The 70,705-nt window shown below is 36.2% G+C and overlaps 7 protein-coding genes across 8 annotated transcripts; 1 reads left to right on the forward strand and 6 right to left on the reverse strand.

Moving 5' to 3' along the window:
- The first annotated feature begins 19,651 nt into the window (after nucleotides 1-19,651).
- LOC110229241 lies at nucleotides 19,652-20,646 on the forward strand. Its single transcript, XM_021028984.1, has 2 exons — nucleotides 19,652-19,966; nucleotides 20,215-20,646. Exons 1-2 carry the CDS (start codon nucleotides 19,769-19,771, stop codon nucleotides 20,644-20,646), a joined length of 630 nt encoding a protein of 209 aa, XP_020884643.1. The 5' UTR covers nucleotides 19,652-19,768.
- Nucleotides 20,647-21,162: 516 nt separating this feature from the next.
- On the reverse strand, nucleotides 21,163-23,699 carry LOC110229450. Its single transcript, XM_021029676.1, has 5 exons — nucleotides 23,562-23,699; nucleotides 22,541-23,489; nucleotides 21,919-22,464; nucleotides 21,559-21,693; nucleotides 21,163-21,481 (listed from the first exon to the last, which is right to left on the reverse strand). The coding sequence occupies exons 2-5, from the start codon at nucleotides 22,658-22,660 to the stop codon at nucleotides 21,254-21,256; spliced, it is 1,029 nt and encodes a 342-aa protein (XP_020885335.1). The 5' UTR covers nucleotides 22,661-23,489; nucleotides 23,562-23,699; the 3' UTR covers nucleotides 21,163-21,253.
- Nucleotides 23,700-24,618: 919 nt separating this feature from the next.
- On the reverse strand, nucleotides 24,619-26,096 carry LOC9315026 (1,2-dihydroxy-3-keto-5-methylthiopentene dioxygenase 1). The gene is made up of 7 exons (XM_002880740.2): nucleotides 25,990-26,096; nucleotides 25,757-25,868; nucleotides 25,591-25,685; nucleotides 25,332-25,446; nucleotides 25,127-25,251; nucleotides 24,975-25,045; nucleotides 24,619-24,892 (listed from the first exon to the last, which is right to left on the reverse strand). Exons 1-7 carry the CDS (start codon nucleotides 26,005-26,007, stop codon nucleotides 24,829-24,831), a joined length of 600 nt encoding a protein of 199 aa, XP_002880786.1. The 5' UTR covers nucleotides 26,008-26,096; the 3' UTR covers nucleotides 24,619-24,828.
- Nucleotides 26,097-28,202: 2,106 nt separating this feature from the next.
- On the reverse strand, nucleotides 28,203-30,513 carry LOC9316854 (serpin-ZX). The gene is made up of 3 exons (XM_021028985.1): nucleotides 30,301-30,513; nucleotides 29,278-29,679; nucleotides 28,203-28,946 (listed from the first exon to the last, which is right to left on the reverse strand). The coding sequence occupies exons 1-3, from the start codon at nucleotides 30,511-30,513 to the stop codon at nucleotides 28,203-28,205; spliced, it is 1,359 nt and encodes a 452-aa protein (XP_020884644.1).
- Nucleotides 30,514-36,850: 6,337 nt separating this feature from the next.
- LOC9316855 (protein IQ-DOMAIN 1) lies at nucleotides 36,851-39,392 on the reverse strand. 2 transcript variants are annotated; one of them, XM_021027125.1, is made up of 6 exons: nucleotides 39,219-39,392; nucleotides 39,029-39,103; nucleotides 38,512-38,928; nucleotides 38,220-38,444; nucleotides 37,936-38,058; nucleotides 36,851-37,859 (listed from the first exon to the last, which is right to left on the reverse strand). In XM_021027125.1, exons 2-6 carry the CDS (start codon nucleotides 39,095-39,097, stop codon nucleotides 37,110-37,112), a joined length of 1,584 nt encoding a protein of 527 aa, XP_020882784.1. In that variant the 5' UTR covers nucleotides 39,098-39,103; nucleotides 39,219-39,392; the 3' UTR covers nucleotides 36,851-37,109. The 2 variants fall into 2 exon arrangements, with proteins under 2 accessions (XP_020882784.1, XP_020882785.1); XM_021027126.1 differs by having other exon boundaries at nucleotides 39,029-39,392.
- A 2,306-nt stretch (nucleotides 39,393-41,698) lies between these two features.
- LOC9316856 (phosphatidylinositol 4-phosphate 5-kinase 3) lies at nucleotides 41,699-45,847 on the reverse strand. The gene is made up of 7 exons (XM_021028876.1): nucleotides 45,389-45,847; nucleotides 43,734-45,012; nucleotides 43,487-43,652; nucleotides 43,300-43,410; nucleotides 42,893-43,202; nucleotides 42,730-42,805; nucleotides 41,699-42,380 (listed from the first exon to the last, which is right to left on the reverse strand). Exons 2-7 carry the CDS (start codon nucleotides 44,915-44,917, stop codon nucleotides 42,068-42,070), a joined length of 2,160 nt encoding a protein of 719 aa, XP_020884535.1. The 5' UTR covers nucleotides 44,918-45,012; nucleotides 45,389-45,847; the 3' UTR covers nucleotides 41,699-42,067.
- Nucleotides 45,848-45,939: 92 nt separating this feature from the next.
- Nucleotides 45,940-48,711, reverse strand: LOC9316857 (cyclin-L1-1). Its single transcript, XM_021028877.1, has 7 exons — nucleotides 48,595-48,711; nucleotides 47,952-48,116; nucleotides 47,787-47,868; nucleotides 47,507-47,647; nucleotides 47,189-47,358; nucleotides 46,674-46,947; nucleotides 45,940-46,563 (listed from the first exon to the last, which is right to left on the reverse strand). The coding sequence occupies exons 2-7, from the start codon at nucleotides 48,101-48,103 to the stop codon at nucleotides 46,135-46,137; spliced, it is 1,248 nt and encodes a 415-aa protein (XP_020884536.1). The 5' UTR covers nucleotides 48,104-48,116; nucleotides 48,595-48,711; the 3' UTR covers nucleotides 45,940-46,134.
- Nucleotides 48,712-70,705: the final 21,994 nt, after the last annotated feature.

Here is a 70,705-nt window from a genome sequence, read left to right on the forward strand (position 1 = left end):
CTTTTGGGAATATATAAGGAATGCAGGTTTAAGAATTTATTTTGTTTTCATCGTTGTTGTAATGACTCTACTTAAATTAAATCGAATGGATGGCTTGCAAATTCATGTGTTGAAATTGATAATTTTGTTTATATCTGTAACATAATTTTTGTAAATGGTCTGTACAAGGGACATATATCTGGTGATTTTGAAAGGGAAAAAGGGCGACCATGTCTAAAAATTATTAAAAATGAGATTGTGGATAAGATGTGCATATAAGTGTGACATAAATGTATCCATAATATATTGTCCAATATTACACTAATAATTAGAATCATTGGGGGTTTAACAAGTATATGTGCCCCAAGTTAGATGATAATTAGATGTTCCGGGTGATTATAACTGGATAACTAGATGATAATTAGATGTTTCAATAAAGATAACAATACCCTAGAATATATTTAGTAAACCCAAGGGAAAATCTATTAATTTCGATTTATACATCATAGGAATACCAAAACGAACAATATTGAAATTTTATAGTTTTTTTCAATAAAGATAACTATACCCTAGGCCATATTTAGAAAACCCAAGGGAAAATATAATAATTTCGATTTATACATCATAGGAATACCAAAACTAATAATACTAAATTATAAAAAATTATTGAAAATTTATAAATTTTTCAATAAAGATAACTACACCCTAGACCATATTTAGTAAACCCAAGGGAAAATATAATAAATTCGATTTATACATCATAGGAATACGAAAACTAATAATACTAAAATATTAACAACTATTGAAATGTTATAAAAATTTCAATATAGATAACTATACCCTATAATATATTTAGTAAACCCAAGGGAAAATATATTAATTTCGATTTATACATCATAGGAATACCAAAAGGAATAATACTAAATTATAAACAATTATTGAAATTTTATAAATTTTTCAATAAAGATAACTATACCCTAGACCATATTTAGAAAACCCAAGAGAAAATATAATAATTACGATTTATACATCATAGGAATACCAAAACTAATAATATTGAAATTTTATAGATTTTTCAATATAGATAACTATACCCTAGACCATATTTAGTAAACCCAAGTATATTAAATGTAAATGTGAAATTAATATAATATGAAAACCTTGTATAGACACATATTTTAACTTAACTTCTATAATAAACAATAATATAACTTATATAATAAACACATATTTTACTCACGAATAATTATAAACCGTTCGCTTGGTTTCTGATTATCCTAGTTGGTGGTGGACTGTTTTGTTTGGACAACCAATATAGATAACTATACCCTAGATCATATTTAGTAAACCGAAGGAAAAATATAATAATTTGGATTTATACATCAGAGGAATACCAAAACTAATAATACTAAATTATAAACAATTATTGAAATTTTATAGCTTTTTCAATATACATAACTATACCCTAGACCATATTTAGAAAACCCAAGGGAAAATATAATAATTACGATTTATACATCATAGGAATACCAAAACTAATAATACTAAATTATTAACAATTATTAAAAATTTATAAATTTTTCAATAAAGATAACTATACCCTAGACCATATTTGGTAAACCCAAGTATATTAAACGTAAATGTGAAATTAATATAATATTTAAAACCTTGTATAGACACATATTTTAACTTAACTTCTATAATAAACACATAATATAACTTATATAATAAACACATATTGTACTCACGAATAATTATAAACCGTTCGCTTGGTTTCTGATTATCCCAGTTGGTGGTGGACTGTTTTGTTTGGACAACCAATAAATATAACTATACCCTAGATCATATTTAGTAAACCGAAGGAAAAATATAATAATTTCGATTTATACATCAGAGGAATAACAAAACTAATAATACTAAATTATAAACAATTATTGAAATTTTATAGATTTTTAAATATATAAAACTATACCCTAGACCATATTTAGTAAACCCAAGGGAAAATATTATAATTTCGATTTTAACATCATAGGAATACCAAAACTAATAATACTAAAATATAAACAATTATTGAAATTTTATAGATTTTTCAATATAGAAAACTATACCCTAGACCATATTTAGTAAACCCAAGGGAAAATAAAATAAATTCGATTTATACATCATAGGAATACCAAAACTAATAATACTAAAATATAAACAACTATTGAAATGTTATAAAAATTTCAATAAAGATAACTATACCCTAGAATATATTTAGTAAACCCAAGGGAAAATATATTAATTTCGATTTATACATCATAGGAATACCAAAACGAACAATATTGAAATTTTATAAATTTTTCATAAAGATAACTATACCCTAGACCATATTTAGAAAACCCAAGGGAAAATATAATAATTTCGATTTATACATCATAGGAATACCAAAACTAATAATACTAAATTATAAACAATTATTGAAAATTTAAAAAAAAATTCAATAAAATAACTATACCCTAGACCATATTTAGTAAACCCAAGTATATTAAACGTAAATGTGCAATTCATATATTATGAAAACCTTGTATAGACACTTTTTTTTAACTTAACTTTGATAATACTCACGAATAATTATAAACCGTTCGCTTGGTTTCTGATAATCCCAGTTAGTCGTGGACTGTTTTGCTTGGACAACGAAAATCGTATCTATAGACGCAACGGTTCATTGATAATAAAAAGTAACCATTGCATTCTCTATTGATCCTTATTTTTGGCTTTTTCGTATTCATTGCCTTTTAGAGTTCATTGAATATAAACTATTAGAGACTGTACATACATCCAACTATGTTCGTGCCTTTCAGACTTCAAACTTTTTGACATTATATATTAGTTACCCCTTTTTCTCGCCAAAGATAGACTTTACACAAAAAAGAAAAAATAGAATAACCAAAACTTTCTGTCTCCACCATCTCGAAGAACTAGGGATTTAGGTTTTGCAATTCGATATGGGTCATTACCACAGTCTTTACGAGTTGTCACCTGTGATAACGGGATGGACGATCTGTGTCATGGTGCTTAGGGTTTACAAGAAATGGATCAATCAATCCTCGTTCCAACTTCGCTTGGTGTTGGTCAATACATCGGTAAGTTATCTACTGTGTCATGTGTAATTTTATCTCTCAATTTATTATAATTACTTAACATGCAATTCACAATTGTTTATTAAAGGGCACCCAAATTGAGGCAACAATCGATCGGAGTTTTTCTAAATTTTACTTTGAAAAAATCAAAGAGAATCAGTGGAAAACCATAACAACATTCCGTGTTCGCCCTAACTCTGAAAAAGTTAGAGCGACCTCGCATACTTATGGGATATGGTTCGTCGATGAAACTTGTGTCACATCTGCTGATCCTAGAGAAACTGTCCTCTTTAATAATTTCACACCTTTCGACTACATTGTTGAGGACACTGTCCCAACAAATACATTGATTGGTAATTGGAATTCCCTTTAATTCCAACTTAGTCTACACATATGTTTAAACGCTTGTACCGATCATATTCATCTTTGTATATTTCAGATATAATTGGTGCTGTCGTCTATGTTGGTAGCCTGACCAATAACGCTCTAGATCATGCTGATATCAATGGATACAGAATTCCTTTCAAACTCATGGATAGGAAGTAATCATACAATAAATATATATATGCGTTAGGAATTATTTCATAATTTCCTACCTAATTTGTGTTTATATATGTTAACATTATATTTTTGATATTTTCAGCCAGGTAGTACTGAGATGTGAGGCAACTGGGCAAACCGGCCTAGACTTTGACAGTAGCTACCGCAGATTTGGTTATCCGAATATTATTCTTGCTCTAGCTTGGTGGAGGATTGATAGGTATGCATCAAGGCCGTAAAGTGTGAGGATTGTTAGCCATGGGCCTATATCAAAAGTTTATTGGGAGCCAGATATTGAAGAAGTGAAAGAGATCAAAATGTTGGTCGATTAACTTATCCAAAAGCTAAAATAATATTCATGTCTCTCTTATGATGATTGGTGAATGTTTTTGTTAAACGTTTTGTAAGGATGTACTCTGATGTAATATCTATTATTCTGTCTCCCTTATATGTAGTTATGTATTAAGTTTTTGATAAACCTTTGTTTATTATGTAGCCTTTTTAATGATTATGTAAGTTTTAATTATCCATATAACTTGTTAAAATCCTATCAGAGATGATATATTGGCTAGATAGTATTGGAAAGGGTAATTAATTAACAAGGTCACTACAACATATCACCCCATAATTCTCCCCTTTTTACTTTTTAGCGGTATATTTTCCCACATAATTAGAACAACAGGTGGACGGTTATTAATTATTTATACGCATTAAAAAATTGGTTTTTACTTGAATTTAACAAGTATAAATTTTCAAGCTAACATATTACTAGATTTGAAGAATATTTTTTCCTCCTACAATCTTTTTATTTATCATTATTGTTCAATGTTTTGATACAAATTATGTTAATGGTGAATTATGTACTAATATCTAAAAATAAATCTAGTAATCCATCCATGTCCCTTGAATATTGAGTAAGTTAGAGACTTGAATCATTGGCAAAATGACAAATTATTTAAATTTTATACTTATATATTAATTAGTATTTATGCATCATAACTAATATTACAAAAATATAGAAAGTTATTTTAATTTTATCTAAAAATCCAGATAGTAAGCCATCCATAACATTTTCTATTGGTTATGTTAGAAAAAGTAATTGTAGAGAAAAAACATATTTATCCCGAAAGCCAGAATATTTTGGCTATATAAAGTTGGACACTTGTAAACATAACTAGGAGGGAAGAAGATACAATATCTCCACATTTAACTTTTGAGTGGGAAATTTCCCCCCAAAGGGATTGCAACTGTTGGACACTTATGTCTTCTTTATTAAGGGATGGGATTGGCTTTTTCATACAATAAAGGGTATAAACAACTACAAATAAAAAAGTCAAATATCTTTGAAATTATAACCATGATGAACCAGACGCAACTCAAAACAAATCAACCCACAAAGGTTTCTCCGGCTGTAAGAGTTTTATATCCTTGACCCGAGATGACATTAATTAAAGGAATAATCAATCTGTATAACTAGTTTTATTTACTATTGTTCTTAAGGTATCAACGTTGGCGGAATTTCACATTCCGGCACCATTGCTTGCAAAAATTGTTAGCTACGTAGCTAGAGATGGCGTCGATGCTTTGAAGAACTAGGTGAAAGCGGGTCCGGAAGGAAAAGCGGTTGTATACTCTAAGGAAACTCTTAGTTGTGTCAGGCTTGACAGATCTAAGTATTTCATGTGGTGGTCGATGCCACACTCCATTTACTATCCATTCTTCAAAAAATGTGTAGAAGAAGATAATCCATTTGTTGTGACTGCTATCCTGCATAAAAGTTTAGCATATGGAAATCTGATCGAAGAATGTTATCGGCCAGGGTTATGGGCGGAGCCTTATGGTGAGGACGGCGGATGGGTAAGGATAGACGGACCGTACTGGATCAACCCTCGCTCGATACAGGGGATCGGAAGACCTAGGTGCACCCACTGTAAAAGAGTATCGCACTATGGCAACAGTTGCCCTACTATGTAGAGAGATAATGATTAAATTGAAGTATTTAAATATGGATAGGCTATCTTGTTTTGAATGTAAGAATTTGGTAATAGATATTAGCGTTTTGGGGTAAAATTGATGACCATGTTTGGCTGTCTTAAAATTAAGAATGTTAAGAGATGAAAATGGTGATAGATTATTATTTTGGTTCAATGCTATGTTTATCTACATTTATGTACATTTCCAATATAAAACTAAGTTCGGTTGGTTAAGATTGGACACCTAATTTACAACAACTAAAACAACATAATGGTAAAGATATATTTTCGTTAACACAAAATATGTAGTGATATATAAAGCGAGTATAACAGACCAATCGTAGTTATCCAAATTCTTAACATAAAAAAGATAATGTAGAATAAAACATGTCATATTTAATAAGGTAATTGGGTTCTAGACAAAAACATGTTTGGCTGTCCAAAAATTGATGAACATGTTTGGCTGTCCAAAAATTAAGAATGTTAAGAGATGAAAATGGTGATAGATTATTATTTTGGTTCAATGCTATATTTACCTACATTTATCTACATATCCAATATAAAACTAATTTCTGGTTTGTTAAGATTGGACACCTAATTTACAATAACGGAAACAACATAATGGTAAAGATATATTTTCTTTAACACAAAATATGTAGAGATATATAAAGCGAGTATAACAGACCAATCGTAGTTATCCAAATTCTTAACATAAAAATGAAAATGTAGGATAAAACATGTCATATTTAATAAGATAATTGGGTTCTAGACAAAAACATGGGAAAAAAAAAAACTATAGACATCACATGATCCAGAAGTAGTGACGAAATACAAAAGTCAACAGTAGCTGCTATTATGTTGTACCAAAAGGGAAAATTACATTACAATTAAAATTCAAAGAGTGGGACAATTTGTGCCGTAGTGTCCTGCTCTTTTGCAACGGTAGCACCTAGGACTCCCCACCCTCCTTTGTCTCTTAGGATGAACCAAGTAAGCACCTTCAATTTCAACCCATCCGCTATCCTTTCCATATGACTCAGCCCATAAACCAGGTCTATAACATTCTGCAATTAAATTCTCATATGCTACCCCTTTATGCATTTCGGCTGTCAAAGCATGTCGATTGTTTGCTAGAAGGCATTTACTATAAAAATGAGAATATATAGAATGTGGCATCGACCACCACATGAAATACCGAGATCTGTCCAGCCGAACAGAGTGAAGAGTTTCTTGAGAATAGACATCTGCTAAACCTTCCGGACCAGCCCTTACCCAGTTCTTCAAAGCATCAACGCCATCTTCCGCAACGTAGCTAACAATCTTGGCAAGCAATGGGGCGGGCATGTGGAAAGTTTGGATTATAATATCCTAGGAAAAAATAAAAATTAATTGTACAAATTCGTAGAAGGTAATTTTGTTAGATTAATTTATGTTGGGTTTATCTGAAGAAGAATTACCTTATTCACCTCATTACGGGATGGAGGTTCATAGCACTGGAGCTGCGATAAATTGATCATATACGGTCACTAACAAAAGTGTGAATTAGATAAGACTTAGGAAATAAAGAGAAATAAATTAGATATATAGGACTATAAAATATTATTGTTGGTGGTCTTACAACGTTGAAATCAGAAATGGAGGGAAAGTTCCCGCTCTTATTAATAAACCTAATTATGACGAGGTGTTGGTTTAACCAATGAATAGAAAGGTGTTTTATAAGTAATAGCTGATAGGTTAAGCGTTTATGGATAGCAAATGCTATATTGCAATTATAGTGAAAGATCTAATAAACTAAACAATCATAATAAGTAAGATTGAAGAAGTGTATAGTGGATAGAATGTTAAGTTTGTGATGAGGAGGATTATTAGGAGGAAAATAAAAAAATGTATGTTCAGTATAGATGTCCAAATATAACTGTCCATATTATTGTAATATACTTAATGGAATGAGTTGTGGTGTCCAAAATACTAGGTTAATGTTGAACAGTATTTGCGGATTTAAATACTTATACGACGTCGCATATAGTGTAAGAAACAACAACAAAAACATCCGCCCCTTTTGTTTGGGAGATTTTGGACAAAAACGGAGTCTGCTTTTCCAGATTGGTATACGATGTCGTCATGCGAAAGTTCAGGTGACTAATTCAATTTTTTGGCATATGTATGGAGATATTTATGATATATAAACACGTTTGTTCTAGTAGGTGTCAGCTCCCGGACCTCTCGCACCGGCAGGAAAATCCCTCGGCAGTGTAGATGTGGCCAATTATCTGTGATGAAGACTTCGAATACGCCAAAAAATCCGGGAAGACTATTTCATTCTTGTCCAAACGGATCGGAGGAGGTAAGCAGCTAGTCAACACGATATAGGAGACAGTAGTTTATTGGAATACATTTGATTTAATGTATGTTCTTCCCAATTATAGGACAAGAATCATTTGTTTAAGTGGACCGACGTATCCATGGTTGAAAAGATGGAAAGCGTTGAAAGGGTGGTTAAGAATCTGGAAAACAAGTTGGAATTGGTAGGAAAAATATCAATGGAATTTTAAGCTTTCAAGGAAGAAACAAAGAAAGAGATAGAAGGTCTCAAGTGTGGACTGTTGCTATGTAGGAAAGATTTAGAAGATATTGGTATTAAGAGCAAACTATGTATCTTTGGTGGTTTAATAATGGTTTTCGGGTACTATGTATTACTGAAATGAGAGTTTAGTTCGTAGTGTGAGTTTGGTATGATTTAGTAAGTATTTGGGACTTATGTTTTATGATTACCCTTAAGTTGTATCAGTGTGAAGAAATCCGTTGTGTTTTAAATGATGAAGTGGGTATTGTAATGAATGATAAATAAGTGTAGTTGTGTGAACGAATATTGATAATCAAGATTGCTGGTATACTAGTGAAGATAAATATAAGCCTCAGGATGCAATAATATGGATGGCATGACAGGAATTGGAACGAACATGTAAACATAAATAAATATAAAAGTGTTGATCATAGTATCCCCAGAAACCGTGTCTGAAAGAAGGGAAAATATGGATACATTTACAAAACTAAATCTTGCAAACTTAAGTACACTAGACAGTGAAGTCAGATGCATATATTAGGCAGACCAAATGCTCATAAATGTCCATCGCATATTGACGCCTAAAAGAGTCGACGTGTTGGTCCGTGATTTTCGCCATTTGGGCTGGGAGTTTATCGCTTGCCTGAATCTCAAGAAATTTCATAGCAACCGGGCCATAGTCTCCAGATCGCACATTTTTGTATATACCTTCAATTCTTCTCCATATAAAAGGGTTTATCCCATGGTTTTGTGAACACTCTGGCTTATAGTACCTCTGGATGAGGTGTGGTAGTAGGGTAACAACAGGTTCCATATACTTTGCAACCTCATCATCCGTATTAAGGTCGGTATTTGGGTCGAGTATTTCAACACTCCAGACACCTAGATTGATTGAAAGGCCAACCCAGTGGGAAGAATTCCATATCATAGGTACGTAAATGGTGTCAATGTCTGTGAACCACTCGGTGGTGGGGCCAACAATGAATTTTTTTAGTGCTTCAGACCAGCGGACGCGGTTTTTGTATTTGGCAGCTTTGAAGGCTTTGAATTTCCCTTGTAAATGGTTGGCAAACCATGGTTCAACAAAAGCAGCGCGCTAGTTGGCAAGTGTTGTTGCAAGCCTAGTAGAAAGTAAATCAACTAAAACCTCCATGTGCTATGTGAAAAATAAATACATGAGTCAGTCAGATTAATTGAAAAACATTTTACAATGTATAATGGCAAAAGAATCGAGACTAATATTACCAGTGTTGATACCCAATTCTGAGGCTTTGCCAGCTTGAGGAGGAATGAGTTGGGAAATGCGAATCCAGTGTCTGTAACGTGTTCGCTGAGAGGAAAAACGAATACATTAAAACAATTGTTAACCAAAGTTGTGGAAAATGGAAAACAATTATGAATATTCATACGTATTTGGAGCAGAGGAGAGGGTATCCAAAAAAGGTGCATAATCAGTCTTTTTGAGCATTGGTAAAAGTTCGTATGAGTCCATTTTAGGTTTTGATAAAAACTCAGCAACAAGAAAAGACTCGGATTCTGAAAGAGTTGGTTTTTCTCTTTGTGGCGCAGGTGATTAATCAGAAACATCAACCAAATCCTCTTCTATAGGTTCTGTTGGGTTTGATTGTTGCGAGTTATTATCCTGGTAATAAATTAAAATGCATCAATTAAATACTCAAAGATTATTAAGAATATATAAAGAGGATACATAATGGTAAACAAGAAATTTCATACTTACAATAGAATCTTCTTTGTCCTGCGGAATAGGAGAAAGAAATGTTATAAAAGAAAGTTAAATATAAACCACTTGAATTTATTAAATTATTAGTAAACCTGATTATCCAAAAGATCTTCTCCTAATATGTCATCAGTTAGGGAGATTTTACACTGCAAATATAAGGTAAACATCCGGAATTTAATGTGAATTTTGGGAAATAAGGTCATCCATAATATGGTAATACCTCATTTGTAGATGATTGGATGATCCCATCAGTTTTGGATATCGTATCAAAAATAGGATCTCCAATAGATAACAAGGCCTACAACAGGAAAGATAGACAAAAAAATTTCAAAATTATAGTGGCTTATATTGTAAGGGTATGTGAAGTTCGATGGTACACCTTATTTTGATCATCTTGCGAAAACAGTGTATCAGGGGTGTGAACAATATTTTCTGGGACCTGAGAGTAGTTGTAGAAGGGAATAATCTGTGAAACACACATAAGAAACATGGTATTGCAATAAGAAAGAAGAAAAAATTAGAATATACAAGTCATAATGGCAAAAGTTGTAGGAAGATGGGACCTGCAAAGGGTTATATTCAGTGGGTTTTTGCATAGCTGCATCTATCACCTCCTCAGATGCATTAACATTATCCAGAGTTTCCTGATAGTATAACAACAAATAGAATGGTCAGACCTTGTATCCAAATATTCATGTCCATCAAAAAAAAGGATCAGTTGGAAATATGATATATTGTTTGAAAGTAGACCTTGCTTGAGACATTATCATGAGATTCGGATTCCTGTAAACAAAAAAGCCACAAAAAAAAAACAATCAGGGTTGTGAATGATTTTCATGATATTTATGATGTTATAGTGGTAGGGCAGTTACATGGTACACCTTTTCTTGATGATCTTCAGATAGAACTGTTTCAGGGGTGAAAACAATCTTCATAGTTTCCTGATAGTATTAATATATGAGATCATTTGTTCTTATGATTGGATGGCAATAAGAACAATAAGGTTAAAATGTCTTTAAAGAGTGGAAAGTTTAGAAGAAAATAGCACCTTCTGGGGATTATCTTCATCCATTGGGTCGTTAGGTGTATCTATCACATGTTGAGATTCAGGATCACTATCCATTGTTTCCTGTTAGTATTATAGAGGAAAATGGTGCGAATTAAAATATAATGTTGTACATGAAAAAAACAGAGAGATTTTGACCATTATCCAAAAAGAAGTATGTCCATGATAACAATAGAGAATAGGAAACAATACTATATTATTAGAAAGTAAACTATCCATTATACCCTATCCAACATAACATGGACCAAACGGCCATAGCGTATATGAGTTGTAAAGGTAGACTAAACATAGAAGCCAATATATAAGAAAAGAGTACCTCAAGGTTGGTTGTAGGAGCTTTGATGTCATTTAGGTTTACACCTGTATGGTTGACATCTTCCCATAATGGATCAAAATCAACGTGCTTAACCTAAAAGAATAGGAAAGTATATCTGTTAAACAATAGGAATTAAAATAACTGGTACGGGGGCGTATAATACTAACTAATATGTGAACATGTTACCTCCAGGCAAGATTGATTGTTTTCATTACCCTCCACAGCATAATGGGTTTTCAATCCCAGGGTATCTTTGTTGGCTGTGTCAAAAATGGGATTTCTTTGATGATTATCATTGATATTGTGCTCTTCTGACTGGAGTGGGGTGAGGAAAACATCCATGGGGTCAGAACTAAGCACCTGCTAGTCATATGTAAAGCTATCATTACATATAGGGTAAGTGAAATAAAATCAGTGAAGGGGTACACATACTAAAGATTTTCTTCTAGTTCTATCAATGGAGTCTTCAACAAAATCGCCATTGCCACTGCCTGATTTGCTTGTAGATCCAAAAACTTCTTTGTATTGTCGCCAGTTGTACACTACAAGAAAACCTGTATTTTGCAACTAACTTTTGCGACTAAATATTTAGTCGCAAATCTCTGCGACTACTTACCGACGTTATTGCGACTATTTACTGACGAAAAACAATATGGACGTAAATTAGTCGCAAATCAGCGACTAAACAAAACGGTCGGTAATTAGTCGTGCATTAGCGACGTTATTGCGACTAATGACAGACTACAATAATTTAGTCACAATTCAGTCGCAAGTTTGCGACTGATGTGCGACTAGTTATTTGGTCAGAAATGGTAGTCGCAATATAGTCTCAAAAGAGCGACGATGTAACGACCAGTTATTATAGTTACGCTTTAGTTGTAAATTAGTTGGAAAAAGCAGGTAGAAAACACGTTGAAAATGCAGAGGAGGTAGGTGTACCGATTTTTTGTGACTACGTGAAAACAGTCGCAAAATAGTCACAAATTTAAGCCTATATATACCACCCCTCACTCAATTCATTTCTTCATCCCACTCTTCCATCCTCCCATTTACAAGAAAAAAAAAAAAAAAAGAGAAAGAAGAGAAAAAAAAGAAAAAGAGAGAAAAAAAAAGAGAAGAAAAAAAGAGAGAAAAAAAAAGAAACGATGTGGAATAATCCTTCACGAGAATAGATGAACAACCGAATCGATCCATACACAAATCACATTGCGGTGGACTATTTGGCGGGTGTGGAAGCGTTCATCAGTTATGCAAGCCATGTTGAAGACAGAAAATGTTGGTTTTTATGTCCTTGTGTAGTATGTCAAAATTCGAAATCTGTGAAAGCTGTTACAGTATCAAGTCATTTCCTTAGTAGAGGATTTATGCCGAATTACTATGCTTGGTATGAGCATGGAGAAGATTATAATGTTGTTGGGGAGGGAACTAGTAACTATGCTGATAATACCGAATATACTAGTAATGTTAATGAACCAATAGACTTGCATGGGGAAAATATATTTGCTGGAATGGTTAATGATGCATTTCACAGTTCTGTACCGTATAACGAGTATCATGAACATGAAAGTGGAAACGATCATGTTCATGAAGAACCCACCCAAGAAGCAAAACGATTTTATGACATGCTAGCTACCGCAAACACTCTACTTTACGATGGATGTCGGGAAGGTCAATCGCAGTTGTCGTTGGCAGCTCGGTTCATGAACAATAAGGTGGACCACAATTTATCAGAAACTTGCATGGACGGATGGGCAGAATTGTTTACAGAATATTTACCAGAGGGTAACCAGGCGACCGGTTCCTACTACGAGACATAGACTTTGATGCGAAAGCTAGGATTACCGTATCATACATATGATGTATGTATAGATAATTGTATGTTGTTTTGGAAAGAAGATGCGAAGTTGGGGAATTGCAAGTTTTGCGGAAAACCAAGATATAAGGAGAGTGAAGGAAGAACAAGAATACCATTTAGTAAGATGTGGTATTTACCCGATTGGGGACAGATTGAAGAGAATGTACCAATCTGAGAAGACTGCAGCTTCGATGAGATGGCATGCTGAGCACGAATCGGAAGAAGGATTAATGTGTCATCCATCATATGCGGCTGAGTGGAAGAATTTCCAGCAATTGCATCATTCTTTTGCCGAAGAACCGCAAAACGTTTATCTTGGATTATGTACAGACGGGTTCAATCCGTTTGGGATGTCCAAAAATCATTCGTTGTGGCCAGTGATCTTGACGCCATACAACTTGCCTCCTGATATGTGCATGAATAGTGAGTGTTTGTTTTTGACGATTTTGAATTCGGGACCAAATCATCCACGAGCCAGTCTTGATGTTTTCCTTCAACCACTAATTGACGAGTTACAAGACTTGTGGCATAATGGAGTTGAGGCATATGATGTGTCCTTAGATCAAAACTTCAACCTCAAAGCGGTTCTTTTATGGACTATTAGCGATTTCCCAGCATATGGCATGTTGTCGGGATGGACTACTCATGGTCGATTATCGTGTCCAATTTGTATGGAGGATACAAATGCATTTTGGTTGCCAGGTGGTAGGAAGATTTGTTGGTTTGATTGCCACAGAAGATTTCTTCCTATAAATCATTCGTTACGAAAGGATAACACCCACTTTCTAAAGGGTAAGAGAGTGAAGGACTACCCACCGCAATCTTTGACTGGTGAACAGGTATTATATGAGCGTATAAGGACTGTTGAGCCGCCTATGACATCTGATTGCGGAGGAAATGGGCATGAAAAGAAAGTAGATGGCTATGGACAATGGCATAATTGGCACAAAGAAAGCATTCTTTGGCAACTTCCATACTGGGTTGATCTAACCCTACGCCGAAATCTTGATGTGATGCATATTGAGAAGAATGTTCTCGACAACATCATATACATTGTAATGAATGTCAAAGACAGATCAAAAGATACTGTGAGGTCAAGAATAGATGTATCAAGATTTTGTGACCGGCCAGAATTGCATGTTGATAATCAAGGGAAAGCACCATTTCCTATTTGGAGATTAAGTGCAAAAGCCAGAAAAAGCCTCCTAGAATGGGTCAAATCAGAGGTCAAATTTCCAGATGGCTATGTCGCGGATTTAGCTAGTTGTGCAGATATCAATGCCGGCAAGTTTTCGGGAATGAAAAGTCACGACAGCCATGTTTTCATGGAACGATTGCTACCGTTCGTGTTTGCAGAACTCCTACCGTGTAATGTGCATCTTGCATTATCAGGTAAATTTGGTCAAATAATATAGTTAAATAAATTAATTATAAATATATATAAGTTTGCTATATCATAATTAATATGAATAATTATTAATTTTTGTTTTTATATTGTAGGGCTTGGAGCATTTTTCCGTGACTTAAGTACTCGATCATTGGAGCTAAGCCGCGTCCAAAATTTGAAGGAGAATATTGTCATGATCTTGTGCAATTTGGAAAAGATCTTCCCACCTTCTTTTTTGATGTGATGGAGCACCTACCTGTACACCTTCCAGATGAAGCAGAGCTTGGCGGTCCAGTTCAATATAGGTGGATGTATCCTTTTGAAAGGTTTTTTAAACGTTTGAAAGGCAAGGCGAAGAACAAAAGATATCCAGCGGGTTCAATCGTTCAATCGTACATGAATGATGAGATATCTTACTTCTCAGAACACTACTTTGCTTCGCACATTTCGACCGCTATTAGAAGAAGGTATATATTTCATACATATACTATACTTTTAATTTGTTTTTAATTATACTCACACATACATTTTTTTTAGGTCAAGCCGGTATGATGCAGGTAATGTTCCAGTATATCCTATACCGGTTCCAGATATATTCACTCAAGTTGGTCGTCCGAGTGGCAAAAGCAGTGAATTTTGGTTAACCGAGATAGATTATAAATGTGCTCATGCATATGTGTTGCGTAATTGTGACTACTTTCGTCCGCTTGAGAGTTATAGCTATATTGGTTTAGTAGTTTTGAACTAATTAGTTTTGAATTAATAATTAACATGTTTGTAAATCAGTGTGTTGGAAGCACAAATCCGGTATGATTCTCCAGAACTTTCTGACGATGAGGTCTTATTGAAAAGAGATGAAGATTTTCCTATGTGGATTCGCCAATATGTAAGTATACATATAATATCATATATATATATATATATATATATATATATATCTCCGATTATACAAATTCAATATCATTTTTTGATATGTTTAATAAACTTTTATATATATATATATATACATATATATATATATATAGGTGCTTGCAATGAAAAGTCAAGAAACTTTTCCTCCATGGGTTCATGATATAGTCGAAGGTCCAGAAAACAAAGTCACGTCGTGGCCCATGTATTTTACAAGAGGGTATATGTTTCACACGAAAACTCACGGTCGCACCAAAAAAACAATGAATTATGGGGTATGTGTACGAGGACAAAATTATTCTGATGTGGCCGAGGAAGATGATTTTTTTGGGACCGTGGAAAATATAATTGAGCTCCAGTATCCAGGATTTGTTAACTTAAAGATCACACTTTTCTACTGTGAATGGTATGACCCAACGGTTGGCAAAGGAGTTCGTATTGGAAATGGAGGTATTTTAGACGTGCAACCATCTCAGAAATACCGAAAATACGAACCATTTATTTTAGGTAATTGTATTTGCTTATACGTGTTTCTATATAATTAATTTATTTAATATATATATATATATATATATATATCTAATTATGTATTTTTATAATTAATTCAGGGTCTCAAGCTGATCAAGTGTGCTATCTTTCATATCCGTACACAAAAAGACCTCGCAAATCGTGGCTAACAGTTTGCAAAGTGAATCCCCGGAATGTCATCCAAGGGAAGTTTAGCGATAGAGACTTGGTTATATTGCAACAAACAGTTGATGATGCAACTCCTACCATACTTGAAGAAGTCATCGTCGACACATTAGTAGACGGAAATCATCAGGATGAACATATCGATTTTGATATCGAAGATGCTGAACCAGAAGACGAATTTCTTTGTAACTTGTCCTCATCAGAAGATGAAGATGAAGAATTTGAAGATGAATGAAGTTTAAAATAAGTTATTTTTATTTGTTTAATAAATGTTTAAAGATGTGTTTTGTAAGATATTGTAACATGTGTATGATGATTTAAACTAAAAAAAAAATCAAAACATTTTCGATTAAGTAAGATTATATATATAAATGTTTAGACCAAATTCCGATTAAGTATACTGGCAATTTGGTAACATACTTCCCATTGAACTTATACGACAATCGTTCGAATCGACCCAAGTTTTTTTCGGACATTTTAAATTTGGTCGCAAATCAGTCGCAATTTGGCGACCAATTTGCGACAAAAGTATATTGAAACGTTTATTCTCCACCATTTTTCTTTAAGTCGCTAACTAGTCGGTCATTTGCGACTAGCATCTGAAGATTTTGCGACTGTTTTGAGACTAGCACCTGAGATTGCGACCCATCTTCGACTATTTGCCAACTCTCGATTTTTGTTTTCTCACTTTTCACATTTTAAATTTGCTTACATAAAGTTAAACATTTATACACTTATTTGATATTACTCATCAAGAATATCTTAACCAAAGTCATAAATACTGAAGTTTAGAAACAAAATATCAAAAACAAACAAATCTCTTTATGATATTACATTACTCATATGAGTAAGGTTTAGGGATTTAGTAAAAACTCTACATTACTTCAGTTTTGCAAAGTTTTGTAACCTTAAACTAATATATGTCCTCTATAATCCTAATATTAGTGTTATAGAGTGATATATGTCACCATTTTGGATCGAAATGTGTAGATTTCAAAATTTTGCCTTGTGACTAATAGATCACAGTCACACAACCGTCGCAAATTTGCCACCATTTTGGAACGATTTGCAAGTTTGCGACTATTTTGCGACAATGTTTGCAACTATTTTCCGACCATAATTGCGACTATTTTGGTACTGAATGTGAAATTACTTGAGTTTTGCAAAGTTTTGTAACCTTAAACTAATATATGTCCTATATAACCCTAATATGAGTGTTATAGAGTGACATATATAACCATTTTGGATTGAAATGTGTATACCTCCCCTTTTGCGTTGTGACTATAGATTACAGTCACAATCTAGTCGCGAATTTACCACTATGTTGGAACTGTTTACCATTAAGCGACTATATTGTGACCATTTTTGCAACTATTTGCCGACCATTATTGCGACTATTTAGGTACTAAATGTGAAATTTCTAAGATTTTCGCTAAATGTTTTGGCGGTTTAGATTCCCCCCCAATTTTTTTACTTTGGTATCATTTTGCGACTAAAGAGCGACTGGTACTCTTAATTAATTAGGTGAAACTTAAACGAACCCTCATTTCCACCAAAATCCCCAAATAGATTTAGGGTTTCTCTCTCAATCGTCCCCTCTCTCTCTCAATCGATTCTCACACAAATCTCTCTCTGTTTTTCTCGATTCTCTCTCAAATCTCTTCCCATCCTCTCGAATCCTCTCTAAAAGCTCTCGAATCTCAACATCTCAAATCTCAAATCTTCTTATGCCGCCTAAAGGTAAATCCTCTCGAGGCCGCGGAGGTGGCGCTACCACCAGAAGAGTGGCCACCGGAGAAGGCCAAACCAGCAGACAAGAAGCCGCCGGAGGTGGCGCAACCACCAGACGAGTAGCCGCCGGAGGTGGCCAGGCGCTACCACAAGAAGCTGCAGGAGGAGGCGAGACCAGCAGACCAGTAGCCTCTCGACCTGGAGTCCGAACCTTCGTTGGTCACAGACCACCAGTCACTGCGAGTGGAGTCGGAACATCTTCTCACTCGTCGAACCCATCCTCGGCAAGTCAGTCTGCGACCCAATCTCAACTAAGTCGTCCTTCACTTAATTCTAGTAGACAGAATCCTCCTCTCTCTAGGCAGACTCCTCATCTCAATAGACAGACTCCTCCTCCTCAGCCGTAGCATCAACCACCGTCTCCTCAAACCCAGCCTCTACCGGAACATGATGCGAATCACCAAGTGCTACCTGAAAACGAAGACCTTGTAGAGGAAGAGATCGATGATGTAGGACAAGAAGATGACGAAGAAAACCCTAATCCTGGGGAAGACTACCAAAATATGCTGGATCGTTTGCTAGCTCTTCCAGGCCGACAACATCTTCCTCGATTGTCTGTACACCCAATCCGAGGCGTTGAAACACTCTGGTATTAACACTTTTGTCCCTCTGTTTGTTTTGTTTGATGTGTGATGTTTGGTATTGCTAAAAGTTTTGGTCTGACATTTATCATTTGACTAGGGTTTGATCTATCATTTGCTAAAAGTTTCAAAAAGATACATGTTATTGCTTTGGTCGGACATTTGCATATTATTGGTTTGACATTTGCATATATTAGCTTGCATATCATTGTTTGTTGTTGTAATCGTTGAGTCTCAGAAGTGTTGTCAAATACAGTATGAGACTTGGTCTCAGGAGTGTTGTTTCATATATTAGCTGTCAAATACAGTATGTATATGCAATATATAACAGCTGTAGGTTTTTGATTCAATGAGTTGTTGTTTTTGTACCATTTTGACAGAGTTTTAGCTAATTACAACAGTCGAATTGTTTTTGCATTGGTCTTCAGTCTTTGAAACTGAACTAAGTTCATTCATGCTCATTCTCTGTTTGGTGTTTGCTCTTTGAATCTTTGCTATATCTTCATTTCATTCATGCTCATTCTCTGTTTGTTGTTTGCTCTATATAAAATCTGCTTTATATAGACTAATAGCCTCTTGTTGTAACAGGTTTAACCGGCAAAAGGGGGTGCTGTCTCGAGCAATTTCTAGAATATTTAGGAGGAAGTTTGATGGGCCTTACTACAGCTGGAAGGTTACTCCAATCAACATACAAGAGAGATATTTCAGAACTTTTGCGGTAATGACATATATATATATATATATATATATATATATATATATATATATAGCTTTCATTCTCTCTTATTGTAGTATATATAGTATGTTACTAACTTACTGTTTTGTGTTATGTAGCGGGAGTTTAATTGGGATACTGGGGTTACTGCCCTTGTTAAACAAGGATTCTTGGTTATAGTGCAGAAACGGATGAAAGGCATTGTCAGTCAAGTGAGGTCGAAAGGTGTACAACCAACTTGGATTAGATTTACACTTTGGACTGAGATGCAGAACTTTTGGAAGACCGCTGATGCTATAGAGAGGAGTGAGAATGCTTCACAATGCAGAAATTCTGATCGTGGCGGACTTGGAGTGCACAAATACTTAGCCGGTCAGAAATCATTTATTCAAGTTCATCAAGAGATAGTAAGTTGTTTCAATCGCTCCAAATACTTTACTTTTACATAATTTCTATAATTTCTACACATGATATTCTTTTTGTCTTTCATTTCAGGAGGAAGAGTTGGGGCGTCCAGTTTCATTAGGTGAAGTGTTTATGAGAACGCATACTAGAGCTGATGGCTCTTTTGTTGATCAAAAGTCTGAACAAGTGGCTGAGGCATATAAGAAGACAGTTGAAGAGAGATTGGCTGAACTGGAAGAGGATGTTCAGGATGCTTCAGAGATTTCCTCTGAACATTCAATTCATCCTAGAGAACTCAGCATTGATGAGATGAATGATATCTTCCTTAAGGTAAGTAATTTCTGTCTTTAGTTTGCTTGGATTATATGATTGTATTTGTTTACTTGGAGTATGATAGTCTTGTCTGCTGAGCATTGTTACTTTAATATCAATGATGATTCTTATTTTTCTTTGTCTGATTTGCATTGTGGATTGTCTTTGTCAGACTTCTTTGCTACATTCTGGATTTCGTTTGTTTTTTTTTTCATTTTGTCTATGATCCTTGTCTGATTTCACTGAATGTTTGTTTTTTTTTGCAGTGTACTCATATAGATGATCAAGGCAACGCTTATGGCCTTGGATCACTGGTGGAGACTCTACACAAGGGAAAAAGGAAGGAGAGTTACGCAAGCTCTTCTTCTACAGTGACAGTTGTTGAGCTTCAAGAGCAGTTGCGGCGCAAGATCTCTAATCAGGATGCTGAGAATGCAAGACGTGATGAGGAGCACCGGAAGTCTCAAGCTCGGATCGCAAGCTTGGAGAAGCTCATCCTTTTCATGAAAGACAAAGATCCAGACTTGGCAGCTTTTATGTCAACCTCTCCACTCCTTGAACCAGAAGTGATCATACCACCCACCACTACAACAACCACCCTTCCAGCCACCACAGGAGCTGCAGTCCAACCAGCAGGACACACCACTGGAACCACACCAACCTCTCCTCTATCCACCGCCTCAAATCAGGAAACTTGATTTTAGTTTCCTTTTCTCTGTGTATGTGAACTTATCTATGTTATGCTTTGATTAGGATTGTTTTTGAATGGCTTGGAATTGTTTTTGAATGGTTAGGATTAATATTCGGATGGTTTTTGAATGCATTTGCTTTTGAAATGGAGAGGGTTCGGACAAATAAGATGTAACTATTTTGTGACCAAAAAGTTTCAGAATTTCGGACTAATTTGTGACTAGAACAATTAACAAATGTGACCAAACTGTGACTAAACAAATTTACAAATAACTCCAAATCTCGTATCAAAATGGTTACTAATTTAGGACTAATTTGTCACCATAATTAATAAGTCCTAAAGTAGTTGCACCATATGCAACTCTTTTGCGACTACACTGTTACTAAAACATACACAGCTTGCGACTAAAGTGCGACTAAGTATTTGACCCAAGAACTGTAAACGGTCGCAAACAAGGCGCAAATTGATCCAAATATGTAAGATTATTACAGTAGTAAATGAGTCACTAACTTCCGTTCGTTGCTCTTTGGTCACACATTTGCAACGATATTCACCAGTCACATCTTAGTCGGTAATTTGCGACTCTAAATTTATAGTCGCCAAATAGTCGCAAATTAGCGACTATAGTGATACACAGAAATTTTGCGACCGTTTTTTTGCGACCAATGGAAATAGTCGTTATTCAGTTGCAAAACCCTCTTTTGCGACCGTTTAGCGACTAATTTCACAGTCGCAGATGAAGTGTTTTCTTGTAGTGTGTGCTGCTCACCATCACCAACTAAGATATCTACTGGAGATTGAGGTAGAACCTCTGACGATTTGAAATAGTTGTTGGAATGAGGCTGTAAACAAATACATGAATAATCTGATATAGATATAATAGAGTAAGTAACAAACATATAGGCTGACACATTCATACCTCCGTATGAGAATCGGGCCTTCTTTGTTCGAAGTTGGAAGGATTTGACACACCATCATTGTTGTTTGCCATAGGAGAATCATTATCTGATGGGGGTACAACATAGGTAGAATTGCCATTCCTAACGCAGTCTTCCTGGCAGTTAGACCAATAAATAGATTAAAATTAAAGTTATATAAATATCTATGAGACTGGGAAGCTATAAACCTCCATAAGAAAGCCTTCATGTATGTATTCATTATTTGATAGTTGAGGATCTGATTCAAAATCATTGCTGTAACGGTCATTCTGAAAAAATCCAAATTGTTTACTGTAAGGTGAGTGAGACAGAGTTTGACTCAGGAAGGGATAGAGAAATACCTGATTTCCCAAATCATCTGGAGGGGTGAGGGATTGAACATGTACTTTCAATGGATGCTTGCGCTTGGTTCTAGATGCATATCTAGAAGATAGTTTCCTTGTGCGGTTGAATATGATTGCCTTATTCCTTTTTTCAAGCTTTAAAACACGGTTTGATAGCTCTCCCACTTTTTTTTCGAGTTCCAACAATAATGATGACTTATCATCATCACACAGCTGTAGAGATGACCGGCTACGGGTAGAATAGCGATGCTTTGCCTTTGGAGGCTGAGACTTCACTCGTAGTCGCTTATGAGTCTTTTTCTCCCCTGGTTCCTTTTTACGCTCCACAATGTGCCTTTTATGAACAACTGCGACCTTCTCTTTTGGGATAGAAATGAATGGTAATGAGTCATCACCTCCTGGCCAATCAGATTTTAGGAATTTATTTGATCTGAGAATCAGTTCATACATATAAGCTACTTTCTTGTCTTTCACCTCATCATCCCAGTCCCCCCAACTTTTTTCAACATTTACGCCAAGATTCATAAAAGGATCCACTCTATCCTGACCAAACAGAACGGTAAAATGAGTAACTAAGAAATTATGCAAAGATATAGATACCAATGTTGAAAAATTATACCTTCAGGTGGTGCTCCAGGGCGTGAATTTGAGAAAGGGAAATCAATTGTTTTGGCAGAGAGATTTTCTTCCAATGTTTGATGGTCATTGAGGTGGAATCATCAGTGACCAAATCAACCATGCCCGGAATGTTACGAAAAGCTAAGAGTTACAGGGCAAGCGGAAAACCTTTCAGACGGAATGTGATCTGCTGAAGTTGTTTGGCGAAATTCTTGACAGGATCTGTTGAGACAAATCTTTTCCCGGTGCCTCCTGGTAGAATACGTTTCCTGGGTCTCATGGATGCAATTGTCTTAATAAATGACTCTCTACCCCAAGGGATTGCAAGGAACTTGTCAATATCTTCCAACATCTCTACATATTTAAATGTAGGCCTCCCAGTTTGGTTTGAAAAAATGAGGACACCATCAACAATGAGGAGATACGCAAGCTTAAGTCTGTGTTCAGGAGAGTATTTTTTTTTGGGTTTGACGAGCATGTCAGATACATCTCCTAAGGTTGCGTCCTTGTCTTTCCCTAATAACTTGTTCCAGTAACAATCCTTCCCTTCAACATAACTTGGCTCAAATTCTGGATCGTAATCATCGAGAAATTCACCGCAAGGCAAACCAGATACACCACCAAATTCAATTAGGGAAAATCTCAGAGGTTGTCCACCGAAGACAGTCCATAATTCATACTTTTGCTTCGTAATCAACTGCCTACATAGCAAAGAATGTATCAACTTGCAAGAACTAGGGCTTCTACTTATCGGCAAGTCGAACAGGGGACCAAAGCAAGATTGCAGGATGGTGTTCCATTCCTCTGTTCCATGAAAAATTGACCTGATAACGAAAGAATGTCTGGTTTACAGTTTACATTAAGCCTTGCTTTCGGATATCTGTCAGTTGCAAACAGTCGATTGGGAAGATTTAAATCCCATTCAGAAGTTGGTTGCTCTGAAGTCGAGGCTGCAAGTAGTTGTAGAGGTGTTAAGAGTTAAATTGAGTCAAGAGAACGGGAGAATTGGGTTAAATCAATACCTTCCATAAATTAGATGGTTGATAGAAATGAAAAGGCGATGTGGACAGAGTAGGCGTATCTTGTCGGGAGGTGTGGGCGGAGATGGCCGGAAAGTATGACGCCGCAGTTGACCTGTTATCGCCGGAGAGAGATGTCGATGTAAAAATATTTTAGGTTTTTTACAGTAGCAGGGTTACAGTAAAGCAGTGTGTAGAAGAAGTTGATTTCAAAAATTAGAAACGGTTGAGTGACAATTAATGCAAACCGGCAGCAGAACCGGATCTGAGGGCAAAATGGAGAAATAACACTTTGTAAGTGCTCTCAACTTTCAAAGTGCCTCATTGTGGAAATAAGTTGAATAAAGTGCCCTATTGTAGTATTAACTCAATTAAAAATGGTGTAGAGATGGGTTTGGGTCTCGGGTAGTTCAAGTTTTGATAATATAAAAAATAACGTACTTTTTGAAGTATAAAATACTAACAAATAATTTTGTTTAAGTACCCAATAATAAGATATAACATTTGACGGAGCAAAACCGAAGGATGATCAATAAAATGTTAAATATGGAGTAAGAGAATTTCAAAAATACTTTTTTTTCATTACCACTTTTTTAAAAACTCCGTACTTAAAACTTTATCAAAAATCTTCTAAAAAATGAGATCTACCTAAATACATGTGTAATAATTACCTTATAAAAACTTATATAAACTACATTTATATTTGTGTAAAACTTTATAAATATCTTGTAAAACCTTAGAAAATACCATATAAGACTTTGTAAATATTTGGATTGAGTCTCTGAGTAGTATTTACAATTCAGAAATGTCTTGTAAATTAACCTTATTGACCTTTATAATCTTTTCATATATAAAGAAATTCATTTTTGAAATAGACAACTCAAGGGGCATTTCAAAAAGAACAACACCAAAAAGTGCATTTCTCAACAATTATCTTGTTTATTTCTCCGGTTTAAAGTAAAAAATGGAAGGGAATTGGAAAAGATTTTACACACGAAGGTTTCATGTATTATTATAGATCCTACGTTGAGTTAGATGGTCTTACTTTTGAGTTTTCATGTATTTTGTCGACACGAACATTTCCATTTCCTTCCACATATTACTGAACATCTTAGACATAAAGATGGTAACATTACAACAACACAACAATAATGCCAAAGACACACGAACCAAAGTGTCTTCGGTTTTAGTGGTAAACACAATAAAGCATAAAGACAACATCATCTAAACATATGTTTAGCTTATAGAAATCTGATGCCTGAGAATCCCTCTACGCTGAAGCGTCTATGGTACGGTCCCTAATCACCTTCACGAATTTATCCATATACGCTATCCTATAAAATAGCCGTTTCAATTAATATACATAAAACAATTTTGTCGCATCTTTGCTTGGATATACAATTGCAGATCTAGTACCTTGCAGGAAGATGGTCGTGTGGGCGATTGTAAGCAGTCCACACTGGTCCACCCACGAAAAGCCGCATTGCCTATTCAATAAGAAAGTCCATTTTTATAAGCAACCAATAAATATATGATGAATTAATAACTAGAAGAAGCTCAGATTGAACCTTCATATAATTGTCTGAGTCCACGGTGAAGCGATGATATATTCCAGCAGGGAAGACTATCAAACCTCCCTTCTTTACCCATACTCTAATCCAAACATCATTGAGATCCCTCACATCAAAGTATCCTTCAATTTTTTCCAAGAAAAAAACAACATGAGGACTATATCGAATTTATTCAAGTAAAACAGCAAATAAAAGTGCCGACCACTTCCTGCGAGGCAGTAACGAATCTCTTCATCAATGTGTAAATGTTCTACAAAAAACATCTTTACTGTTGCTTCATAGTTTGGAAGCTTTTTTGGACACACCTCACAAATGTCCTGAAACCAAACATAAATGTTTGAGAATCAAATGTAAACATCTAATAATCAAGTGACAAGCGAAGATCTGTCTTTATTAAAAAAAAAAAAAAAACAAAGGATGAAAGGAAGATATAAAAAAGCCATCAAATAAAGGTAACAAACCATGTAGGAGTAACCACGAGATTCGCGGATCTTTTTCAACTCCTCATCGGTTTCATAGTTATCAGCGTCAAGTCTCCAGCTAAGTACTCCAAGCTCTGAACAAAAAAAATAACATTAATTATTACCGTACGTGAAAAAAAGACATGCAACAATGACACACACAGACCTGCAAGTTTGTCCAAAGATACAAACTCCTTAGGATCCTTGTGGTGAGGAAGTTTCTGATCCTCTTCATTGTCATCCAAATACCAAGCTTGAATCGCTTCTTCTCTTTGATCCTAAAAAGACACACACACACACACACACAATATGTGAAACTAGAAAACATCAAATCTGATGCTAAGCAAAAACACATCAAAATGGGAAATAGACGAAATCAGAAGGAAGAGTGTCTATTACCCTCACGGCTTCAACCATGGTTATTCCTCTCTTTTTTTTTTTGAACTTTGTCTTCCAAAAAGAAGAAAGAATGGTATCGTTTATATAGATAAATAATGGAAACCACTGGCCTTTTTCTGTGTGCAAAAAGTTTGTAGAAACACAAAACTACTCTTCCATTCCCAGACACTTTTATCGAGAAGACAAGGACGTCACGAAGTGTCAAGGAGCTGACGAAGAAGAGATGGCGTCACCAAGTCTCGCGACTTGTATTTACTCTATTTGCATTTGTTAAACACGATGCATACTCATTATTTAATAAGAGGGGTGTTTAATACTACTCCATCTATTTTTAAAATAATATTTGGACCATGTGCTCTTGCACTCCTGGCACATGCATGTGCCACCGCCGGGCAATATGAATAATTCATGGCACCTAAAGTTAGGAACACTTGAAGTTTTCTAAGAATTTTAATTGGAAGTAATTAGGACTCCCATATTTTTATGTTTGAAGTGAAACTGTGAAAAGAAGGGAAAGTCAAAAAGAGTGAAATACTTTCTAAAGCTTTGATATGTTATGGTAAATTTGAAAAGTTACCAATGGTCAAAGAGAGCATTGGAAGAGTTCATAATCAACTGAATCCAACGAGTTGACGTAAGACTTGCCAAAGTAGAAAAAAAACTGAGTTTTCTTGTTTGTCTTTTATAATGAGAGCCGTAGAAGCCAATCAGGCTGATTGAATCAGCATAACATATTAATTACCACATAAACTCGAAAGAAAATAAAGGGTAATGATGATTCCAAGCCAATCTTATTGGTTTTTTTTTTTTTTTTTTTTTCTGGTGGTTGTTACTTTAGATATCTACACACTTTAGCTTCTCCTACCCTTCAATATTGCCGCCATGACCAGAGAGATGCCATTTTGGTGTTCAAACATGAGTTTCCGGTAATTGATACATGGTTAAGCTCAAGGAACAAGAGTGGTGGCTGCTGTTCTTGGGAGGGTGTCACCTGCGATGCTATATATATATGGCGGGGTAATTTATCTTCTCCTTAATTCCATTTCTCTTAACAACTCTCTAGAACCAAAGAGCGGTCTTTACAAACTCCAACATCTTTTTAACCTAACCCTTAGAAATTGCAGCCTCTATGGAGTGATTCTTTTTACTTTAGGAAACCTTTCTCGGCTCACACTTCTTCCCCTTTCGTATAATAATTTTCTAGTCAATTTTCAGCTTCAATCGCACAACTTTTTTTTTTTGTTCAAAATTAGATCTTAGGTTTGTATGTTTCTCTCTTTTGTTCAACCATAAAACGACTTTTCTCTCTTAAACATTCATACTTGCATAACCATTACACTTTTACACATTACATACTTAGAGAGATTTCTTCTACTAGCTACTCACTTAACCTTACTCTCTCATCTGACCTCTACATACTAGGTTCACTTACACAAGCAACCACTCAAACGACTATAACAACTCTTGAAGTGCTATAGTCTAACTAAGGTTCACAACAACTTCCTTAGTCAAACTACGTAAATAACATAACCACATATTTGGGACTAACACCACTTAGACCCAACTCCCAAGGAACACAGAAACATAACTCTTAAGTGGGCTTTAACTCCACCCCATTACTCTTCTTTCTTTGTAACTAGTCCACGACAAAACACAACACGTCTTAACTTTCTTCTTCTCTTTGACGACTCGTCTCTTCTTCTTCTTTAAGCACACACCTTTGATTCCTCTGTAGTTTCTTTGTTCTTCTTCTTCGTGTCACTCATAGTAGTTTTCTCTTTTGAAGGGACAACCAAAGGATTCAATCTCAACAACTTTCTCGTCTTACACTTCTTAATCGAATTTCAAATTTGATTCAATGCATGAAAGGCTCTAAATCAATCTAGACTTCTAACCAAAATGAGCAACGCGTGCGATCTCCAATCCAGCATGAGTTTATTCTCTTTCCATTATGTTTTGGTTCATCTTCCCCACACCCACAACCTCTTTCATAACAATGATATCGTAACATTTCATTTAAAAAAATCTAGAATGACATAAACAAAGAGAATCATGACAGATTGAAAATATGCAAAAACAACTTGATTTTTATTTAAACTATTCTTGAATTTGTGTATTTCAATGCGGTCGTTTGACAAACCCCTTAGATGCACGATACACAAGAATTTAAGAGACAGTAAATAAAGAAAGAAAGAAGGAGAACTTTTAGGATATCAATTAGTGATGGAAGGATCAAGGACTTGACCAAGGAACACAACAAGTCCGCTCATGTTTTCTTTGACTAGGAAGAGAAACGGATGATCAGCCACAAAATCATGCTTACTTTTAGCGGGTCCACATCCCCCGACTCCTCCAACAACAGTTGCTTCTACTGCTGTTGTTCCCTCTTCGTCCACCTCTACGCGAGACTTATGGAAAACCTTATGCGCTGTCAACTCCAAACCCAAGCCTTTGAGAGCTTCCGTGACTTCAAAATCAGTAGAGAAACTAAACTTTGGAACCTTGAGTTTACCAATACTCGACCAGTCGCCTGACGTATCGCCACTTAAGATTCCAGGATCAGAATCTAAACTCTCTAACATAGCAGCCAATCCATCTTTTTCATCAGGAAGATAGATTTCCATGGAGAAATACCTATGATCATCGCGATCTGTTCCTGATTGGTAATGGAGCTTAAGATGTTTAAAGCCATCAAAAACATAAATCCTCCACATCCATAAGTCCTCTTCATTGGTCATGAATGAAACACGAACCATGGATCCATCATGACGGTGAAAGTAGTCTTCTTTGGTTAGCGATGCATCGAATTTGTCTTGCCATCTTCCATTGAAGTATAACGCATTTGCAAATATGACATCAGTCAAAGAAGGAACATGAGTTGGTGAAAGAATCTTAGTAATGAGACCATTTGTCTGCTTTTCAACACATGAATTCACCTCCTCGCTCACCTGAGAAGCCTTAAACAAACCAAAAAAATAACAAGTAGAGAAGGGTTGTTATTTCTCTAATGCATTTTTCTTAACAAATAATCTCTAATTCATCTATGTTGTTGTAGCCATTCTCATTGCTGGATAACATAACCTCTTATCGCATAGGTAAGAGAATACCATTTTAATGTTATACCCGGTGTATTTTAACTATTCTAGTATATCGCTCTCTCTCCCCACTAAAATCCACAAAAAATTGTTTTATTTCTTTGTCATCAATCAGCCAAACCATGTAACCGAACCTTTATCTAAAGAACACTTTTGTAATTAATAAAACCTTTTGAAAAACCTAAACAAGTACCTTGGTGCGAAAGTCTACTGAATTAAAAGCAACGCTATAGAAATTCTTCAGAAGTTCCTTGAAAGAAGGCTCGACCGAGAGAGATTTTTCGAGCCAGACGCCATTAGCGGCCGAGATCACCAGGCCTCCTTTCTCACTACCGTCGACGAGGATGACGGATAATATTTGCGATGCGACCCCATTAAGTTCGTCTGTGGAAGAAGCATGAAGAAGATCGAGAATCTGGTCCTTGATGGTGTCAAAAGAGTTAGCGGCGATGAAGCTAAGGGAAACGTTGATTGACGCAGGGGAGAAGACGACGTTAGAGTCTTCTCCGGCGGTGGCGATCACGTGCTTAGCGAGAGCAAAGACGCCGTCATTTTGATTCTCTATTGATTCTTTGAAGTTCCCTTTTTTTCCCGTCTGATGGAAAGATGTGGATGCACGGTTACAAGGTAAGAGTGTTGAATCATTTTGTAGTATGATTCTGAATCATGTTGAAATATCGACCCAAACCCGTCCCACCATATAACGCTGTTTTGTATTCAGAATCATTTTGGTCCTTTTTATAGTATGATTTTGAATCATTGCGAGGATGACGGATAAAATTTGCGATGCGACCCCATTAAGTTCATCTGTGGAAGAAGCATGAAGAAGATCGAGAATCTGGTCCTTGATGGTGTCAAAAGAGTTAGCGGCGATGAAGCTAAGGGAAACGTTGATTGACGCAGGGGAGAAGACGACGTTAGAGTCTTCTCCGGCGGTGGCGATCACGTGCTTAGCGAGAGCAAAGACGCCGTCATTTTGATTCTCTATTGATTCCTTGAAGTTCCTTTTTTTTCCCGTCTGATGGAAAGATGTGGATGCACGGTTACAAGGTAAGAGTGTTGAATCATTTTGTAGTATGATTCTGAATCATGTTGAAATATCGACCCAAACCCGTCCCACCATATAACGCTGTTTTGTATTCAGAATCATTTTGGTCCTTTTTATAGTATGATTTTGAATCATTGCGAGGATGACGGATAAAATTTGCGATGCGACCCCATTAAGTTCGTCTGTGGAAGAAGCATGAAGAAAATCGAGAATCTGGTCCTTGATGGTGTCAAAAGAGTTAGCGGCGATGAAGCTAAGGGAAACGTTGATTGACGCAGGGGAGAAGACGACGTTAGAGTCTTTTCCGGCGGTGGCGATCACGTGCTTAGCGAGTGCAAAGACGCCGTCATTTTGATTCTCTATTGATTCCTTGAAGTTCATTTTTTTTTCCGTCTGATGGAAAGATGTGGATGCACAGTTACAAGGTAAGAGTGTTGAATCATTTTGTAGTATGATTCTGAATCATGTTGAAATATCGACCCAAACCCGTCCCACCATATAACCCCGTTTTGTATTCATAATCATTTTGGTCCTTTTTATAATATGATTCTGAATCATTGCCCAATTTTTTAAGCAATGTGGGACATTGTACACACACTTTTTCTTCATCGATTGAGTAATATATGTCCGTTTTAAAAAATTTGAATCACATAATATGCAGAAAAATCTATTATTTTATTAATTATATGTATTTTATATAAATTCAATATAAATAACACCTATATTAATCAAAAATTGAATATTAATAATCATTAAAAAAGATCAATCTTAACAATTCATATATACAACAATAAACAGTAAGATAATTTAAATATGGACTACTATTATCCTATATGACTACTTATGATTACAAAAATTTCAATCAATATCAATCAAAATATCATATATACAAAAATCAGAAAGTAGGATGGTTTAAATACGGACTACTATTGTCCTATGTGACTAATTATAATAATCATGCTTATATTGGATACGTACATATAGACATATATATTGAACCATGTATGAGAGTCTGTATTTATAAATAATTATAATGAACATATATATTATTGCATCATCTCAAAAGTGTTAGGTTTTTTATTTGTTTTTGTCATCCACTTTTAATTAAAATTCAAAAGAACTCATTCCTGAAAAATATTGTTTACATATGTGATATGATGCACTTCGGTACGAACTTTTCGTGCTAAATTACCCACTTTAACATTTAAACGTGTTAGGTTTATGAAGTAACTTTGAAATAACATGCCTAGCATAACCTAAAATTCATTATATTGTTATTGAAATTTTATGGATTTTAGGTTATGAATTTCAATAATAATATAATGAATTTTCTATATAGATATACATTCAAAATTCAAAAAAAAAATATTAAAAATAGATAAATGCAAAATTGGATTATCTTCTCATATTTAGAAAATAGATATATTCAAAATTAAGAGTTTAATAATATTTCTGTATAAATATATTTATTTTTCAGTATTCCCCCATTTATGGAATATAACAAACCGACTAACTCTAAAATCTAATATTTAAATGGCCTAATTGAAAAATAATAAATCTTTATGTTGTTAAATTTTTAAATTTTCTTAAAAACAATATTCCAATTGTTTCAACAATATGATCATCCTAGTAGTATTTAAATATTACTAGATGAATACCCACGCTAAGCGTAGATTTATTTTGAAAATTGTTAAGAAACAAATCTGTTGATTATTCTTGTTTCTAATTTATGTTTACTTTTTGATTTGTTATTGTGTATTTAATAAAATTAAATCCATCTTATGTAGTTAGAAGTTTTATGATTAAACTAGTATTTTGCCCCCTGGGGCATAAAATATTTTTAATAAAATGTTCATAAAATTCTATTCCCATATATATACATACTCATCAAAAGGAATACAAAAGATTGTTTTTGAATTAGAAAAATGACGAAAAGAGAGACAAATGACAATATTATTTTTTGATGAAAAGAGAGACAAATGGTAATATTATTTTTTGATGAAAAGAGAGACAAACGGATGCAAAGTTGAGTGTTCAGATAATCGGCTACATACATGAAACATGAAAACTGATCATTCACTATCACGTTCCTCTCTGTTTTCTCTTTTACCCTTTCTTTTCCCCTCATCCATAATTGTACCTACAATCAAATTAACAACGTGTAATCACAAATTAAGTAACTGCTAGATCTATAAAAAAAGTCATGGTGGTTTGAAGAAGGTGAGTGGATGACATGAATTACCTTTAGAGTGGAGAAAGGAAATGGCCAAATTGGTGGAAGGTTAAATTGAACAAACGATGAAGATGAAACAATGAATTGTTGACGGATGTGCTCGATGGTAGAGCAAGAACAACAGTTCCGATATTTGATTGAAAATTGGCTTGTTCGTTAAAGTAATGTCAATGGTGGTTTGACGAACGTTAGTGGAGGAACCATTGTCTTATATATATGTGATGATTTGTGGAAGATCAGTTGATAAAAGTAATCGGAGTGGGAAGTTATTTGGAGGATCATAGAAATCAAAGAACACATATCGTGGGGGGGGTTTTTACTAAAATTTTTTTTTATCTTTTTTATTAAAGAAAGAAAACTATCAATTAAAAAGAATTGTAAGTGACGAAAAAAAGAAAGAATTGTAATTAAAAATTATGGATGACACATGTCGCAACCACAATTGTCGACTGACTTCTGTTTTATATAATATAAAAGATATGGATGACACATGTCGCAACCACAATTGTCGACTGACTTCTGTTTTATATAATAAAAGATAAAAGATATGGATGACACATGTCGCAACCACAATTGTCGACTGACTTCTGTTTTATATAATAAAAAATTCATTTTTGACTTGAAATATCAATTTATCATTTTCATGTATAAATATGATTATTTATATTTCTAAGATCCTAATATTTTTTCATCATCATGAATACATACAACAACATAGGATATTTTATAGAATTATATGTAATTATGTTATCTGTATGGTTTGATACTCGACTAACTTGATTATAAATACAATTTCTTGCTTTGTGTAGGTGTTGCATGTTATCTTGTGTAGGTGTTGCATGTCATTTATCTTCAACACATACAATTATTTGGTATGTCTAAAGGCTCATCACTTGAAAAAACTTGCATGTCAATGTTACCAACTTACCATAAGACACAAAAATAAAAAGAGAGAAAGTCATATGATAAGTCAAATATGAACAACAAAACGTAAAATAAGTGTTTAAGTAGCAAACAACTAAATTACAACAAAAATAAAGTTTTAGTCATTATTGAGTGGTGATAAGTTAGTAAAATAAGAAGAGTATACTAAAAGTACTGCTTTTTATTAACATAATTTTGTATTTTTTTTTTTAATTTTGAATAAATCACTTAAGAGTAGAATTGATGGAAGATTTAATGTAATAAAGAACTTTTATTTCTATCATTTAATTTGGTTAATTTTTTATTTAAATAATTTAAAATGACACATGTTATTTTTTTTTGTGATGGTGTGGCACTTATATGGAAAGAGTTAACAAACTTTCATATATATGATTTATTTCTTCTTAATAACCAATCTTTATGAGAGGTTATGTGATGCTTAGGTAGTTCTTTCATGCTTTAGGCATCAAAATATTACTGCTGTTACACATTAACCTTCACATTTTAACTTTTTTTTTCTTTGCATAAATCTCTGCCCCAAAAACTTCTCTCATTAGCTTGATATGAACAACACTCGAACTTCTAAACTTTAGCAACTCCTGGATCTGAGCGACCATTGATCCCTCAATATCATCAATGTTTTCATCAAGGGACCGTGACTATCCCATTTTAAATGTACATACAATCAGTGGCGGATCTAGAATCAATTTCTAATGGGGTCAATATATTATACAAAGAGAAAATGATGGATTTAAATATATTTTAATGGGGTCAATATAAAGAATTTTAAAAATATTCTCTAATTACCTCTTAATTTTTAATAGCAAATATGTTCAAATTCAAAAGTTGTTGGGGTCAAGTGACACCACTACCACCAACGTAGCTCCGCCACTGCATACAATAGGATAATAATCTTGACATATATATTTCTAATAATTTATTCACATTGAAGCCGAGGTTCCAATTTAATAATCTTTTTTAAAATATGATCACCAAGATTCAAGATAAGTAAAAAGGTATTGGATTTGATTGGTAACAAGCTGTTAGCTGTTAGCTGGAGCTGTTAGCTGTTAGGAAATAGTGTAAAGCTGTACAAAAGAATAAAACACGAAAGCTGTACAAAAAAATAATGTAGAACCAATTTTAAAAATTTACTCTGATCGGAAACATCATAGTGGTACACATAATAAATAAAATTAAGAATTTAGAAAGAAAAAAAATTACATAGAAATGTACTTTAGTATATAATTACATATGAAAATTAAGATTATATAGAATGAACAATATTTTATTGTTAGAATAATAATATGAATTTACTAGTCCTATAATAAATAAAAATTTTCTTCATTTTGAGCAATATAACCTTCCAAAATAATTGTTTGAGAAAAAAACCATTATTTCTAATGAGGTTTTTTCATAGGCTGTATTATTTACTTTTTCGGAAATCTTTATCTGAACATTCGAGACTTTGTTTTTTGCATTATACATAGTTACAATTATATTTTATAAAGTTTAATTATGCGGTTAATAATACGGTTAACCGTGCGGCTAATCGTACGGTTAAATAACGGTTTTGATACGTTTCCGGTATATTAATGGTTACGGTTAGTATATTTTTTTTAACCGTAACTAATCTAGTTTTACGGTGAATGGTTATGGTTTTTAACCGTTATACAGTTACAGTTGAAAAACGGTCCAGTTACGATCCAAAATACGGTTACGGTTAGCTTATGGTCATGCTTACTAGGCATGACCAAAAGCTAACCGTAACCATATGTTGTACCGTAACCGGACCGTTTCTCAACCGTAACCGTATAAAACGGTTAAAAACGTAACCGTTAACCGTAAAAAATAATTAGTTACAGTTAAAAAAATATATTAACCATAACCGTTAATTAACGGTAAACATATGAAAACCGTTATTTAAAACTTTAAAAATGTAATTGTAACTCCATATAATGCAAAAACAATTCTCGAATGTTCAGATTAAGATTTTCAAAAAAGTAAATGATACCGCATATGAAAAAATCTACGTTATAAAAAATGGTCTTTTTCTCAAACAAATATGTTATACTGTTATTTTGCTCGAAATGAAGAAAATTTGGTTTGTAACATACTTTTTGATTTTATGAAAGGTATTATAATAAGTTAGGTAACACGTAAGATTTCGCCTTCGCTATTAACCGTATTGTAGTCATCAAATAACTATAACCGTAATTATCCGTAACCGTTGTAACCGTAACCGTAACCATATTTAACCGTAACCGTTATAACTGTATTTAACTGTAACCGTTATAAATGTATTTAATCGTAACTGTATTTAACCATAACCGTATTTAACCATAACCGTATTTAACCGTAACCGTTTTAATTTGTTTTTGTTTGTCCAAAACAAACTGTTTATGTTATAGTGTACCGTTTTTCATAAAACTTTTGTGATTAGTAACTGTCAAAGCTGTACAAAGCTGTACAGCTTTATTTTTGTTCACCAATCAAAGCCATTGTTTCCAAAAATTAAAAATATTAAAAAATCAGTTTTTTAATTTTGTCCGATTCCCCAAATTTCAGCGGATTGATATTAACCTTCTTACTTTCTTCATCCGATTTCAAGTTTCCTCAGTAGTCTAATTTTCTTCGTTCATTGTAGCTGGAGGAGCCTGAAGCAATGACATGTATCAAGATATTTTTCACTGCTAGGATTACAAATTAAGCAAGCATTTTCGCCTTTCACAAGGAGAAATGAAATCCACTTTCCCTATGAATATATCCACCTCAATTCGAATAATTACACCGCACCTATAACTTGGCGCTTTAATACCACTTGTTGCGAAAATCATCAATGAAGATCAAATTGATGGCAAACACTTGTAATATGCAAACAAACAAGTCATGATTAAGAGTAGAGCTGGAGGTGAGCGTGGAGTGCCTTGGAGGGGTTTTAATTTTTAATACAGTTTCTGTTAAAGATTTATTTCAGTTTAAGAATGATTTAAAATTGTGTCCTGCTTTTTATGTTAGGTTTCCTAGATATATTTGAAACTTGAAAGTTATTCTTTTCCGAGATTTTCATAAAGACCATTTATTAACAAGGCTTTAGGATTTCGAGTTCCGTTTAACTAACACGAAAGAAAAGAAGTGTTACAAAGATACAACGTCTTCAAGATCACACAACATGAACTCAACTTTACACACTTGTATTTTTTTCTTTTTTTTTCTTCTTTTTTTTGTTATAACAAATTCTTGAATAACAAGCTTAGTCACAAACCAGCTCCAGTTAGACTCTCGTTTAATTTTTGTAATTGATTGTTAAATTTTTAATTAAGAGAAAGTGTTTTAATGTGGTTAAACATGTGATTGTTTAATATATTTGTATCAAAATTAATATAGTTAAAGTATTACAAAATGTGAAAAAGTAAAAGTTGTATCATTTTGGTATTGTAATTGTTGTATTATTGTGTTAAATTCTATTTTTTTTTCTGTTTATCATAACCAACAGTTTAATCTATTAAAATATATATATTTGTCATTTTGAACTAATTTCAACGACTATTTTCAAACATGAACGCGAAATAAATGGTTTTAATTAAAAAAAATGTAAACAAATAATCCACCAAATAAAAAACCAAACCGACAAAGACATACATCATTTGTACTCACCCAAAGAAAACAATCAAAATAAGGTCTTCAAAATACACTCATTGTTTTTTTTTTTTTTTTTTCTATTTGTGTTGATAGAAAACAAGTCTCAGATTTGAGATGCTAAATCTATCAGACCGCCACCAAAGCAATATCTTGGTCTAGATAAGGCTATTGCTTTAGGTTAACTGCTACCACCGTTTCTTCTCTTCTTCTCTCCATTTGCAGCACCAGTTGTTGCTTTATCCGAATCCGACAATTTCTTCGTTTTCCCAAGAGAAGTAGAAGATGAAAGCCTCTTCTTTGGTAATACCATCTGCGGAGGTTTCTTCTTATCAGACACAACCTCCTTCTTTGGCAAACCTGTTGTTCCGACATTAACCTTTGATTTCACAGCTTGCGTGTTAGCCAAGTTTTCTGTTGTTCCCACGCTAGACTTGGATTTCAAAGCTTTCGTGTTATCCAAGTTTCTTTTTGTTCCCACACTAGCCTTGGGTTTCACAGGTTGCGCATTAGTCACGTTGCTTGTTGTTTCCACACTAACCTTGGCTTTCACAGTTTGTGTATTATCCAAGGAATTTCTGCGTGAGGACGAGCTACCAACGCTTTCATCATCTTTAGCGTTTGCAGATGATCCACCACCGATACTGTGCCTGCGATTAGCAACCTCGATCTTTTTACTCTTGGTATCATTGTTTACAGGCCATTGGATAGAACTTTGGCTAGCTGACTTTAGTGTTTTAGATCTGGCAGGAGAAGTCTTGATGGAGTTTTCGCGTTTAAGAGAGTTTTTAAGGGAAATTTGATCGTCGATGGATTCAGCATCCCACGGGCGAGAAGCCATCCAACGCTCAAGCCAACTCCAACCCCAGTCTGTTGTGTTTGTGTCCATCAAAGTCTGGTGTGGAAGTTTTGAAGAATTTCTCCACGTTTGCTGTTTTCATTTTCCAACAACAATATATATGAATATGAACAAGTTCACAATGAAGTTGTTGTTGTTAATAATTTACCTGATGACTGTAAGCATAAGCCAATGCCCTCTCTCGTCTTACAGAAGCTTCTTTTCGATTCACAGACCTTGCCACGATCTGTTCCTTTGATTTATTGCTGGAATCAAAATTTCCCGCGGTAACCTGCAACAAAATATGTTCCATTTAAGAATTTTGGTTCTCACAGTGTGGTAAAATGTAAGGGGATTTTATCTTTTTAAATGAACGGTTGCGTATATTGTAAACAAGGTTTTTTTGGTTGAAAATTTTTTACATTTATTAAAAAAAAATGTAACGAGATTTACCAAATTCTGATTGTTTTCTTTCTGGTGACCCTTCTGTTGGATCAGCCTGTGACGAGTTTTGTTCTCTGCAGATAACCGATTCCTCCTTTCTTGAATCTGTGTTTGTAAACGTGTAAGAGTTTGCATTGAGCTAAGCATCGCGTTCATTTGTCTTTTGACGTATTTTCCTTGAAGCAAACTTTTGAGTCTGGCCATTCCTCGCAACGCACGAAGAGTGCGTCTCGCCTATGAAACCCGAAAGAATTAGACTAAGTCCCTCATAATAAGAGGAATTAATGATTTGTTTGTATACCTTGTAACATCTATACGCATTTTGGATCTTGATTGCGGCAGTTTCCTCCTTTGATTCCTCAGTCTGATGTGTGGAAGGGGTCGTGAGACGCACTACCTCCGCGGCAGCATGTGCAGCTACCACAGCTGCTTCGGCTGCAACAGCCGATGCAAGAGCTAAAGCTTGCCTATTCTTTGCTTCTTTAGAGTCAACATAGAGTCTTGTATTGCTGGTATATGCCGGAGGAGGAGGAGGTGGAGACGGTGGTGGTAACAACGGCTGAGGAGCAAAATCCGGCAACGGAGGAGGCGGTGGAGATGGCCGATGAACAGAAGACGATGAAGGGTCAACCGTTGGAGTCTCTTCCACAGGGAAATCAAAAGAGTCTCTACTCTTTTGTTTCCCAAACGACCATTTCCTCTTGGGTTTCTCGGGTTTCTTGATAAACAAGGCAAAAACAAAACCAAAAGAATCAAAGAATTAGCAATCTTGATTTCATCATAACCAAATAATTCATGAAAAGATTCAAAACACCAACTTGATTCTTTTTGTCTTTCCCTGGAGACAAACAAGCCGCGGAGACACATGTTAACCAATTCTTTCCCATCTTCTTCTGAAATTTTCAGACAAATCTTTCATTGAAAAACATTTTCTTACAAAATGAAAAACTTTCTTACAAAAATGAAAATCAATAAGAAGAAGAGATGAGATTATGTAAAAAGAGAGACCTGGTCGTGATGGGCCCCACCGTTTCGTGGGAACCCAATTGACTTTTGTAACGATTGTGTTTTGTAAGAACGATTCAACAGATTTAACGACAGATACGTTATAAGTTATAACTTGTTTTTAGTTTTTTTTTTTTTTCAGTTCTATTAGTTGTTCTTTCTATATATGTTATTTTTATCAACATTTTATTTATTTATTTCTGGTGTTGTAGTTTTTAGAATTACAGCTTTTATTTTTTAACAATTATCTGTAAGATAAATTTAGAAAAGTGGGTTTTGAGTTTGGATGATGCTAATGCTCTTTTATCCATTCCACTCTGGATTTAATTCTCCTTTCATTTGTTTGGTCGAGAGCTTTCTTCATCAACAAGAAATGGTAATGAAATCAAATCCAATACCAACAGTAAAGAACAGAGGCTACTTGAGAGATTGACTGTCAAGCTACAAATATAATTACATTAGAAACCCATAAATTAAAAGGTAAAGAGTTTAATGAGATCCGGATTTCACGACTATAAAGAGAAGGTTTATTGGAAAATTAGACGAAAAAACGGGTTCAACAGGAAAAAAAAAAATTTCAAGTCATCATATTTTGCAACTTTACATTCTACCTGCACACAATGCATGTCAATTCTGTGAAGTAAAAATAAACATGTAGTCACTGTTTACAATGATAAATAATATATCAAATCAAATCCCTCACGACAAAGAGTCTAAATATATTCTTATAATTTAAAAATATAATGTATATAATCGGAAACACTCATTATATTGTGGATTTTTTTTGACTTTGTGGGATATACCTCTGTTTAAACATTTTCTTTCCAAAAAGGCAAAGAAAAAAAAAACAAATAGTAAAGAGGATGATAAAACTCTCAGTTCCCAAATGAATCCAAGATTATAACGTGTAACAATTATCCATCATTTTTAACCAAAAAAAAAGGATTATAATGTATATAACAAGTCTGTGTAGCTTCTTTTTAATTCTATTTAATCATTTGGAAGTCGGCAGAGAGAGTACGTGCGTACCTCTTAGTACTTGTTGTCGCTCTCCTCTTCACACTAAGTTAGAGGTGCTTATATGGCCATGAACTCACTCATACCACGTCATACGACCAAAGTGCAATTGAAGACAGATTGTTTAAAGCTAATTAAAATGCTTTAACTCCAGTGAGTTAGATGAATTTTCTAGGTTTTGTATCCAAATTTCTAAAAGAAAAATTATTCTACATTATTATAATTTTTGTAATGACTACCTTACTAAAGACACAAGAGTACAAAGGTCGCCTTGTAGATTCTTGTTTTCGGCACTTCAGAATTTTCCAAGGGAAAAAGTGACTTTTGTATTCTTGTGGCTTTCATCAATCCCGTGTAAACCAGCCTCTCAATCTGATCAATATGGAGATTTTGATTTGATGTAAAAAAAAAAGGAAAATAAATTCAAGTGTGGTTTGGTTCATTAAAGCCTTAAACGGGAATTGGTTCAAAGAGATTGGTGAGATTGAGGAGCTGGATTATCATGGATGTGAAAGCCAAGACTTATTATTTCTCCACAACTGGTATCACATTCTTATTGTTTAGGTGGTGCATGCTTCATTCTCTAACAATGATGGTTTCTCCAATTTGGATTGTACTTGTTGTACCACCCTGCGTACTCATGTTCATCTGCTGCTTGAGTTAGCTTCATTCTCCGGAACATTTTATTACTGATGGATCGTACCTTCTACTAAAATTCGTAATGTTCGAGATGGATTTTTGTACTATATAATTTAATTTTGTGATGTTTTTTCTAATGAGGACTCGTTTCTTCTTGTTGCCGGATGGCTTGACAGGGCCGGCGCAGATGCCAAGAAACTGAAACCAGCGATTGGGACCTCAAAATTTTAGGGCTTTTTAAACTAAAAATTTGTTAAGTTTTGAATATGTTGCAAAAACTATAAATTTATTCTGTAGGGTCTTTTAAAAAAAATGATATGGGCTTTTAAAGACAAACTAATTATCTTCAACACTAAATTTTTGATTTAGTAAAAAAAACTCTAAAGCGCTGATTGAATATAAAAAAAAAACTTATGCATGTATGTGAGTCAATTTGCTTATTTTACAAGTGAAAAATCCTAGTTTTTGAGGTTAATTGTTATTTTTGCTTTTGAATTTATTGTTTTTTCCTTGCAAATTTGTTTTAAAAAAGAAAGCTGCAAATCCGATAATGATTCGTTAATGGTTTTTGTAGTATATGAAAAAAACATACTTTTTGAAGTTTTGCGTAGGGCACTCGCAGATGTCGGACCGGCACTGTGGCTTGAAGCAATAACTGAAAGCATAATTACAAAAGGATCGGAACAACTATTTCTGAAAAACCTATATATATAGATTGTTACCATGGATCATCCTAGTAGAAAACAATATTACAGAAAGAAACTATTTACAAAAGCCTCTAGATATAGATAAAAATTAAGAGTAATGAATCAGAGGCAGAAACAAAATGGAAAAACATTTACTCTTTGTCCATGTAGATTTTGTCAGCTCGGCTCGCCATATAACAATAAAGTCAAGAAGCATTGTCCTAATATCTATACTAGCTTTTGGGGAAGCACCAAAACTCTCTTCCTCTTTAAAAAATGAGTAAACCCCAAAAATTCATCTCGAAACAGCCGGCAACCTCTTCAACATCCTGTATTCGAGCAACATTGCGGGGTGCCGTGCGATCTCACTGTGTTTAGGGGCCTCAAGGGTTTAAGAATTTGACATTCAAAACCCAAAAATTAAATGCCAAACCCATGTCTGATATTCTGATGTACAATAAAGTTCTTCTTCTTTGAACTTGTGTAGGTGTTGCATGTTACTTTTGATTCTCATTTATCTTCAATGAATATTCTGTTTATAAAGTCTCTAAATCTTCGGGAATAAAGCTTAGGATCAACAGCTGAAATGGACGCGGGATCTGCGTGTAGTGACTTGTAGGCGTGCTCTAGTTTTTTGGTGATATCATAGTCTTGAAGAATGTCAATAACACCAAAATAAAGGATCACCTCAACGACCTCTTTCCTCGTACTCTTAGGATTTGAGTTGTCAATGTCGTCTTCTTCCCACGACTCTTCCTCAAATCTGCTCACTTGCTCTGCTTTTGCTGGTGTGCTTTCCCCTAGTCTCAATAATGGCCCGTTACTACATTTTCAAAGAGATAAACATTATATTCTCAAAATGAAAGACGCATATATTTACTTTGGTTTTTATTTGTTAAGCTTATGTGAGTGTAAGTGTATGTATGAAAGTGATTGTAAAAGGTTCATTTGAAGTTAGTGATAAATGTTCAATCAACTTAACACTTAACCATATATATATATATATATATATATATATATTGTAAAAGGTTTTAATCGGTTTTGTTGATCCAAAATGACCACTCAATGAATGAAAGAATCCAAGACCTAGTTTGGATAATTTGGTTGTATCTCTATCTGAGTTTAATATTTGGTTAAGTATTCAAAATAGAAGAAATTCTAAGTGAAGGTACCAAGTTTGGGTGACAGAGTCCATATTTGGAAGCGAATTATACCCTCTCATCAATTTGTCCTCCTGATCTCGTCGACCTGAATTAAGAAAGTAGCTAATTTCTCACACAAAGGAAGACAAATACCAAAAAATAAAGATGAAAGTAATATAAGAACGATTGTTACCGATGCCCAAGGAAATGTCGTCACGCAAGCCAGATTCACGGAAATGGAGACCAATCAAGAGACTGTAGTCCATAATCCTCTCAGCTTCAAGAAACTCACAATCGATGTCGATTTGGTTGATGAAGGCTTGAAACCATGAAGTCTCAAGTCGAAACACATACTTGAGATCCAAGTCTTTGAGTGTTGTGGTCTCGTCGATTTCACCTTCACCCTTGTCAATGGTACGGCCATGTGATGAACCTTTCAAGTCAAACCGTTTGTGTATACGATACTCCGAACAAAACAGATTGCCCATCACTATGAACCGAGTCTGCTTTTTTTTTGTCACAAAAGTTACAAGAAAAAAGTTTTTATTTGATTTATGAAGATATATAAATTCCTAATTAATGGAAGACAATTTCTCATACCTTTTGGCCTCCTACCGGTTTGACGCAATGCACGCCGAAGAACTTGGTAACCAAAGAGTTCTTGTATTTGGAAACATGCTCATAATAATTTGGGAGCATCTTAAGCAACACCTAAGCATGGTTTTAAAAACATCTAAAATCTATTGTTATCGAAAGCAATGTGAACGCAAAAGAATATATAAGTTACCTTAATTTCGGACTTTTTCATGGTTTTGATCATGAAGCGTTCATCTTGAGTCAAGTAAAAGGAGCTTCCACTCTTTCCTGGCGACGAAAATTCCCGAAGAGATTCATTTCCGCAAATAGCGAGCATGTAGTCCGCTTGGTCTATCGCGAATAAGTCTCTTAAATGCCTGTTTCACCACACAAAAATGTGCAATCAGGAATTATTAACAAATAGTTTGTAACTCCAAACTTTTAGAGTATTTACTTACCTAAACACAATAGGGCAATAGTCCTTCCATTTGAACTCGATAGATAGATGGGGAGGGGTAGACTTAGAGCCTTCTGGGGGAAACCTTGTCCATTGCTTATCCTTGGGATCAAAATCACAATGTCTGAGTTCCCTCAAAATGGAAGCATGTTTCCCAACAGAGTACCTAATCCCAAGCTGTAGATTTAACATCAAATCATAGTTCTTATGTCCAGCCGTAACCGTATGCCCTGGTTTCTTAACATCTCCTTCATCCAACCACTTCGGACTTTGTTGCAAACTCATGGCACCACCACTCTCCAAAAGCAAAGGGCTTCTTGCCCACTCTTGCTCTCCACATCCACTCGTATCTGACTCGCTCGTGTACGGGCTCGCCTCTACGTGATCACACACGCCACTATCCTCCAATTCCGATATACAAATTCTCGGGAAATTGGTATTCGTTGACAAAGTTTCAACCGAAGAGAGCTTATGGTGCTGCACAATCTCATCATCTTTCTTCTTGCACTTCCTCCCCCACCCATTATAACTAGTCTTCTCCTCACCCCAACTCAACACCCCTTTCCCAACCGGGGCTCCATTTTCCCATAGCCCATCATAACGGTTTCGGTTAGCCCACGTCATTGCCCCTTTCCCTGAGATAACACCGTTCTTCCACTCTCCCACATACTCATTCCCATCGCTCCACACATAACGTCCATTACCATCCTGCAGATTGGCCTTCCAGTTTCCTTGGTAAACGTCACCGTTTGCATACCGCTTCTCTCCGTAGCCATGCTTTCTTCCCCACAGCCAATGCCCTCTATAAGTATCCCCGTCGATTCCAATGAACGTCCCTTCGCCGTCCATTCGACCGTCCTTGAACTGACCCTCATAGGTCGCTCCGGACGGCCAAGAAAAACGTCCTTTACCGCTCGCTTTGCCACGTGTCCACTCCCCTTCGTACATACAACCATCCGACCACAAATACTTCCCTGTCCCATGCGGAACACCCGCGGATAAGCCTCCGTTATAAAGGTCGCCGTTCTTTAGCACCTTTTCTACTATTCTAATCTCGGCAGCCGCATCACTCACCTCGCAACTTGTCATGGGAACCACGCGCCGGGAGCTTTGTTTGTATTTGACCCCTGACGATGGCTCTTTGTTCAGATTCTCTTCCGTGAAGAGGAACACTGTCTCTTGCATTATTTTATGTCTTACTCTGACATTTCTCGTTGACTTTTTTCCGGCTTGTTTTTGTCTCTTCGAATAACAGTTAGTGTTCAAACATGTCTTCTGTTCTGTAATTATTTAAAAACAAAGAAAGACAACTGTGATTAATAAAGACCCTAAAAATCACTTTGATGCTAAAATCTGAATGAATTTAGTACAATCAAGTCTTGTAAAAAAATACACTAAAAATCTCTAAGAATTTAATGTCATCATTGTAACTTAATGTCTTCCTTTAAATTTTTGTATCTGAAATGAAGAAAAAAAAAGAAAAAAAAACTTACCCTTGAATCATTTATAGATTGGATTCGTTGACTGACAAAAGAAATGATCAAATGGACTATTCAAGAACCCATATCAAGAACAAGAAGTAATGTATGAGCATCAGTCCTAAAATTAGGATCAACACATCAAAATTCTCAGAAGACAAAAAAAAAGTATTTTTACCTGAACAATAAAAGTGAAATTGATGTGTGGTCAACCGCCATGACAAAGAAGTCTAGAAAATAAGATAGTGTGATGATAGAAGTGAAGACCCAAATTCATAAACTTGATGAAATCTTGAAAATAGAGTATGATCGAGGGAAAGATTTATCAGAATGGTGAAACTCTCTCTCGAATTAGATAAAATCAACGGTTCAACGATGAAAATGTATCCGTTAGATGCGTATCGCTATTTGTTTTGATTATTTATGTAGCCGGCAACAAGACTACGTGCTGGCCTTGATCATCATTAATCTTTTTCTTAATTTAATAAACCATTAATAATGTATCTGTTTAGCTAGAAGATCTAGTACATGGTTCGATATCGGTATAAGAATATGCGATGCTTATAGGTGGAGCTGATAGACAAGTATCTAAAGATATAAACAATGTTTATGAACGTGCTTTAAGCCTACAATCATGTGCCACAAGTCAGATATGGATACTATTCTCCTCCTCTCTGCTGGGTCACAACAACTCATACAAGTCAGAAAGTCAAAAACCACAATTACTACTATTCCAAAGTATATGGCTTTTTGATAAAATACCAAATTAGAAAGATCAGACTTTTTAGATTTTATATGTCGAACCAACGTGATCTTAGCATGTGATTGAGTACACATGGGTTTTTGACTCTTTAACACAATACAACACTATACTGTCTTTAACATCAAGTAGACTCAAGGTGATGTAGTGACAAGAAGATTGGCTTAATGGTGCCTACGACGGTCTTTTGATGAGTGGGAGGATTCTCGATAGTCACGGTCCCGAGAAGAGTGATGTCTTGATCTATCTGAATCCTTCAATCTATCTCTTGACCGGTGATGACTCCGATCTTTGAGGTTGTCTCTCTCCCTATCAATCTCCTTGTCAGAATCTCTGCCTCTGTGAGACCTAGCCCTGTCTCTCTCTCTACCTCGTTCCTTCTCTCTACCACTCTCTCTTTCTCTCTCTCCAACTTTACTTTTTCCGTTCCTCGAGTCTCCTACTATTGGCTGGCTGTTTGACTCAGTATCACTCTTCTTTGAATCTGTACCCTTTTCATGAGGCGAAATAACCATTCCATCCTTCGAGTCGTTATTAGCTGATCCAGGAGCACACTTTGTATCAACAGCCTCCCCTACTCCCGGCAACACATCCTGTAACACAGTGATAGAAGCACTTCAAACCTGGAGACTAAAAATGCAGTGATATGGAAATCTCATGCGATAAAAAAAAATCAGAAAACCTAGATAGCGATCTATCTCACCTTTGTAGCTGATTGAGCTTGAGAATTCCCAGATCTGCTGGAAAAGGTAAATGGCTTCCCATCCTTGCAAACAGAGATATACTGAGCCTTTGGAAGACTGTATAAGTGAGCAAGAACTCTACACACTTCGTCAATACTAGATTTATCTGCATCAAATGCTTTCCACCAGGGTGGATTCTCTGGAAGAGGTACTTGAAACCTACGGGCAGCAGCATACACGACCCCACAAGCCACAACCTCACTTCTGAACCTTACACAGAGGGTTGTACGCAGACTGCATGTATAGACATATCATGAGATTAAGATAAAATCATAAAGGAATGATCAGATATTGAGAAAGTGTGACAAACATACTCAAATCAAAAGAGAACAGTGCATATGTCAAGATGCAGCTTATATGCCGAACTTCAGGAGAAATGTCATTTCTAAAACCTATCAACACTATGATGTGTAGCTAAACAATCAAGTAATCATATGAAATAATATCCATAGTAAGATTTAAGAGTCGAGGTTACCTATCATTAGCCAAATTCCAAGCTTCTTGCCTCAATTCTGGAGGTGTTTCAAGTGTGGCAAGGTAGTTTGATATGAACTTGTGAGGATGTTCAACATGACAAACAAAACCCATTTCTTTCAGTATATGTCTCTCAGTTCTGCTTAATTCAACTTTCAACTCAGAGAACTTCTGCAGTAATTTAACAAGTAGGAAAAAGGATGAGATCCCATAATAGTACTTCCAAAGAAAGCCATGCCATGAGTAGAAACAAGATATACGAAAAACATTCAAGACAAATGTAATTGGTCACATGTAAAGGTGCAGAACGCAAACTAACCTTGGCATACATATCGAGATGTTCTAATGGTAAGTTCTCCCTGCGACACTCCATCCTGTGGAATACGATGATGACCTGTCTAGCTTTTTTAGGGTTTTCTTCCAGTTTTGATGCAAGCCAGACACAGCTCGCAGCAACTATCTATAAAATTAAACTACAAATCAAATCATTATGGATACAGGCAGGAGTATATAGACTAGTAAAGAATTATCATACTTAATACTTCCATAAACACAAAAACAAAAAAAAAAAACTAGAAGAAAAAAACGAAATAATTTACCTTTACATCAAATTTAGCTAGAGACTTTTTACAATAGAATCGGTGAAACAGAACCTGCCCAGTAGCCATAACCGCCTGTGGTCTGAAGACAACAATTTAGGTTAAGAAAATCACAGCTATGCGACATTTGAGTTATCCAAAATAATTAGACCAATGAAAGGATACAGTTTGAGCAATATTCCACCCTCTTGGATAAGATCACATCCATAGATTCTAAGAGAGATTTCAGTCGTTTCATCTATCCCATCTTTCCTGGAAGGTGAAGCCTTCAGCTGCTCGTCGGTTAAGTAGAAATTGTCGATAGCAGTGTAAATCATCAAACAACGGTCACTGTTTAACATCAAGAGAAGAAAACTTAGATTATGACACAAACTAAAAAGCTTTACTTCAGGAAACCGCGAGACGGGTTGAAACAAACAAATCTTTAAGTATCAGTGTACGCAAACACGAAATCGAAATACTCAAATCATAAATCTTAACTATAAAATCAATTTACTCTCTTATCACATTTTTTTTTTGTCTCTTATTCACTAGATTTAAGAACAGTTCCAGGTTCTAAATTACCCTAGCTTGAGAATTAGGATTCTGCTAAATTCCGGATAACAAATTGATTGCTACAACAGAGAGACCAGACTATATTGTAGCTTTTTGCTACATTAGTAATGAGATTATGCCCTAGGTTCAGCTAAGTTAATCTGAGATCAAGCAATTCGAAGCAATTAAACCTAACTGAGATTACACGCAGGAAGTAATCGCGATTAGAAACCAATACAAGTTGGATTAAAACGGAAAATGGTTCAGGATGTACCGGAAAACGGAGATACACGGTGGCGAAACAGAATCACGGCGAGGAGAGCGGAGAGACGAGAAGAGGCGACGAAATCGGTAAATCGAGTTTTGGAGAGGTGAAGGAAGACGGAAGAAAATAAATGTAGAAGGAGTAATTAGCAAAAAGGCCACAAAAAGAAGAAAAACAAACAATTGGGCCTACATTAACTAGGCCCCTTTATTGGGCTTACGAAGGAAGAAATGTCTCTGGAATAGATATGTCTTTTTTTTTTTTTTTCGTCGTCGTCTAGATTTATTATTAATTGCAAATTATGAGAACTGTTACATAGACGATTCTACAACTGACAATTCCTTCCGACCCTTATTAGATCTACGACAGACTACACTTCCTTCTTCATAATTTTGATGAATACCTTCACGACCTGGCGACACTTCCTTCTCTGCGTAAAATCCTGGTGAACGGCTATAATTGTACATCGCTGGAGATCTTCTGCACACTTGTCTCTATTAATCTGCAAATTTGTTAATAAATCGCAATATCTAGGACTCGAACCTCAAACCTCTTGATGTAGAAGCATTAATCAACCCTTGGTCAACCAATGGACCGCGGGGCTTCCACTAGATATGTCTTCTTCAAAAAAAAAAAAAAATTAATAATTATATTAATTGGTTGAAAAGGAGCCATAATAAAAAAAAAATGGGACTAAACATCATACAACTAAACATCACAATACTTAAAAAACCCGAAAAAACCGCCATCTATTTTTTTTTGGCCGTTTAATACTTATGTTTTTAAATTTGGAATAAAAATACCTCATTTAAATTCGATTGCCTTTTAAAACTATCGTTTTTTAAAACTTGGTAATTTCGAACCCGAGACTTAACAGTCGTTACTGGACGTAACATAATTATTTAACAGCGTTAAATTTTAACCGGGAAAAAGCTGAAAAAACCGCCATCTATTTTTTTTGGCCGTTTAATACCTGTGTTTTAAATTTGGAATAAAAATACCTCATTTAATTTCGATTGCCTTTTAAAACTTGATAATTTCGAACCCGAAACTTAACAGTCATCACTGGGCGTAACGGAATTACTTAACAGTGTTAAATTTTAACACCACGTGTTTATATAAACATATACTATATGTTTGCAAAACTTTATGTGATAGTTAATGTGGCTTGGTGGTTGCATGTCAGTTTTGTAAACATCAGGAGTTGGGTTCAACTCTTCAAGACTTCAACCTCATTTTTTTTTTATTGATTTCTTTTTGTGTTCTTCGTCTTCTTCGCTGGCGGTGACGACGACTTCTTCCTCTCAGATCTCCGATGATGCAAACTGGTCTCTCTCTCTTTCTGTTTTTCACTCGAATCTCTTTTTGATAATGGGTTTTGGCCGTGATTCATCCCATTTATGTATAGATCTGATCTGATTGATGTCGATCTAGTTGTTGTTCTTCTTCAATGGTAGATCTAATTGCAGAATCATTAGCTCAGATCTAGATCGATTTGTTGAAATCGCTCTATGATTCATCTTTTGTTTGCATTTCGAGTCTTAACTTTGTACTGATGGGAAGTTATTCGAAGTGGAAAACAAAGGATAAAAAAAGGTTTGAGATTCGAACCCGGATCTGGTGGTTTACAAAAGGACACACGCTATCACCAAGACACATTGACATTCTCATAATGTGTTGTGAGCAGTTTGTATATATTTATATAAACACGTGGGGTTAAAATTTAACTCTGTTAAATAATTTCGTTACGCCTAGTAACGACTGTTAAGTCTCGGGTTCGAAATTACTAAGTTTTAAAAAACGATAGTTTTAAAAGGCAATCGAAATTAAATGAGGTATTTTTATTCCAAATTTAAAAACACAAGTATTAAACGGCCAAGAAAAATAGATGGCGATTTTTTTGGGTTTTTTCCTGGTTAAAATTTAACGCTGTTAAATAATTCCGTTACGTCCAGTAATGACTGTTAAGTCTCGGGTTCGAAATTACCAAGTTTTAAAAAACGATAGTTTTAAAACGCAAGCGAAATTAAATAAGGTATTTTTATTCCAAATTTAAAAACACATGTATTAAACGGCCAAAAAAAAAATAGATGGTGGTTTTTCGGGTTTTTTCCCTACAACTAAAACAACACTTAGTATTATTATATTAGTTGGTCTCATATCTATCTCTTACACAATACTTAAAAAACACTCATCATTCTCACACTATTATCTCTCTCTTTTCTGTAACAACATCAAATTGGATAGATCCACCATCATTTTTTTTAGTTATTAAAAGGTTCTGGACCTAGACTCCTACATCCCCTCACGCCATGGATCAGAGCATTTTATATGATCCACCATCATTTTATCCTCCTAAAACTACGAATTAATTGAATAGACTAAATTACTTGTTTACGAAAAGTAATTGCGGACAAATTGTTAAAGAAAAGTAGTTGTAAACAAGTTGTCTACAAGTAATAATTGTGGATATATATAGACTATATATTTGTTTTGGACCTCTTCTTTAATTTGGTTTTTTTTTATGTCTATTAAATTTGTTAATACATGCATATATAAAACTAAATGATATGAGTTAGGAGATCTCTTATCTCTTAGGTTCACAAAAATTGACAAAATATTTTGTAAAAGTCATGGCGTGGCAAGAAACATAGTGGCATGGACTAAAAATAATGTCGTGGACAATCATATATATATAAAGTAAGGTTTCATTCTCTCCTTATTGGTCCATTTGGCAATATAAGTTTGAAAAAAATTATTTTCAATTAAACCACAAATAAAACACATTTAATTATATACATTTAACTCACACTTTAATATAAAACTGAAAACATATAAATTATGCATAAATTATATTTTTTACTCAATTTTGTTCAACACACAATCAATTAAAATTCTTTTTTTTTTTTTTTTTTTTTTTTGTCAACAGCTTAAATAAAATGGATGCTCAAAAGAGCCATTCCTGGGGAATGTTGTTTACATAAGTGATATGATGCGGTTCGGTACGAATTTTTCGTGCCAAATTATCCGCTTTTACATTTGCGCTATGCGGAATTAAAGATAAAGAAAAATTAGAGAATTCTTCCTTGTCACTCTTCAAATCTTCCAAATACACTGAGAAGGCCGGCCATTCGGTTGGGGAAGACACCATCTTCACCAAATCTGAACAGTCTGTAAAGAAAGCTACATCTTGGTTGTCAGCACCAATCATACACTTCATCGCCCAGAGTAGAGCTTCGACTTCTGTATGTAGGGGGGATAGACTTCGCCGGATGTTTGCAGCTCCCATGGTTGGCATCTCTCCATTTGCCGATGTACAGTACCACCCTGTTCCTGAAAAAATATCTGTCCTTTTCCATGATCCATCCACGAAACACCGATGTCCGGAGTAACTCGAATCCAATGAAATCTCTCTCACGCGATTTCGAGTTACAGTATCTAAAGAACCTTGGTTGTCAATATGTAGCTCAGATTGAGCAACCTGCCAAGCTTGTGCCTCTTTCTCCGCTAAATGTAGAACCTCTAATGGGTCTTTATCCACATTATCAAAAATCTTCTCGTTTCTCGCTTTCCAAATATACTAAATTATCCATGGAAATGAAGATGAATCAATCTCTGATGGAATTCTCCAGAAAAGATGATCCAAGTTCGCGTAAATAGAAGCCGAGGGAAAAATCCCTGTAACCGAAGGGATGGGAGAAAGAGCCCAGATTTGTCTTGCAGGATGACATTCAAAAAGTCTGTGATTAATTGTTTCCTCCGCAGCGCCACATCTAACACATCCGGTGTCACAATTTATACCTCTCTTTCTCAGATTCTTTATAACAGGTACGCAACCTGATAATATTTGCCACAAAAAATGTCGTAGCTTTGGTGGACACTTCACCTTCCATGCATAAGCTTTCAGAGATTTGATATCCGGGCTAACAAATTTAAGGTTAGCATCAGAAGTCTCTATCCGTGCGGTATGGTAACCCGATTTAACCGTATAATTGCCTGACTTTGTGAAATGCCAACCAAGGGTATCCGCCTTAGTTGAGACACCCAAAGGCAAAGCACTAATCAGGGCGACATCCTCTGGATCAAAAAGCTCCGCCAAGAGATTCATATTCCAAAAGTTTGACCGGCTGTCGATAAGTTGATTAACTTTTAAAGATGGATCAGTAATTGAACCATTACTTTTTGCTGGTCTCGGGAATTGAGCTGGTATCCATGAGTCCTCCCATACTGAGATGGACGCCCCAGAACCAACTCTTTTAATAAGTCCTTTAAGAACCAGAGATCTAGCTGACATTATACTTCTCCAACCATAAGAAGGAGAGTACGATTTTATATTATCCAATGGATTGGATTTCCGGAAATACCGTCCTTTACCTTGCAAATAGTGACTCAGGAACCATAATCAAACGCCATAATTGTTTAGCCAGTAACGCTGAATTAAAATCATCCACGTTCCGAAATCCCACCCCACCTTCCGATTTACTACTACAAAGTTTATCCCAAGCCATCCAATGCATTCCCCTCGATTCACCGTTTGAGCTCCACCAAAATTTTGCGACCGCACTCGTAAGTTTAGAAGTTATTGATTTTGGTAGTCTGAAGCATGACATAACATATGTTGGTAATGCCGCAGCTACCGATTTAATCATAACTTCTTTTCCGCCTTTCGATAAAAACTTAGCCGACCAACCATTTATCCTAACCTGAAGTCTATCTCGAACAAAGGAGAAAATCTTTGTCTTAGATCCACCAAGGCTTTCCGGTAGACCAAGATAAGATCCCATGCCACCAAGATTATGGATACCCAGAACCGCTTTTATTTCTTCCTTAATAGACTCATCAACTTTGTAGCCAAACTGAAGAGATGATTTTGAAAAATTAATTTGTTGCCCTGAAACCGCTTCATATTGTTTTAGAATTCCCAAAATTACCCCGCATTGTTCTTTATTGGCTTTGCAAAAGAACAAACTATCATCAGCAAATAAGAGATGAGATACCGACGGGCTAGCTGTGGATACCTTGATACATGTAATCAAGTTTTCACGTTCCGCTTTCTTAATATTCGCAATGAGTACCTCCGTACAGAGGATGAATAAGTAAGGAGATAAAGGATCTCCTTGTCTAAGTCCCCTCTCTGGAATTATTAGCCCTTTTGGTTGTCCATTAAGTAAGACCCTATATTGGACTGTTGTGATACACCACATCATCCACGAAATCCATTTTTCGCAAAAACCCATCTTCCTTAATAATTCTTCTATGAAACTCCATTCAGCCCGATCGTAAGCTTTACTCATATCCGTCTTAATAGCCATAAATTTTCCTTTGCATGACTGGTTAGTTCTCAGACCATGAAACATCGCTTGTGCTATTAGTATATTATCCGAAATTAGTCGCCCTTCTACAAAAGCAGATTGGGTCTCCGAAATAAGATTTGGTAAGATCTTCTTAAGTCTTTGACATAGGATCTTTGATATAACTTTGTAACCAACATTGTAGAGACTAATAGGCCGTAATTCCGTCATCCGAGTCGGTCGCTCCGTTTTTGGAATAAGACATATATTAGTCGTATTTAACCGCTTGTCAAAAACTCCTTCTTGTAAAAAAGAATTAACGAGAGTTAACAAATCCGATTTAATGGTAATCCAGGCTTTCTGGAAAAACAAAGCTGTCATCCCATCTGGTCCGGGTGCCTTATCCGGATGCATCATAAAATTAAAATTGTAACTCCCATATTTATTTTTTTGAATTGTAACTCCTATCACTTCTCATCTTATAAATACTCATTTTGTCATTTCCTCATTCTCTCATCCTCTTCCACTATATCTCAAATCTTTTTTTTTTTTTTTATTGTTTTATGCTTTTTATTCCGGTTCTAGTTGTTGTTATATGGGTTAAAAAATACTCAAATTAAATATCATTGTAAAATCTTAATTCTAAATTTTAATTTATACATTAGTTTTTTTATTTTTTTCAAAAATTCATCTCCATTGTATATTTTAGATTATCATCTTATACGTAATCATTCTCTCAACCTCTTCAACTATATTCATGTATCTATTTTTTTTATATGGATTGTAATCAATGAAAACATCATTGTAAGAGTTTGATTCTAATTTTTTTCCTTAAATTTTTCGTTCCTAACACCATAAATAGATTATACGTATTTCTTCTTTAATTTTTATATTTTTAATTTTGAATTAACAAATGTAAAATAAAAGTTTTGATGGCTATAACAAAACTTTTATGTTTATTGGTGACGGAAAGTTAAAAATATCAATTCTAATTATCGCACAACAAGGGAATGAAGTTGAAAAGATCCACCTCCATTATTTACGTTGGATATTTGATTATTTTTTTTAACATATTTGTGTATTTTTTAGCTATGCAATATATAATAAAATAAATTAATCTAATATATTTATCAGATATATTTTTCTTATCTCGAATAAATTTTTTTAATTAATTTTTAATATACGTATCATTATATTTAGTTTTTGTGATCCAATAGATAATTATATTAAGATTATTATCATGTTTATTTTATTTAAAATTTGATGTTGAAGTGTTTTTAAAAACAAAAAAAAGAACTTTGTTAAACAAATTTGGCCCTTAAGATTAAAAAAATATAAATAACATGTTTAATGAAAATTATATTTAGTTAGTAGAAAATTAGAATGAAATCATTAGAAAGGAAACCAAGCACTCATACTTAAATAGAGTCAAATATAGAAGAATAAAACTATAATTAAAACAATTTTTTTTTTATTAAATCCTATAAACATGAAACCACTAATATGAAATCTAGCACTAGAATATTAATTGATGCGTGGAATTTAAAAAAAAAAACCTTCTATCCTGGCATTTTTTCTTAAAAAAAAACTTTAGAATGAAGTTTATATGATTTTATAAGAAAATAAAATTAGTTTGTCACATACAAAATAATATGAGTTTGAACTATTATGTGGGAGTTTATTTCAACAAATGAACAAATTATTTGTGAGTTATATCGACAATTTATTTTGCAATTTATAACATAGTTACTAAAATATGAGCAAATGCAATCAAATCGTAAGAACCGTTTAAATTTCTTCTAATTCTACGTATATTGAAACAAAATTATGGAAATTATTTTTGAAATGATAGCATTCTTATTCTCTACTATGGAGTTTTGATTATTTCCTTATATATTCATGAATATAATTTCTAAAATTATGTTATCTTTTAATGAAATAAATTTTGTAAGAAAAAAAAACTCTTTTTCTTACGATTTTTAATATAATCATAGTAAATATATTTAGTTTTGTGATCTACTTCCTATGTTTCAATATATATGTTGTTTTGGAGTTTTTATTGTGTTTCATTATATAAGATGTTTTACAATTCACTGCAAATTTTTCATGTATTTAATATTTTTTATTATATAGATTATGCAGTCTGATGTGCATAGAATTTCACTTCAAAACTTTTACCTGAAAGACTACACGTTAAACTGCAAGTGCAAAGTAATCAGAGTAGTATTTTAGGATCGATCCCACAGAGAGTGTAGCTACGGGTTATTGAATTCAAACAAGAAGATTTAGCTAAGACAAAACTAAACTTTGGGGTTTTAATTTGGTTTTGGGTTTCCTAATAACTAATGCAATGAAATGAGAAAGAAAATAAATGAAAGCTAAGTGAACTAATGAAAGCTAAGATGATTATTCGGATGTAAACTATTATGACTAAGGCGTTAGGCGTTCTAGGGTTTCTCCGGGGAACATGGTTCTCGACTAACTAGGGTTTAGATCTCTAGGGTTTTTATGTTTTCGTTCTAGTTCATAACTACGAAAGGCGAATGAACGAGTTATCCTATGTTATAAAATAAGCCGGCAAATCTCCCTATAGTACTCTGTTACTCAACTGACGCAGGCAACGACGCATAGTTTGATGCATTAGGGTTGGATTCGCTAAGTACTCTAAGTCATGTTACTGAACTTACGCAGGCAACAACACGAAGGATTGGTAACACTATGTCCGAGATTAGGTTTACCCGATTAGAACTCCTAACCTCTTGGATCAGCGTTTGGTGATCAATCCAAACACATGCATTAAGTAAAAGATTTCCCAAAAGAATCTAAGTATGAACGAAATTATAGATCTAAAAATCTAATATGATTTGAACCATGAATCCCCTTTGAATCACCCCATAAAACCCAACAAAGTAAACTACTCGCTCATGATGCTAAGAAATGACATGGAGATGAAGTAGAAAAGCATAATAAACGAATATGAATAAACAAAGGGGTTCAAAGGAAACTTCTCTAGGGTCACAGAAGATAACTTGTCTCCCCAAAAGTCTTGAAAGAAAGAGAAGAAGAAAGAGTAGAAGAGAAAACAATGAAGAACAAAAAAGAGAGCTTCAAAGGACGACTTCTTCGGGATACATGAGTTTTTTCAACTTGTCTCGGTATTTATAGGCTTCGATTAGGTCAAGGGACAAAACCGTCATTTCCCACGAATTAGGTTAAATGAGGCACGAGTTTCTGGACAGGGCACGACATGTGATGACCGGGGAGGAGTGTGAGAAGCTTCTCGGGCACGGGCACTCACGACCGGGGGCGTCAGAAGGCGCCGAACCGGTCACAAGCCTGTCTGGCCGGTCCGGGACATGTCTTCACTCTTCAGGGAATAACTTCCGATTGGATCGGGGAAAAGCTCCGATTCCACTTCGAAGTGAAACTACACTCTTCTAGCTTTCCATAGCCACCGAGATCTCTTAATATGGTAATCGGGAAGACCTCGAACGGATGCCATACTTCTGAGGCACAAAAACTGTCTTGGAACGGGATTTGATCATCTTTTACTCATTTTTGCTTGAAAACACATTATTCATCCTTGAAGCATAAATACTTGAAAACATCCTTGAAATCGCCAATATCTTCTGTTTTCTCCCTGGAAAACCTAAATAAAACATAGTAAAAATGGGCTAAAATACGATGTTATCACAGTCTCTTTTGTAATTGATTGGTTTTTTAAAAGCCAAATATTATATGATAACTTTAAAAGAAAATTAAATTTCTTAAACAATGTGATTTTAGCTAAAACATCCTATAATTTGAAATAGAAGGAGTAACATATAATTTTATAAATATCAGTATATCTATTTTTAAAAGGTTGTAGTTAAAATTATTGTTTTTCCAGCAAAATAAATTTACCAAAAAATAGTTATATAATTGACCATCCGAATTAGTAGTAAAAAAAAAAAGCCTATCACTATAACTTATATTATGTGAAATATGAAAGAGAGAAAAATATGAAATTATCTTTTAGGATTGTTGTTAAAAATGTAAAATATATGTGATAACAATGTTTTTATATTTTCTAAAAAACTTTTCTATTATTATTTACACAAAACATAACAATTATGCAACAAGCCGCGAGTATTGCGGCTAAACAATCTAGTAAAACATAAAACTTATGTTGATAATACCTTGGACCTAAAACATAATAGCATGAACCAAATCATGGTATCAAATATTCAAATCTACTATATATATTATATTAAATATTCAAATGATGATAATAATTACAAAAATATTTTAGTATAATTGTTTTGATTTATGAAATGTAATATCTTATTTAACTAAAAAAGAAACTGAAATAGTTAATATCAATTAATTTAATTTAGTATTATTTATGCCAATAGTTATTGTGGTAAAATAATAGTTATTGTATTAATATCATGGAAGTTTTTTTGTATATTTTTTTTTTTGTCAAATATCATGGGAGTTATGTTTATATTATGAGGAATTAATATGCCATAAATTGTGTTTTAAAAAGAAGATATCTTCCAACACCATTTTATTAACCAAATTAATGTTTAAACAAAACACATTTTCTTCATATCACTATAAAAATGGTGTATTGTATCACAAAACTAAGTATTACTATTTTAAACCAGTCTTTATAAATAAAACATATATCTTTTAGCATCAATTATAATAATTGATATTATAGTTAAATATTGTTGCATCAATTCTATAAAATTGATACAATTTTAACAGTTTGTATCACTTTAACAAAACCGATAGTAAATATTAATTTACATCGAATAGTTAATTGATGCATCTATTAATTGTTGTTAACATCACTTATAAAATGATACTCCCTCTGTTCTTTTTTTAGATGATGTTTTAGACTAGTACATACTAAATAAGAAAGCTTGTATAATACCTATTCTGACATTTTCACAATTAACTAAGCAAATGTCGCTATTTATTATTTAGTCAAAAATTGTTGATCCCAGACGTTATTCCTAATCATTATTAAAGTCACAAACGGTTTAATCAATCCACTCTCGTGACAGAGATTCTCAAGCTAAATCACTTTCATACTCAATTCTCATTGAAGAAATATAACCTAGCAGGCATTATGATTCAATCTAATAAAGTCAATAAGCATTCTAAACATCCAATCTCTTGGGCTAGAGTATGCAAATCTCTGGAATAGTTGGTTCAGACATTTCATCAAACACCTTGTAGGTGTGGAAATGTCTGAGATCAACTTCCAATTTATTAGAGAGGAAAAAGCATTAAGATCTACTAAACCAGAAGGGAAATCAAACAATTCTACACTTAACCACCTAAATATACTAAGGATTCCACACCTAATCTAACCCATCCTCAAGAACCCTAATCCACTACTCAAGAACACTGAAGAACATCATGCATAAAAACCTAGAAAATTGCATAAACCCAGAAATCATTAAAAAGCAAGTATGTTATAGATAAGAGAGAGATCTACAACTTTGATGAAGAAAAGAAATGCAAAAACTCAAAGATTCAGCAGGAAAAACGATTACAAAAACTAGGGTTTATGAGAGAGCAGCGGAATATCTGCTGGGTAAAAGGAATATCCGCTGGGTAATAGCATGTACCCCTATTTATAGGAAATACTAGGTTGCCCTAATTAGCTACAGGACAAAATAGAGAGTCGGCGGAGACCAACTCGACGTGACGTCGAGCCTGCCACGTCGAGTCTATGTGATTCTCAAAGGTGGCGCCTTGGTGTCCAACTCGACGTGACGTCGAGCCTGCATGGTCGAGTCTGCTCCCAGTCAGCTTCCTGGCGTCCTACTCGACGTGTCATCGAGCCATGACGTCGAGTCTGGTCCTGGGTGATCTTGAACGACTTCATTCCTCTCCAATTCGATCCCAAGTCTAGCTCCAAGGTCGTGTTGGTTCCTCCTTGCTCCATTAAGTCCCAAATAAGCTCCAAAGTACCTGAAACTCATCCAATATGCAACATGCTATGCCACGCAATGCAAATCGTACTAAGTGATGAAAATCTTATGAAAAAGGACTATTAATGCAATGAAACAGAGAGGAAACTAAGCTAAATGCATAAGAAATGTGTGCTAAAAAAAGGTAAAATACAGAGATATCAAAATCCAACGAAAAAGTTCGAACCAAAAGATCATAAACGGTTTAATCCTGCTACTAATGTTGTAGGAAAACCTTCCCCAAATAGAAGAAGATAGAATTCTCTAATACTTGGGTTAGAGATGAAAGTGTCTACTGTGACATTCACAAAGTAAACGGGCACTCCACCAAAGATTGTAGCGTACTCAAAAAGCACCTCACCGAACTGTGGGCAGCTGGAGAGCTCGCTAATTTCAATATAGAGCAATTTGTGGAGTCTTATCACAAAGAGAAAGAAGAATCCGAAGCTTCTAATCCTCCTGAAAATAAACAAAAGCCCAATGGGCCTGGAACTCCGAACACTCCTAAGAAAAGGATCGATATTATAATGGGAGGATCCAAATTATGTCGAGATTCAATCAGATCAATCAAAGGCATAATAAATCAGCGGCAATTCAAACTGTTATGGGTTTTCAGTCAAATGAACAAACACCTGTTATCTCTTTTGACAATTCGGATACTCAAGGATTAACAGGACCTCATGACGATGCTCTTGTGATAACTTTAGATGTTGCGAACTTCGAAGTAAGAAGGTGTCTAATTGATACTGGAAGCTCGATAGATTTCATATTTCTAAGCACTTTGCAAAGAATGGGAATCAGCAAAGCAGATATTATCAGTCCACCAGCACCATTGGTAGCTTTCACAAGTGACATATCTATGTCCTTAGGAAACATAAAACTACCAGTATTCGCCACAGGGGTTCCGAAGATTGTAGAATTCATTGTTTTCGACCGACCGGCCGCATACAACATAATTCTCGGAACTCCGTGGATATATCAAATGAAGGCTATACCATCAACTTACCGCCAATGTGGGAAATTTCTGACTCCTGGAGGAATCGGAACCATTCGAGGAGATCGGGAAACATCGCGTTCTTGCTACCTCATGGGACATCGTTTAAAGCTCAAATAGCAATTAATGATAAACGCGAAGCAAAAAAGGACCTCGCGTTAGCCAAGTGGTCTCAGTTCGAATGAAGTTACCATAGAAATTGAAATTGATTCCGAATTTCTAGATCGAAAAGTAAAATTCGGCACTACTTTAGATTCATAAATCAAAGATCAATTGATAACATTTCTAAGGAAAAATAAAAACACTTTTGCCTAGTCGGCAAAAGATATGCCAAGAATCGACAAAAGTATCATTACCCATGAATTAAACGTCGATCCCAGATTCAAGCCAATAAAGCAGAAAAGAAGAAAATTGGGTCCTGATCGAGCTCAAGCGGTCAATGACGAAGTCGATAAGCTTTTGAAAATTGGTTCCATTAGAGAAGTAAAGTACCCGAACTGGTTAGCAAACCCCGTGGTAGTCATGAAGAAGAATGGAAAGTGGATAGTATGTGTCGATTTCACTGACATTAACCAAGCATGTACAAAGGATAGCTTTCCTCTCCCTCATATAGATTGGCTTGTAGAATCGACAGCCAAGAAACGAACTCTTATCATTCATGGAATCATTTTGTGGATATAATCGGATCATGATGAATCTCGAAGATGAAGAAAAAACATCCTTCATAACAGATAGAGGAATCTACTGTTATAAAGTTATGCCATTCGGTTTAAAAAATGTCGGAGCAACATACCAACGTTTAGTTAACAAAATGTTTGCAAAACATTTGAGCCAAACGATGGAAGTTTATATCGATGATATGCTCGTAAAATCTCTTAAGAAATCCGAGCACATCACTCATCTTGAGCAGTGTTTCAAAATTCTGAATGAGTTCAGAATGAAATTAAATCCAGCTAAATGTTCTTTTGGTGTGCCTTTTGGAGAATTCCTAGGTTACATAGTCACGGAAAGAGGAATAGAAGCAAATCCTAATCAGATTGACGCTTTCCTCTCAATGCCTTCACCAAAAAACATCAAAGAAGTCCAACGATTGACGTGCAAAATTGCTGCGCTGAATCGTTTCATTTCGAAATCGACCGATAAATGTCTCCCTTTTTATCAAATTTTAAAAGGAAACAAAAAATTTCGGTGGGATGATCAATGCGAAGCAGCTTTCGATCAACTCAAAACTTATCTGACTACACCACCGGTTCTCTCAAAACCTGAGTCAGATGAGAAACTTTATCTTTACATTTTAGTTTCTAATCATTCTGTAAGTGGGGTTTTAGTTCGTGAGGATCGAGGTGACCAAAAGCCAATTTTCTACATAAGTAAATCTCTTACCAGTCCAGAAACGAGATATACTATGATGGAAAAATTAGCTTTAGCAGTAGTCATATTTGCTAGAAAACTCGGACCTTATTTCCAATCTCATCCGATAGAAGTTTTAACTTCTCATCCACTTCGCTCAATTCTTCACGGACCAAGTCAGTCCGGTAGATTGGCAAAATGGGCAATCAAACTCAGTGAATACGATATAGAAAACAAAAGTCGAACTAGCGCAAAAGCAAAAGTTCTGGTTGATGATGGAATCCTTATTGAAACAGACTCTACATGGAAATTACATGTAGATGGCTCTTCTTCTAAACAAGGATCCAGAATCGGTATTAGGCTCGAAACTCCAACAAAGGAAATAATCGAACAATCATTTCGATTAATGTTCCCGGCTTCGAACAACGAAGCGGAATATGAAGCTCTCTTAGTAGGACTTCGGCTTGCTCTTGCAATTGGAGCAGAAAAAATAATAGCTTATTGTGATTCTCAGCTAGTTGTAAACCAGTTCGCTGGAGATTATGAAGCTAAGGCTCCTTGAATGGATGCCTATCTTTCGGCTGTCAGAAAGTAAACCGGAAAATTCAAAGAATTCGAATTAGTTCGAATACCTCGAGGCGAAAACACTTCGACAGATGCTTTAGCTGTCTTAGCTTCTACCTCAGATCCCGAACTCAAGCGAGTTATCCCAGTTGAATGTATTACTTCACGAAGCATTTCAGATGAAGAAACAGGAAACGATAACATTTTGGAAGCCGAGCATATCGAAACTCCAGAATTAAATTCCGGCAATGAGAATAGTTCGCCTGTTGTTGACTGTGGGAATGAAAGACAAGAACAAAGGAAGCATGGTCCAGAAGGCTAAGGCAAGAATAAGCTACAGCAGAAGCTGTTTAGGTCATTGGATTGTCTGTGAAGTCTGATGCTAAAAAGACCATCATGAATCTCAGGTTCCCTCTTTTTCTCACGGTTTTCTAGCCATTATCTTGTAGAAGTAATTGAGAAAGTCACTTGCTTTTACTCATACAAAGACATCCAACTTCAAAAAGAGAACTGAACTACAGAGGATGTAGAGAAGGCAGTGGAATGAGAATTGCTTGGAATGAGACATCATCCTAAGTCCTTGGAGGTAGGGAAAGAGCAAACCAATGGAGTTCTTTGTTTAGTCCATCTGAATTGCAGTACTTATGACGTTGTTTATGACCTTTGTTTTTTTAACAAATGGTGTTAACTGCTGAACTATTTTGTAAAGTTACAATTATGTATTTTTTATGATCTATGAAAAGAAACGTGCTTTCAACAAATTGATTTTGTAGCATATAATTATTTGGATTTCAAATTTATATATTTAAAATAATTTTGCAATTCATCATTTTATAATGTAGCTCATAAAAATTGCTACACAAAAATATAATATAGCAAAAATTATGAATTATAAAAAATTATATTAAAGCATTCGATTAGTGCTATACTAGAAGGACTTATAATAGCACGTGAAAAAATGCTATCGTATGGGTGTAACCTACCATAGCTGCCGATGTCATAGCATTTGTGAATTCGCTATGTTATATGTATGATGTGGAAGTCGAAACTAACACAATCGAGATTTGTCTAGGGTTTTAATTTAGGGATACGATTTGCGAGAATTCTCAAAGAACGACAGAATCAATTGATACCAAAGATGGTGTTCTTGATATTATTAAGAAAAAGATGACTTTGATAGTACAAGAGTTTGATCGTAAAAGAAAAAGATGTTTGTGCTGTGAGAGCTTTGCGTAGTGTAAATTCTAGAGCGATATTGCCTGCTTTCTGCGAGAGCCTTGAGTCTCTTTATATAGGGGTGACAAACCGCCTCTCCAGCGATATTCTTGGAAGATTTCCATTTATCTTGAAGTCGGCTAGAATATCGCGGATTTGGATAATTTCCTTATTCTTCAGAGTCTTTGGAAGATTTCCTGAATCGAGTTGATCCTTTGAGATTCTTCCTTATCATTTTCGGGTCTATCGGAAATGATCCTTCTCTTTCGGAAATGACGCCTTGCTTGGAAATGGTACTTTGAAGACGAATATTTACCAAGTCTTTGCCTCGGGTGATGATGAAGACTTCGCCTCGGATAACTTTTGCAATCGGCTCGGAAATAGGAGAGGCGCGGCTCGGGCTTCCGAGGAAAATCGGCTCGGGTACGCGGAAGGAAACAGCTCGGGTGTCCTGGTCGTGAACCGGCTCGGGTACTTGAAGAGCCGGTTCGGGTTTCCGAGCTTGCCTATGGATCCCGAGGCAACTGACACATTCCCCCGAGGCGAATGGCTTGCTGCACCGAGGAGAATGGCTCGCTGCGCCGAGGTGATTGATATACTTCCCCGAGGTGTCTTCGGAAGCTCCTTAAAGTGTCCAAAGTCCGGCTCGGTATTTGAGGGATGGAATCCGACCCCAACAGTTAGCCCCCCAGCTCGTTGACTTGAGAAGTAAGTGTGACGAGCTTCACGATTGTGGGGCCGAGCCGTCTATTTATGCCGAGGCGATTTATGCTTCAAAGTCGGTTAGTATTCTTTTGGCGATTCGACTTCTTTCGTTAGTTCGAATTTTCTGGGACAATGTGAATTCTTTCGACGTTTCGTCTTTTCTTTGCGTGTGACGGTTGAGTTTCTTTCTCGAGAAGTGGAAAGGTTTTCGCGGATTCCCGAGATTTCTGGCGGACGCGAGGCATTTTATTCGGCATTTGCGTACCCGACGCGCCTGACGCTTGGGCGTATGCGAAAAGCTCTAAGATTCACGCGTACTCGACGCGCCGAGGCATCCTATAAATACCCGACTCTTACTTCGTTTTCTCATTTCGCAATCTGCAAGGAAAAAATTCTAAGGTTTGCTTCTTTTTTCTTCTGATCTTGATTTCTTTATTTTCCCTTGCTCCGCTTTATTTTCCGTTCTCTCTCCGCCGTGTTAGATCCTTGATTCGATTTCTCCGATCTTCGAATCTTGTTTTTCCGATTGTTCTTTTGATTCTGCCGAGCCGGAAAATGTCGCTTTCAGACTCAAGCGATTCGTCCCGAGGCAGAAGTATGCCGGTTTACAAACGAAAGATGGTTTGGAGCAGTTCAGATGGGTCCGAACCCAGTTTGTCAGATCGATCCGAGGCGAACAGTAGAGCAGAATCGTCATCTGAAGACCGAGAGGATCCGAACCGATTCGTGGTTCGGGAGGACGCGGTTGCTGACATGGCTCGGGACGAGGATCTTCCTGATAACCCCGAGGCGGCCCTGAACAGAAGGAGAAGGATACTTCCTCCGGCCGCAGATGAAGCTGGGGTGTCTCGTTGGCAGGACGCGCCCGAGTTGCCGGTTTTGTCCGAGGTAAAGGGCGAGATGGTTTCTTACGATCCCGAGGAGGGAGCTAGGCTGCTTCAGCTGGCGATCCAAGGCGCCATGACTCAGAGGAAGAAAAAGGCACGAGCCAAGAAAACCAAAAAGCCTGACCCTCCTGGTTCCACTCTGTCGACTCCGGATTCGCTTCGGGACCTGAAGGCTCGTTTCAATTTTAGTGAAGGGGTTACTCTGCGGTTGCCGACCCCGAGCGAGAGAGCCGATGATCCTCCCGAGGGGTTCTTCACCTTATACGAAGGATTCTTCTATTTCTGCTTCCTCTGGTTTCCGATTCCGAGGCCGATCGTCGAGTATTTGTGGTCATACAAGCTTGCTTTGGCCCAGATTACGACGCGAGGTCTCCGACATTTGGTCGGAATTTTAATACGTGGGATCGAGACGTATAACAACATTGGTCTCGATCATCTAAGGAATCTGCTTGAGATTCGTCGTGTTCCGGGCTGCGCCGTGGAGAGATATTATATTTCCCCTCGTCCGAGGCGAAGGGTTATTGGCGGCTTCCCGAGCAAAGACGAGAAGTACACCGATCACTTCTTCTTCGTCGCCCTTGACGAAGATTGCGTCCCCGAGGGGTGCCTTGGGAAAGTGATCGGGAAATGGAGGAAGATTGGTAGTTTACCCGTAGTTTTTGCCTATGCGTTATGACTTGGCTTCCTTAGCTGACTGTTTTACCTTGGTTTTTCTTTTTGCAGACCGAGGCCCAAGCTTTCTTGATCGTATTCCCAAGAACCTTTTCAGCACGCGCGAAGAGTTAGCTGCTAGGAAGTGTCATTGGATAAAGCATTTCTCTCAAGAAAGGATAGAAAAGGCGTTGAAGGTTCTTCACGGCGTTTCTTGTTCCACTTCCTCGTCTTCTTCAGATCAAAGGCTCAATTTTCTAACGGAGATGCAAGGAGTGAAGATGTCATTGAGGGAGAGGAAAGCGGCCGAGAAGAAAGCTCGTGAGGAGCATAGAGCGATCGAGGCAGCCTTCGGACCTCTAACTCCGCCTGAGGCGATAATGGAGACCGAGGTGGCTACCGATTCTATGGTGGTTGTCGATCCCGTGGGATCGGGAGATAACTTAGACGTCTCCACGGCTCTTCCCGAGGTACCCGAGGGTATCCCGATAATCAACTAGGTTCCCGAGGCGGGGAACTCCCTGGTTGTTGGCTTGCCCGCTGGTGGGCGGGCTAAGTCTAAAGAAAAACGTCCCCGAGGAGAGCATTCCGAGGACAAGCGCAAGAAGTCGAGGAGAGCTCATAACCCCTCTCGTCCGATCTATCAGGACAAGGTTGCTTCGGCCAACCTTATCGCGTCTTGTGCCTGGCCATTGCTTCCTGCCCCCGAGAGTTTGGTCGAGGCAGAACAATACGGCGAAACTTCGGCTAGTTTTTTGAAGGTAATGACTATTCTTTTGTCATGGGGTGAGCCTGCTTCGTTCCGTGCTTGACTTGTTTCCGTTTCTTATTTTCCAGGCCTTTTCCTCGATGAACTCCATGCTTCATTCTTACGATTCCGCGGCTCGAGGGCATGTTCGTGAGACTGAGGTAGCCCGAGCGAAGAAGGATGGTGAAAGGAAGATCGCTGGAGAGTTCGTCGAAAAGGTCAAGATGACCGAGGCGAGATTAGCTGAGTTTGACAAAATCTCTGAGCGATATGTATATTTCTCTCAGGCGAAAGCCAACGCCGAGCTGATCGAAGCGCTCGAGGCCGGGGGAAAGATCGAAGACGAAAAGCTTGAGGTCGCCAAATGGAAAGAGGAGTATGGTGATGCCGAGGCTGAATACGCCAGACTGGGGGCCGAGCTCCTTGGAAGTCTGAAGGTTCCTCCGGTATCTCCCGACTCTGCTCATGATAGCCTGGGGAATAGGTCGATAGAAAGCGATGCGGTCGATGTTGGAGTGATCGATCAGGCGGGCACAAATTTGAACTCCGAGGCCGTACAAGTTTCAGATGAAGAGAGAGACGAATGAGCCCGAGGCATTCCCTCGTATGTTTTTTGTTTCAAGTTTTCTTCTTGTAAAAACTTATGCCTGGACGGCTTTATCCGCTTGAATGTTCTTTTTAAAGTGTTTGACTTGTTGTTTGTCTTTGAAATGTTTCTGAACCAAATCCGGATTATTCGTCGAGAAGTTAATCTTTTCGAACTGTGATGACGAATAGAGTACCAGCGTTAGGGTAACTGGGTTCTCTCAAATGTGACGTTAAGAAGTCAATTCTCCCGAACCGTTTCAACTTCCGAGCTGAAAGTGAAAATGGATCGTATACCAGTGTTAAGATAACTGGGTTTCGGTCACGTGGGACTAATCTTTATCGGTTGCGACCCGAGCTGATATAGTCGAAGCCAGTGCTTAGAAGCGAACTGGGGTACCAGTGTCGAAGTCAACTGGGTTTTCTGAAGACAATTTCTTTATGGCAAGATATCTCTGACCGAATTGTCTCGAATGCTTATATAGCGCGCTGTAACCGAACCGGTGAAATGAGCTCTCTGTTCGTGGACGTGGCCATCGTCCGAACGAACTGTTGGCTTTGTGGGTCGATAAGGAGACCGTAAAGGTTCCCGAGATGAATTTTGGGATAGATGTCGAGGTGGATAAAATTGAAAATCCGAAGGGTAAAAACTTAGGGAATTTGAAAAATTTAGTGGGAGTATACGTATACGGACCCACTCCCCCCTTTTTTAATTAGGGGGGGTAGCTGAACTCGTCCAAGGACGAGCTGCCTACGTACCCTTTTCAGGGATCAAGCCACCCCGTAGTTCGAGTACATGCGTACCTTAGGTTTTTAGCGGTAGTATTTCCTTAGATGCATTGCGTTCCAGGATCTAGGTACCGCTTTGCCGTTCATGTTGACGAGTTCGTAGACGCCGGGACGGACTACCTTTGCGATCGTGTAAGGCCCTTCCCAATTCGCGCCGAGCTTACCTGTGTTCTGTTCGGCGGTATTCTGGAAAACTTTGCACAGTACAAGATCTCCTTCGTGGAAACGGCGATGCTTAACGTGAGATCGTGTAAGGCCCTTCCCAATTCGAGCCGTTGCATTCTGATAGTTCTGCATACGGATCAAAGCCGAATCTCTTCTTTCGTCAATTAAGTCCAGCTCGTCCAGCATCATCTGAGTGTTGGAATTTTCCTGCTCGGGGAGAAAACGTCTTCTTAGTCCCGGGATCTCGGCTTCGGTGGGAATCACACACTCCATGCCGTAGACAAGGGCGAAAGGTGTTTCTCCCGTGGCCCGCCGCGGCGTGGTTCTGTGCGACCATAGTACTCCTTCCAATTCGTCGGCCCAGCGGCCTTTTTTCGCGTCGAGGCGCTTTTTTATTCCGTCGAGAATCGTCTTGTTTGCCGAGGCGTAGACTTGCTGAGGCGAATTCCCCATTTCTCGCAGTATCCTTGGAACCGAGCCGAAATAAACTGCGATCCGTTGTCTGTAACGATCTCGTAAGGTATCCCGTGGCGGCATACGATGTTCTTCCAGACGAAGTTCTCGACCTACGCGTCTTTGATGCTGGCGTAGGAGCCTCGATCCATTTGGAGAAGTAGTCTGTCAGTACGAGGACGAGTTTCTTCTGCATGGAGTCGTGTAGAGGTCCGATGATGTCCATGGACCATCGCATGAATGGATAAGGCGAAGTGATGGAAGAGAGGAGCTCGGCGGGTTAATGAATGGTTGGTGCGTGCCTCTGGCATTTATCACACCGTTGAGAAAACTTCTCGCAGTCTTTGACCATCGTCGGCCAAAAATATCTGTGGCGTTTGATCTTTATAGCTAGGGCTCTCCCGCCAGAATGGTTTCCACAAGATCCGCCGTGTACTTCTTTCATGACTCTTCGAGCTTCATTTCCTTCGACACAGATAAGGAGGGGACCGGAAAATCGCCATTTAAAAAGTTCTCCGTCGATCAGAGTATACCGTGCCGCTTTTGCCTTAAGCTTCCGAGCTGCCCATTTTTCAGTAGGAACTTCTCCATCGGCGATGTAGCTTCGGATGGCTCCGATCCATTTGGCGTCGCTTCCGTATTCGGGCTCGGTTGCGTCCGTAGTTTGCTGGTCTAGCTGTTCGATGTCCATTTCTTCCGGTTCTTCTGTCTCCCGAGCTGTTAGAACTTGATCCTTGCTATTATCTTCAATGCTCGGCTTTTCGATGAACTCAACCGAGCCCGAATAGCAATTCTCGCCCAGATCAAGTGGTGGTGACTCAGCATGACCTGAGAGTCTCACCAGGGTTCGAGTAATTGGTACCCTCCCGCTCATTGTAACTGTTTCGCCAAGTCTTGCGTGAGAGCAAGATACGCTTCCATTCGTTCGTCGCGAGCCGCGTATTCTCCATTGAATTGATTAGCCACGAGCTGGGAGTCGCAAAAGGCTCGCAGTTTGTTGATCTTAAGTCCCCGAGCCAGCTTAAGTCCTGCTATCAGCGCTTCGTACTCAGCCAAGTTGTTAGTCGCGTCGAAATTTAGCCGAAAGGATTGTTCAAGGATTTCACCCTCTGGTGATGCTAGGCGGATTCCGACGCCAGAACCTTGTTTTGAGGATGAGCCGTCGACGTGTAGGATCCAAATAGCGTTGGGTGACTCTTCTCGGGCGTTCTCTGTTGGTAGCTCGATGATAAAATCAACCAGGACTTGAGATTTCGCTCCAAGTGCAAAGGTCCCAGGAGAAGCATTTAACACTGCAAGAGCAAAGGAACCAACTTTAGCTCAAACTAAGCTTTCAAGTTCAATTACTCAATTGAGTCCACTCTCAGCACCCGATTGGCTAGAACTCAAAAGAAAGTCTGATCTCCAAGAGAGAACCATACAGAAGCTGGCCTATACTGTCAAAGAGCTTAGAGACACATTGAGTCGAGTTCAAAGAGAAGTTCAACCTCAGCCCAACATTCACATTGCTTCAGAAGGGAAAGTCACTTCGGAATGGTCAGTAGAGACAGACTATCTACCAGAAGAGGAAGCAGCCTACTTTGAGGAAAGAGGAATTGAGTATTCAACTGCTGAGTATGATGATAAGCTCGGTGAAGAAGAGGACTTTTTAAGTCTTCTCTGTCACACTTTCTCCGCCTAATAAGTGTGAGGAGTCAAGCTAGAGACTTAAAACAAGCTCACTTGGGAGGAAGTCCCATGACTATCTCTGTAAA

Source organism: Arabidopsis lyrata, assembly GCF_000004255.2.
Source record: "Arabidopsis lyrata subsp. lyrata unplaced genomic scaffold ARALYscaffold_4, whole genome shotgun sequence".
Lineage (NCBI taxonomy): Eukaryota > Viridiplantae > Streptophyta > Magnoliopsida > Brassicales > Brassicaceae > Arabidopsis > Arabidopsis lyrata.

What these genes read in the sequence shown, in the direction of transcription:
- LOC9316855 (XM_021027125.1), bottom strand. Translation starts at nt 39,097, where the DNA reads ATGGGAAAGAATTGGTTAACATGTGTCTCCGCGGCTTGTTTGTCTCCA. An exon ending in AAGAAAACAATCAGAATTTG is followed by an intron (nt 38,059 to 38,219) that starts GTAAATCTCGTT and finishes ATTTTGTTGCAG; the next exon opens with GTTACCGCGGGAAATTTTGA. An exon ending in CTTATGCTTACAGTCATCAG is followed by an intron (nt 37,860 to 37,935) that starts GTAAATTATTAA and finishes AAATGAAAACAG; the next exon opens with CAAACGTGGAGAAATTCTTC.
- LOC9316857 (XM_021028877.1), bottom strand. Translation starts at nt 48,103, where the DNA reads ATGATTTACACTGCTATCGACAATTTCTACTTAACCGACGAGCAGCTG. An exon ending in TGGAATTTGGCTAATGATAG is followed by an intron (nt 46,948 to 47,188) that starts GTAACCTCGACT and finishes CTATACATGCAG; the next exon opens with TCTGCGTACAACCCTCTGTG. An exon ending in AAGCTCAATCAGCTACAAAG is followed by an intron (nt 46,564 to 46,673) that starts GTGAGATAGATC and finishes ACTGTGTTACAG; the next exon opens with GATGTGTTGCCGGGAGTAGG.
- LOC9316856 (XM_021028876.1), bottom strand. Translation starts at nt 44,917, where the DNA reads ATGCAAGAGACAGTGTTCCTCTTCACGGAAGAGAATCTGAACAAAGAG. An exon ending in AACCGGTAGGAGGCCAAAAG is followed by an intron (nt 43,203 to 43,299) that starts GTATGAGAAATT and finishes AAAAAAAAGCAG; the next exon opens with ACTCGGTTCATAGTGATGGG. An exon ending in GACTCTGTCACCCAAACTTG is followed by an intron (nt 42,381 to 42,729) that starts GTACCTTCACTT and finishes TTGAAAATGTAG; the next exon opens with TAACGGGCCATTATTGAGAC.
- LOC9315026 (XM_002880740.2), bottom strand. An exon ending in ATCTTTGGACAAACTTGCAG is followed by an intron (nt 25,686 to 25,756) that starts GTCTGTGTGTGT and finishes TTTTTTGTTCAG; the next exon opens with AGCTTGGAGTACTTAGCTGG. An exon ending in CTCGTGGTTACTCCTACATG is followed by an intron (nt 25,447 to 25,590) that starts GTTTGTTACCTT and finishes GTTTGGTTTCAG; the next exon opens with GACATTTGTGAGGTGTGTCC.
- LOC110229241 (XM_021028984.1), top strand. Translation starts at nt 19,769, where the DNA reads ATGAGAACGCATACTAGAGCTGATGGCTCTTTTGTTGATCAAAAGTCT. An exon ending in TGAATGATATCTTCCTTAAG is followed by an intron (nt 19,967 to 20,214) that starts GTAAGTAATTTC and finishes TTTTTTTTGCAG; the next exon opens with TGTACTCATATAGATGATCA.
- LOC9316854 (XM_021028985.1), bottom strand. Translation starts at nt 30,513, where the DNA reads ATGAACTTCAAGGAATCAATAGAGAATCAAAATGACGGCGTCTTTGCA. An exon ending in CCACAGACGAACTTAATGGG is followed by an intron (nt 29,680 to 30,300) that starts GTCGCATCGCAA and finishes TCTTTCCATCAG; the next exon opens with ACGGGAAAAAAAGGGAACTT. An exon ending in CAGTAGACTTTCGCACCAAG is followed by an intron (nt 28,947 to 29,277) that starts GTACTTGTTTAG and finishes GGTTTGTTTAAG; the next exon opens with GCTTCTCAGGTGAGCGAGGA.
- LOC110229450 (XM_021029676.1), bottom strand. Translation starts at nt 22,660, where the DNA reads ATGGTTGATTTGGTCACTGATGATTCCACCTCAATGACCATCAAACAT. An exon ending in CAGATGATTTGGGAAATCAG is followed by an intron (nt 21,694 to 21,918) that starts GTATTTCTCTAT and finishes TCTAACTGCCAG; the next exon opens with GAAGACTGCGTTAGGAATGG. An exon ending in GGCCCGATTCTCATACGGAG is followed by an intron (nt 21,482 to 21,558) that starts GTATGAATGTGT and finishes ATTTGTTTACAG; the next exon opens with CCTCATTCCAACAACTATTT.